General features: G+C 42.4%; 2 protein-coding genes across 2 annotated transcripts; one reads left to right on the top strand and one right to left on the bottom strand.

Moving 5' to 3' along the window:
- Window positions 1-5,638: 5,638 nt before the first annotated feature.
- LOC309415340 (cyclin-dependent kinase 4 inhibitor B-like) lies at window positions 5,639-8,659 on the top strand (the record flags this gene model as incomplete). The annotated part of the gene is made up of 2 exons (XM_082012832.1): window positions 5,639-5,948; window positions 8,351-8,659. Exons 1-2 carry the CDS (start codon window positions 5,805-5,807, stop codon window positions 8,657-8,659), a joined length of 453 nt encoding a protein of 150 aa, XP_081868958.1. The 5' UTR covers window positions 5,639-5,804.
- An 11,590-nt stretch (window positions 8,660-20,249) lies between these two features.
- On the bottom strand, window positions 20,250-50,464 carry MTAP (methylthioadenosine phosphorylase; the record flags this gene model as incomplete). The annotated part of the gene is made up of 8 exons (XM_082013567.1): window positions 20,250-20,288; window positions 27,287-27,409; window positions 27,940-28,179; window positions 31,749-31,851; window positions 39,700-39,867; window positions 42,262-42,320; window positions 46,896-46,982; window positions 50,438-50,464. 8 exons carry the CDS (start codon window positions 50,462-50,464, stop codon window positions 20,250-20,252), a joined length of 846 nt encoding a protein of 281 aa, XP_081869693.1.
- Window positions 50,465-72,089: the final 21,625 nt, after the last annotated feature.

The following is a 72,089-nucleotide window of genomic DNA, read 5'->3' as shown; positions in this document are numbered from 1 at the left end:
CACGGCGGAGAAGAAGGTCGGGGGCGAGGAAGGAGTTAATTACCCGTTTCGGTGACCGGCGGGGGGGGAGACGAGATCCGCTTTTTTTTTTTTTTTTTTTCCTCGCTCCGCTACGCAACGGCCCCGCGTCGCGTTCAAATGACCATGTGACAAGGAAATAGATGCTCGCCTGGGCCAATACTGGCCTGCGCTTTTAAAGCGGCAGGGATCCGCTAGCCACCACCCCAGGGCTCCAACGCGGGCCCGGAGGGACGGGCGGGGGTCGCGGTGCTCAGGGCCGCCGCAGCCCCCGCCCCGCCAAGGGGCTCCTGAGGGGACTGGAGCCCAAATCACCCGAACAACAAGAAAAAAAAAAAATCCACACAACAGAAAATAACACAGACACACACACCCCTGCAAAGGGAGCGGGAGGCGGCGTGTTTGGGGGGGGGGGTGGCGGGGCGGGAGGCAGGGACGTGTCGTCAAGGCTTTATTTGAAAGCAGGGGAGCGCCCTGCGATTGGCTGGTCTCCACGCCCGTTTGGCGGCGGGGGTGCTCCCCGGGGGGAGCCGGTGGGTGGGGAGCGGAGCCGGCGGCCTCCCCCCGTCCCCATCCCCCGCCGCCGGTCTTCCTTCGCCCGCTTTCGAGGCGGGAGCCATCATCATGGGAGGCGTTTAAGGGCAGAGGAGGGAGGGGGAGGGAGATAAGGCGAAATGGGGAGTCGAAATTAGTCAAACGGAAAAGACGAAAGAAGAAAAAAAAAAAAGAAAGAAAGAAAGAAAATCCTCTCCAATGAATGGAGGGTGAGGGGGGCCGATTCGACGGTGGGGCCCCGCCGGGGAGGTATTTCTAGCGCGGCCCGCCGGGGGCTACCCCGCACTCATGTCCCCCCGGATAAGGTGCACCGTCCGCTTTCGGCGCGGCGGCAGCCGGCGGCGGGCCCGGGCGCTGGGCTGGCGCATCCTCCGCGGCGTCGTCGGGGCGCTGGGGCGGCGCTGGCCGCCGCGCCTCGCCCTGCTGCTGGTCCTGCGGCGGAGGCGCCGCGGGAGCCCCCGGCCCAGGTAGGGCCCCAGAGAGCGGGGCTGCCAGGGGGGCGGGGGGGTGTCCCGGCCCCTGCGGGCGGCCCGATGGGGCGGAGGGGGCGGGAGAGACGGGGGGGTACCCGTTGCCTGCAGCGGCCGCGGTCGCACAGCACCCGCGGAGCCTTCTCCTTGCTCGGGCTGCACCGGGAGGACGTGAGGTCTGCACGGCCCCGGGGGTTATTCTCTTCTTTTTTAAAATTATTTTTTTAAATTATTTTTTTAAACGCAGTAGAAAGCGACAGGCTTGTGAAAAGTTATTGTAACTTATTTCTGCCCCCCCCCCCCACCTCCCCACCCCCACCCCCCTCGCTCCTCGAGAAGTTTTTCTTTTCGTTTGCTCTATGGCTAATTTGGAAAAAAAAAAAAAAAATCAACCCACCACCCCTTGCCAACCTTTGCAGGCGGTTCCTTCCGAAGAAGGAACATTAGCTGCTGCTCTGAAGAGAGAAAATGGCCACTGTTTTCCCAGAGTGTGTTACTTTCCACTGTCGTACATGACAGTGAAATCGAGCGGCCTACTTTGCCTTCCCTCACTGTTAGATAAATGTGCACAAGAAGGACCAAGGCGGGCGAGCAGCGTCAGAAAGAAAAATTAAAATACACAGGCAAAAAGGACCTTGAGAGACACCCGAGGTTCAGGCGGGGTTAGAGGCTTTTTCCTGATTGTAGAATGCAAAATGGGATCGTCCTGGATCTGCACGGCTCAGCTTAGGCCTCGATCATTACATATAATTGCACACATAATGAAAGACAGAGCGAATATTAGTTTTGATGAATATTTGAGGATCGTTCTGCAAAATCCTCGCAGGCCATCATTAGAGGAGTCCACAGCCTCCTCTAATCCAGAGCACAGACTGGAGAAGAACAGAGGTAGAAGAGAATGAAACGTTTGCCTGAAAATATCTGCAAAAATAGAGATTATATGTTTTATGTATATTTTAAAAAATACAAAAAAATTTAAACCCTTCAAGCTATAGGACTCGAGGTGTGGAGATAAACCAATTCACACTTTGTTCCTGTTCTCTGGTTAGATCACTTTCAGCACTTTTTGACTATCGAGTGTGGGGGAGATACACACGTACACGCACACTTGCGTGCGTGTGTGTATTTTTATATCTATATATATACACTTAGAAATCAGAAACAGTATCCCGTTTTCCTTTTTACCTTCAAACCCCTCGTTTCTTGCGTTTGTAGTAGGCCTGATTTCTTCCATCTTACACTAAATGGGAGAAAAAGAAACTATAAATTCTGGCTGACCTGACATGCACGAATCTCGAATGTAAAACATAAATGTGAAGGTCCTGATTATCCCGAATTAAATTCAGTGTAGCAAGGACAAAACCCTTCCATGGATCAGGCAGTCTGGCTTTTTTTTTTTTTCTTTATTTCCACACTTGCTGTAAATACTGCTGCTTTCCCCCCTCCCCGCCCCAAGCTTTTCATCGGGTAGATCGAGTTCTTTTAAAATGCCAGCTAGATCTAAAATAGTCACTGAAAAGTGATGAAAATCTGAGTGTGAAGGGGCTGGGGAGGGGTCAGACAGGGGCATGCTTTTAATCTAAAAAAAAAAAAAAAAAAGGTTTTCCCTTTTGCCTGACCGTACGCCTTTCTGCAATAGGATGTAACAACATTATGGACACAAAAGTAATACACAAATGTTTTGGCAGCTCGGAGACAGCGGACCCCGAACCCACAGTATTTCGGGCCACAATTTGCAGGAGGAGGGTGGCTTCAAATTCTGATTAAATGGAAATCTATTTCAGGAGAAAAAAATAATCTTGGAAATAGAGAGAAAACAGCTCTTTCTGCCTGTATTTCCTACTTAGAGAGATCGCTCCTACTCTCAAGCTTTGTTCAATTTGTTAATTGCTTAATTAAACAGATGGAACAAAGAAAACCTTCGCACTCCGGAGCAGCGTTAGGGAGAGGGTCTTTCTGTTGAAACAGCGTCCACGAAGCTGCTTCCGAACCCCGAGTGGGTCCCACACGGGGACCGACACTCAAAAACTGGCTGATGGCGGCGATGCGACAGCTACCCGCCCCGGCGGAGCATCGGCTGTGCCGTGACATGTTTTTCTTGCAACACCCAAACCCGTGTATTTCTTAGGACGATGGGAGAGATATTACTTTTTTCGCCTTTTGAGTGGTGTGTGTGCCTGTGTTATTTATCTTCGCTTTGCTGTTTGTTTGTTAAGAAAGGGAATATTTTACCTGACGAATGCTTAATTACTTTTTGTAAAATGTAAGGCGATTATCCAGAGCAATTATTAGGTTGTACTTTCCGACGACTCCATGGCCCAAAACGAGGGACCGAAATAACAAGCGTCTAAAATTTTCCAGATGGTTTCTAAGAAAAATGTGAAAATATCTGGGGTTATTTTCACAGATATTTAGGGCAGCATATTGCATTCAGAAATGCGCTCTGCGCAATTTTATATCACAAGACTCGGAAAACAGAAACCGAAGTATTTATTCTTTATTATTGCAGGTTGTTGAGTTGTTTTGGCTTTGTGTGGTTTGGGGTTTTTTTTTGGTCATCTTTATGTTCAAAAGAAACGTCTGTGGCACAACTTCTAAAAATCTAAAATTAAGGTGCTAATTTTTCCTGTTCTTACCCAGTATGTGTAATGAGGATAATTATATTTGCAGATATACTGACATTTTTAAGCGGAAGAGTAGAAGGATACTGGTCACCTATTTCTATTCATCGTTTTTCGTTAATTTTTAGCATAACTCCAAACAACTGGGGTGTGTGTCCGCTTAATTGTAGATCAGGTTACTTCCACGCAACCTCTGCATTGCACCCCCCACCCCTGCCCCTCCTGCGCCTTTTTTGCTTATTTACAGGCGAGGAAATACCAATATTATGTTCTCTATAGTTTGTTTCTTTGTAGTATTTAATTAATCCCTAAAATTGTTACTGAAATACTCGTTAGATATATAACATAACTCACGTAAATGTTCTTCTTTTTTTTTTTTTTTTTTCGCTAAGGGGTAGTACTTGCTAAGCCCTCACAGGGAGTGAGATGGCTGCTTTTGGTAATTGAAAATTACCTTTTCCGTCCTGTCTGCTATTACCAAAACATCTCAGAACAATTTGCAGGATTACTGTATTGTAATATTAAAATGGATCTGTTTTCAGTGTCAAAGATCTGTATTGCTGAACAGTGACTGCAAAAAGAAACAAGAAGAGAAATGTAAGACAGGGAGATTGTTTAATGTGGATCGATTTTTTGTTTTTCCCCTTCTGGAAAATATCTTTGCAGTAAGGTTTGTTGGGGAGAGCAGGGGGTCTCTCCTCCCTTCCCCCAAGATACAAGTGTAATACAAGGGTCATTTTCAATCCACATTAGCGTAGGCTCAGCAATTTTTTCCATAACTTCAGATATGACTTCCCTGTTGTTCTCTTTCGATTAATATGACGTCGTTTGTTGGTACCAGAATTGTGCAAAATGGGATTTTGGGAAAACTCATATAACCTCAATAATGTAACTTTAAATTGTGTCGTTTTAATGGTCCAGAAACTTGGTAAGTGCTTTGGAGGGTCAGTAATCATTAAGCACGGGCCCGTATTCGCTGTTTTATGCCATTCTGTGACGTAGTGGCTTTTAACAGATTTAACAGCAGGGATGGAGATGTAGACAGGCCATCTGATTCTCTAGTACTAAACGTCTTCACTTACAAAAGTGTTGACGTGTGAGTGTATAATTTTTTTTTTACACTTACATATTCACAAAAAGACACGTATGCATATGTTTAAAATCCACTGCATCAATGCTATTTCACAGAAAGCAAGATTAACCGGTGATAATATGCAACCCTGCCGCGCCGCACTATTGATTTGAAGTTTTCAGACACCTGGCACAAGAAGAAAACCAAGGAGGTTTTCTTCTTAGGTTTATCTCTACATGGCTATAACCAATGGCACAGAGCGCACGAAGGACTGGAGGGCACTTCGCCTGTTGGCAAAATTTATTTCTCCTCATCCAGGCATGCCTCTGCCTCTCCGTGCATGTAGACATAAAATCGCCAGGTTTTGCCTTTTCGCCTTTTGCTAGTCGCCTGCCTGAGCGGGGCGGGGGGGGAGGCTAACGCCGAGCAAAGGTGCATCTGCAGAGCAGTAACCGTTCCTCTGGCAATTGCACGAGTTTTCTGCAGTTAAAAAAAAAAAGGGGGGGGGGAGGGGGGAATTAGTCCCGGCTGGCGGCGGGGCAGAGGGAACGGACCTCCAGACCCATGGCGTGGAGGGGCTCGGGTGGGGCAGGGCCCCTCTCCGGAGGGCTAAGCCAAATTCACCCCTCGCACAAAAGTCCCTCTCTGCCCCGGGAGAGTTCTGATCATGCCCGCCCGCCCCACGCAAGACCACGGCGGTCCGCATCCCACCTGCCCGGTCCGGGGCGGCTGCGGCCGGAAAAGCCGTTTGCCGGTGGGGCTGAGCCCCCCTCCTCTGCCTTCACACACACGCACACGCCCCCCCAATGTGGGGAGGGGTGGGGGGCGGAGGGCGCATCCCCTTCCTTTTCTTCCACCGACGGCGCCCCCGGAGGGAGGCAGCCCCCGCGGGGGCCGCCGCGCGCTCTCGGGGGGGTGGGGGGGCGGCGTGTGGCGTGTGTGTGTGTGAAATCGCGCTCCCCCGCGTGGGTGCCTCGGGGAGGAGGAGCTGCTGCGCCGCGGCGGGCGAGGTCCGCGCCGGGGCAGACGGAGCGCCAGAGGCGGCCAGGCCGGGCCGGCGCGGGGGCGATGGCGGGTCCCCCCAGGGGCGGCGGCTGCGGGGACCGGCTGTGCAGCGCCGCGGCCCGCGGGGACAGCGAGGAGGTGCGGAGGCTGCTGGAGGCGGGCGCAGATCCCAACGGGACCAACTCCTTCGGGAGGACCCCGTTGCAGGTACGGAGCGCCCGGGGGTGGGGGGAGCTGCCCTCCTCCACTCTGGAGGGGGGCGGATTTCGGGGTTTTGACTGGATTTTTACTGTTGTCTTCGGAACCGGGGTCCGGACGCAGCAGCCTGAATACGAGCGGGCGCTTTCCTGAATTCTTGCCCTCCTGCACTTAAAGAGACGGAGTTTAGAGGGGCACCGCTGGCAGCAAACGAATTTTGCTAGAGGATCCTTAGAAGGAAAAGTGGGACCACACTGTCTGTTTCCAGAGGGGTCTAGGGAGTCGACTGCGCTTCGATCAACTCCTCTTGTTGTTGTGGATTTTTTTTTTTTTCTATAGTCTTAACAGGTCTCTTTTCCCAAGGTAATGGAAGTGGGGTTCCTTACTGGTATTTTCACGTGAAAGAACGGCACAGAAGACGGGGTAGAAAATGCCACTGAGTAGAAACTGTAACTTGAAACTAGGTATTTACTAGTAGTAGTCACTATTATTAGTATTATTTTTAATATTCACTATTCATCAATAGTGGTAGGATTCATTGACAGGTATTTCAAGTACCAGCGTGCGGTGGAGTTGCTTTCCAGGCATTTTCAGAGGTAGAAGTGTGTTATCTCAATCGGTGTATTTAAGCTGAAGGTCTTTAAATGTTCATTGAACGATTAATGTACTACGAGTTAAACTGGAGCCGTGTGTGCCATGAAAAGGTTTTCTCGAGTTGCCATTTGAAGCGATTTATTTAATGATTCACTAGATAAAGTGAACAGCCATTTTGGTATTTGCACTTTATATGGAAAAGGAAATATTTTTCTCAAGTAAGACACCGAGAAAAGCACTGAGAAAGTTATTCGTTTTGTTTCTGCTGTGGGTTCAAATTCCAGATGAAGAGGGTCTCCAGACTGTTGCAAATTTTCTCTTTCCTCCCCTCATTTCAGAGTGAGACTCAGTTCTGTTTCCCTTGCCAGCACTTTGCAAAATGGCTGCCACTCTGACATGAGAGCTGTCTTAATTTTTCTGAAAAACTTTAATCTGTGTAGGATTTTATAAATTATGAAATTAATAAACATTTTCGCACTTATAAATAAAACCAAATCTTTGTCCATAACCGAATTCTCTCGAGAAAAAAAATAATGAGAAAACCCTGTTGTCCGAAGGTATTTTCTGCAGCTTTAAGATTCATTTTATGGAGGTTAAAATTCCCTTGAAAATGAGCAGGAGAATGCGGGAGGCAAACACCCAAGTGTCATTTTCTTCTGTTTGTTTGTCTGCCTGTTGGTGTCGTTTGGTTGCTCTTGTTTTGTTTTCCTTCGATGGTGCACGGTCAGACCCCGCCATAAGTTTCTTTCCTCGGTTCGGCGGGGAAGCTGCGCGCTGCCCGCGGGCGCTCAGCAACTTTCCTTGCTCCTGTGAGAAGCGGCTTTGGCCAGGGCTGGGGGAGAGAGAAGCGGCAGAACGGTGCGGAACTGGGGCGGGAGGAGAGCCCACACCGGGCACCCAGAAGCGCCGCAGGGCTGGCCGAGGGCCGTCACAGCCGTTACGCCGCTGTGCCCGGCCACCCCTGCTGCTGACGGGTCGTTGGCAGAGCAGTGACGCATCCTGAAGGGGCAGGAGCCTTCACGCGAGGCACCTCAGGCCTGTCGCAGAATACAGGCTGTGCGTCTGTATAGAGAGATACAGATTTATACAAGATATAGATATATATGTACACACACATATACACACACAGTATTTATGGTATAATAAATAGTACATATCAATGGTACCTATAAATTGTATATATCAATGGTGCATATAAATGGTATATATCCATGGTATATATAAATGGTATATATCAACAGTATATTTCAATGATACATATCAATGGTGCATATAAATGGTATCTATCAATGATACATATCAATGGTACATATAAATGGTATGTATCAATGGTACATATCAATGGTATATATCAATGGTGCATATCAATACATACAATGATACGTATCAGTGGTATATATAAATGGCATCTATATTATGTGTATATACGTACAGGTATGTATACCTGTGTACATACATATGTGTGTGTGCGTGTATGCACAGGCACCCAGCAAGTGCCATATGTATACGACGATGTACGTATGAATGGCGTAAGAGGTGGAACGGAACACGCAGGTACGTAGCGCCTAGTCTGGTAATCATGCGCGTGGTAGCTGACATTTTAATTCATCACGGAGTCGTAGGACGCCTCGAGCTGGCAGGGACCCGCGAGAGTCCTCCCGTACAGCCACTTGCACTGATGCGGGTCACCGCTACAAGCAGGTCGCAGGTGGAAAATCACGCCCAAAAAGTCGCCCCAGCCCCGCAGCCTGCCAGTCCCCGGCCGCCCTTTCCGCAGCCGTGGTGCTCCGCGGCGCTGACGCTGTCTCTCCCCGCAGGTGATGATGCTGGGCAGCCCGCGGGTGGCCGAGCTGCTGCTGCAGCGGGGGGCCGATCCCAACCGCCCCGACCCGCGGACCGGCTGCTTCCCGGCCCACGACGCGGCCCGCGCCGGCTTCCTGGAGACGCTGGCGGCGCTGCACCGCGCCGGGGCGCGCCTCGACCTGCCCGACGGCCGCGGCCGCCTCCCCCTCGACGTGGCGGCGGGCGGCCCGCACGGAGCGGTGGGCCGCTACCTGCGGCATCCGCCACCCCTCCCCGCCGCCGCACCGGGAGCCGGGACGGCCGCGGAGGGGGCTGCGCGCTGAGACGCTCCACCACCGCCCCCTCCGGACCGCCGGCCGCTGTTCCGCCCTCCCCCCCGCCCTCCCCGCAGCCGCCGCTCCCGAAGTCCTCGGGCAGCCGTCCCCCGCCGATCCCCTCTCCTGCGTCCCGGCGGCAGGTAGCGGGTAGGCCCCTCCGCCGTCGAGGCACCCAGCGAGCGCTGCCAGGAGGGTCCTGCCGCTGCCCTTCTGCCCCAACAGCTCCTCCCGCACCCCGCTGGGCGCCCCGTGTCCTGCTTCTGCGAGGAGACGCATGCTGCTGAATTTTCCCAGAAAAAGCGGAAAGAACCAAAATACGGCCGCGGAAAGCGCTCCTGGTCCCCGTCCCCGCCCCCCGCAAGCAGCAAAGGGTTCTCCAGTGCTCCGGGGCGGGGAAGGGGGAATTTCGCCGTTTCCTCCCCTCCGTTTATTGTTAAATTGATGCGGTTTAGGGAAGCGAGAACGCTCCGTTTCCCTTAGCGGCTCGCTTACTGCCCTGTAAGCCACTGCCTTGATCTCCATCAGATACTTGTCTTATTCATGACGGTACTGATTTTATCCATTATCCCACAATCCTGGAGAGCTTTGCGTTTTAGTGATTGAGATTCTTTTACATAGCGCTCCGAAATAGTGAACACCTTAGCCATTCCGTTTGCAAATTTAATTAATCCTCAAATCTTCTCCCCCTCGTCACCCCGCCCAACTTAGAAAGTCTTAAAATATTTGGCAATGATGGAAACTAAAGTTTCGGAACTACTACAAATATTTTGTATAGGTGTATTCAGGGAAGGCTATCCACCTGAGAAACCGATTGGTAACTGTTTAGTTACTGCGTAGTTTTAACGTTTGGAGAAAATCCGTTAATTCGGAAGACCTGAGCAACGAGCTCGGTATTTTCAAGCTTTCCAGGTCTCTAAACCAGATATTTGGATACAAAAACAAATGACCGTGCTTGGTTATAAATCTGAATCTCTCCACACGCCTTGCCTCTGTTTTACCCACGCGATTTCCATGGTCTACCCAATGTTCGCACCGCTTATATGTCATGCAATAAATATCTGTTGTTATTCAACAGCAAAATATCAAAGAGGTTGGCTTAAAAAAAACACCCACAACAACAAACAAAACAATTCTTGTGTTCAACTATTAAATGGTCCTATACGGAGCACGACTCAGTGTTGCGCGGTATTATTTATTTCGACTTTGTTCGTCGTTTACATTTCTTGTCTCCCTGCATAAAGACGTGTACATACACACAGCGCATTCACGCAGGTCGAATGCACAGGGTTTATACGTGTATTGTTCACGCACATACACACTCGAGTTAAAAAACATCCATGAAACCCGTTAATTTCCTTCTTTAAAACAACGCTTCCAGAGCAACAGGAAAGCTTGATTGCACGTCGTATCTTTGCACGACTTCGCGATATTTTTAAAAGCGGAAGATTTTTTTTTTTTTTTTCTTGCTAAAAAGACGACGGCACGCACACGCACCGCAGAATAAGGCACCACGAGCGCACACCGTGCCCGAAGCCTGTTTGTTGCCGGTGCCCGCGCTCGGGGCGCGGATCTGGACGGCAGAAGCAGAGCTCTAATGCCCCGTCGTTTCGCCTCTAGTTTACCAAGGAACGGCTTTCTGCCGCTCCTTTCTTTAAAACAGAAGGGCGGGGTTATTTCCCAGCTCTTTGGGGCCAAATCGATGGCCAGCCCCGGACCGGAGGGGAGGGGTCAGCAAATCGGTCTGTGGCGAAGGGGACGAATGTTTTTTTCTTTTTCTCCTCCCGGCTTGCCTGCAGGCGGGAGCCCAGCTCCTCCTTGAGATGCTTGGGCCTGAGGGCAGGTGACGGTCCCACCTGCCCGCGCTGCCGGCGGGGCGCGGAGCATCCCTGCCTGCCCCTGCCCGCCGCGCTGCCCGCCGGCGGCCCGCCCCAGGACCCTACTTCCCCGTGGGAGTCCCTTCAGAAACACGGCAAGGGGAGCGGCATTCACACTGGGATGCCCAGCAGCCTCTCCCCACCCGGGAAACCAGTGCCGAAAGAGCATGGCTTTCCCACTGGCTTTGGCCTCGGAGTTGTCAAAGCCCAAAACTTCCTTGGGAAGCCCTCTGAAGGGAAGAGGAGGAAAAGTTTTTGGGACGGAGTTAGGCGTGGTGATTTCGGAGGCGTTACACCACTTACAGTCGTGTAAGTGGGGGGACAAGGCATCCACCGGCCCGAGCAGCCCTCCTTGCACTGCAGCCACCACGAACAGGGGCACAAGGGAAGAACTTGCACTGCTCAGGGAAGTAGAGGAAAAAGGTTTTCCCTCCAAGTGCCCAGCCCAACCTCTGTGAAAAAATATTTGCAACTCTTTGTCTCTATAAAAAGTCTTTAAAAATATAGATTCATCATGCTGAGGTAGCAGATTTATGCTACTTTCCTTTCTGTGGTAAACATTCACCCTTTGGACAAGGAGCCAGCAGCACCATGTCTTACAAAGCATGCTTCAGTTGTGTACGAACCCCAGCACCTGAATAATTTGACCAGATACTTTCCTTTGTGGTGTACTCTGTCAAGATTTTTTTTTTTTTTCCCCCATAAAAATACCTTCAGGTGTAATGGCACTTAGAAAACCAAAGAAACCAAAGTGTTTTCTGTTACACATTCTGGGAATTTGCTCTTTGACAACATGGCTCCCAAGAGGCATCATCCCCTTTAAATTCACCTACATTTGCCAATGTTTATTGTGTCTAAGGATCCAGAGGCTTTGAATATTGTGTTCACAGTCTTTGAAAGCTTCATGAAAGTGAAAAACAAAAAGCATCTTAGGAAAGAAAGTCACCACCTGACCTTGCCTGGGCCAAAGGTGTGGAAATATATTAATCTCACTGCCTACTTACGTAGAAAATAAACCTCAGGCACTGTGAGTTCTCAGAAGGAAAATGGAAATGCCCAGAGCCCTTGTAGAAGAAAGTGAGGAATCCGAAGATGGGACAGGTAAGGCACAGGACCCGGTGCTGGAGAAAGGACCTCTGAAGACATTCATATTTTACAAGAGCCCTGGTGGGACAATCACTCGCAGCAGTAGAGATGCGGGATGATCTACCTAGTGGTTCTTAATTTTTTTTTTAATCAGGTCTCAATCAATCCTAATCTGACACTCACTGAAGCTATTTACCATTTCCTTCTTTTTTTCCTCTCTTCTTTTTTTTTCTTTTCCAAACTTAGAGGAAAAAGAGGCAAGGATACTTTAATATACTGTACGAACAGAAGTTAAGACAGAACACATTTTTTCTCTGTGGAAAAGAGACCAGAGGACAAATTTCTCCACATTTCTCTCTCTTTGCTACCATGTACTCATAAGTACCTGCATGCTTTTCATAGAAACATTTGCTAAGAAAGTGTTTCTGTGCTGGAGAAAGCCCAAGAAGGGGAACTGAAATGAGAGGTGGTCCTTAGGAGTTGAAAACCAAGAACCTTGCAACCAGAGGCTTCATGTTGCTTCACAGAAAGGTACACAGACGTTTGCCATGAGACCCAGCATCACCCTTGGTATCAAGTGTAAGCTTGGGACTGAGTGCAGCCTATGAGAATCCCCGTTTGCACCTACTGCTCCAGCCAGGGGCTGCGCAGCCAGGGAGAGGGTTTCTGCAAAGGACTGAGGGGGCAAGGCATTTAGAGTTCAGCTCACACCATAAGCAAGAGGGCATGGTGTTAGAAATACCCTACTTCCTACCACTGAACTAGGTAGCTCATGCTGCCATTGATGTAGTCACTCTTCTTAGGAAGCAGCCTCCTACATGTCATTTCTGAACACAGACATTGCTACTTGAGGAGGTGAGTGTGGTAATCTAGAACATAAGAGTTTGCTCTCCTGGCTGGGGAAAGTCCCAAGATAAGCATCGTTTTCTCTACATGGTGCTGGTGGTTGACAACACGGATCGGGTAAAAAGGTAACAAAACAGGCATGTTGAGAGCTGGGAAGATGGGGCAGAGGCACAGGCTGTCCATAAGAGGAGGAAAAGAGGCAGCAGGTCCAGCTCAGGGAAGAGGTGCCTGGAGAAAGGGAAGGCAAACATGGCAGAATCTGCCTAAGCCTGAAAGAATGCACAATGGACATCTACCTCTACCCCACCCCATGCCAACCTGGGTCAATGGTTTTGTGTGGCTTCTAAAACAAAGATCATCCCTGCAGACAGCCAATGCACGTGGCTCATGAGCAATGGCACTTAAAATTAGACAGTGGACCCTGTTTGGTGGAAATCATGAGAGAGACATCATTCTTTGCCTCCAGAGATCAAGCATTTGAACACTGCTAGCCTTATTTGTTTTTTTTAACATCTGTTTTCACTTTAGATCCCAAGCAGCCTAAAGGCCAGGGAAGGTATTGAGAGTCAAGACAAGGTATTAATAACACCACAGAACTGTCCTCCTGACATGCACATTAAGGGGAAAGCAAGTCCTACTATCACCTTCCTCCTACCTGCTTATCTTCAGGCAGGTGTGGAAGAATAATTTTAAATGTCTGACCATGGCATGAAAACAAATAAAACATATTTTGCAACCTTCTTACACAGTGGATAAAAGCCCATACAAAAGCTGCTTCCTATTAAGCACTAATTAATAAAACACAGATTCTAAAGTCAAATGAAAAGATTTCCATGAGACCAAATGTCTTCCTCCTTGTGCTATAGGAACCATACATAGGAAAGCAAACAACTGGGCAGACTTCGTGTGTCCTTTAAGATACGTTTCACTTACTACAGGCATTATTCTTGATTCCATATGTTGCTAAATCTGGGGATTGAACATTGTGTGCAAACTTCATTCTTTTTTTCTCTTTTCAAGGTGTACATAGAAGCCACTGGCTTTTTAAACTTGCTTTATTCCCTTAAGCAGTGCTATTCAACACTATGGACATCAAGGTGTTCTACAGATTTTCATCACCCATTTCTTTTCTACAGCTGTATAGAAGCACACAAGCTATTACTACTTGTGGATGTACTTCATTTGCATATATGCTCTTCTGTGTTGTTTTCAGTAAATGTTCATGCAGTTCTGTTCACTGGTAGCAAGGCAAACTGTTTCACCAAATGTCAAGCTAAATAATTTCATGCTAAATAATGGGCAGAAGAAACCTGGTTCCATGAGGAATGCCTGCCCTAAGGCAGGACATTTGAAAATACCAAGAGGTGTATGCATCCAAAAAGAACATCCTGCAAACAGGGTAGTCCAGCAAGCTGGTTCACAAAAATCATATGCAGAAGTTATTTTCGCATTTCATGTCAGTCAACAACAATTTCTAGAAAATCCCAGTCTACATAGCCACAGAAAAAATAGATGTTAATTAAAAAATGGAGAAACTTTTGGATTCCACTTGGATTTATTCCACATTAATTTAAAAATCCTCTTTTCTGGTATTGCTACTGAAACCATAACACACTTATCTTGCCCTGCTCTGCGTAGCAGACTGAGTCAGAAGATTCATAGTGTCATTCATACCTGCCTAAGTTTTCTGGAAGCAGGTTATGTATTCAGTGGCAATCACAAAAGCAATAAAGTTACTCCTTACTGCTTGGTTTCATGTGAATAATATTGAAAGGCAATGGAATATACAGATACAGAGTTAAGTTTGGTCTTACGTACACAGAATCTTTTTACTCTCTTTCAGTAAAAACCAAACTAGTGTTATTTTCTCCCATACAGGTTAACAGAGATCAAGAGATCGAGACGACCAGTTGTATGTTAGGAATTGGGCTATGGAACAATGACTTCATCGTACATTTAGAATTAGCAGGAAACAGGCAGCAGCCCCATCAGTGCACAAGATGCACTGCAGGGAGTTGAAAAATCCCACCAATACCTGTGAATAACTCTAGATGGGAATCTTTGCAATCTCTTAAATTAATGCAGCTGGGCCTCCTCTACAATGCCCTGATGTTGAGACAGAAAATCTGTTTCCAAGTATGCCTAGTCATGCACGGTGCTGCACCACAAATTGCCTGAGACAATTCATAGCAAAGGTGGTGGAGAACTTGACAATTATCTAAATAAACAGTTGCAAACTTTTGCAACAGAGTGATTAAATGTTAATTTCAATTCTCTCGCACTGTCCTGCTTCAGTTCAGTCTGCAATGACAGTCGGGAGAGGAAGCAGCCGTTAAAACAGTTAAAACAGAGTTTCTGTCTTAGAGGGCTGATCCCACACAGTGCTGAGCACCTCCTGAGTTAACTTCTCCCCTTACTGATACTCAGCTGGTTTCAGTAAACAAAATACTCTCTTACTGGTTACAGTTCTGGGAACCCCAACTGCTCTTGGGTCTGCTTTGAATACTAATATAAAAAACAAATTCTGATGTCATGTGCCACCTGTGCTGATGCTGAGAGATACTTTGGACGTTGTTAGTATGAAACAGCATGAAGCATTATCTAAGCGAAAATGAGACATGAGCAGGCAATCTTATGTCAGCAAGAGAGGTCAGCGCTAGGCTGCACAGAATGATTCAGAGGAAACAGAAAAGGCAGAAAAAGGGTGAATCTAATGGCCTGCCTCATGGTCTAGTTTGTACCATATTTCAACCTGCAATATTGCACTGGCATCAGTACATTATGCTGTTAGCACACACACTGAAGGATGCTCTGAGCAAAATTATTAAATAGAGTTCTCCTCCAAGAGAAAAGGGCTTTAAAAGCCTTGGATAGCTGGGGCAAGCAAAATACAACATTCAAATGATCACTGAGAAGCAGGGTAGGACACAACAGCAACTCCACAGTCAGAGAGAGCAAAATGCTCATATTTTACGTGTGGGATGCTGGCGTGGAATATAGACAAGGGCTGTTTCGGCCCGAGTGCTACCAAGTCCAGATCCAGAAGTCTCTCCAGTCAAAGAAGGACAAATCTATTGCCTGTGACACACGCACTGAGATGAAGCAGAACTCCTAAAGAATACCACTGGATGTACAGCTGGACAGAAGCTCCTGCGAGTGGGTGTATGTCTTCCTCTTGCATTTGTTATTTGCATGTTGAACTTACTCCACAATTACGCTTCTGCTTGTAGCCTGCGTGGATCTGGACATTTCATGTGGTTCCAAGCTCTGGCATTTCTTTTGGAGTTCAGTGGAAAATTTTAAAAAGGAATCCGTTGGCTACTGATTCTGTATTTCCCAGTTCCCAGTCTGTGTTTCCTGCTTTGTGCACCTGTGCTATTTACAATCACTCATTTCCATTCAGTCTCCCCTCTGTGTACATGGGGAAGAAAATTAAGCTTTCAGCATTTATTTCTAATATATACACCCACTGTTTCCCAGCTGCATTTCTCTATGCCCCCAAGGCAAATCTTGCACGGGAGCATGACAGACTGACCTGTTCTTCAGCAGCTCCTGCTAGCTCTAGGAGTGATCTCTTTCCCCTAAAAGCCTTCAAAGCATTCAGGCCATACAAATCAATGAGTTAGTTTAGGACAATTCCACTGGAGAAGCAGGCTTGAAAAACGTAAGGTTAAATTTCATTAGCTAATACTTTATTAGGCTTTCCATGGTTCTAAACTGTCTTGCATGAAACAGGCAATTTACTCACAGAGAAGCTACTTCATTTGCTTCAGTGCTCACTACTTAGGTAGTACTACTACTATTTAAGTAGTCACTGTTTAACTGAGGCTTTAAAATGCAATGGTTCAGGAAACATGCGCATAGAAACCAGTCAGGTCCTGAAAGGTCCTGCTGAAAGCTTTGTTAATTCCTGTAAGAGACAGCATTTGGTATAAGAGATATGAGTGTAAAAACTGCAGTGGCAGGTGTATGACAGTTTATGTCTAACACACAGAAGACACGAAGTTTCTGTATGCGGACCAATGACATCAGTCAACTTTGAGAGGCATTCATTCTGGAGTCTGAGATGTTTGAGAACCAGGCAACAGCAACAATCTAGCACCCTGTATCCTGGTAGGCTGTTTACCAGGCCAAGATGTGATTTTCCAAGAACCTCAAGCTTGTATTTGTTAACACTGATTCTGATATTACGATACAGAAGTGGTGTTAATACTATGCACCAGAAGAAGGCACTCCAAATCCATCACAGCAAACAGACTGAATAATGGTTGTAAAAAATATTGTCATAGAGAGACACTCAAACAGAACAGAGGTAATTTCCATCAATGAAGTCCTCTGTGTGTCATTGTCTCACTCTTGTCACACCAGAGACATTTTGAGTCCAAGAACAGCCACTGTTCTCTGCTAGAACGTTTACTTGGATTTAGTAATGCAGTACATTAAATTTGTATCTTCTTGTTCTCTATCATATCTGCAGCACTTCCTACAGTAATTTTGATACCTTTCTTATGTCTGTTTAGCAAGACAATTAAAACCAATTATTTGGCCTATCTTCATATAATTAAACATTACCTGTGCTTTTTTTGCCAGTTACCATCTTTGTTGTGTAGTCTGCTGGATAATAATCTCCCGGTATATTTTAAAGAGTATAAAAAGTAGGCCAAACTTTGCAAAAACACACTACACACTACCACAGTGTTATTGACTTTATATTAATTCTCCATGAGACGCCTTCAGATACCAAGCCTATGTTGACAGAGCAAATAGGTATCACAGAATCATGGAATAGTTTGGGGTGGAAGGGACCTTCGAAGCTCATCTAGCCCAATCTCTTTCTTTCACTAGATCTTTCATCTAGATCAGTTTTTCTGATCTTTCACTAGATCAGTTTTATCAAAGCCCTGTCCAACGTGGCTTTGAACACTTCCAATGACGAGGCATCCACAACTTGTCTAGGCAACCTGTGCCAGTGTCTTACCACCCACATCATAAAAAAATTCTTATGTCCAACTTAAATCTTCCCTCTCTCAGTTTAAAACTGTGGCACCTTGTCATGTCACTACAGACCCTGGAAAAGTCTCCCTCCATCTTTTGCCTAAGCCCTCTTTAAGTATTGAAAGGCTTCAATAAGGTCTCCTCAGAGCCTTCTCCTCTCCAGGCTGAACAACGCCAACTCTCTCAGCCTGTCCTCACAGAAGAGTCTATCCCTCAGATCATTTTTGTGGCCCTCCTCTGGACCTGCTCCAACGGGTCCATGCCTTTCCTGTGCTGAGGGCTCCAGAGCTGGATGCAGGACTCCAGGTGTGGTCTCACCAGAGCGGAATAGGAGGACAGAATCATCTCCCTTGACCTGCTGGCCACGCTGCTTTGGATACAGCCCAGGACATTGTTGGACTTCTGGGCTGTAAGCGCATGTTGCCAGCTCATGTCCAGCTTTTCACCCACCAGTATCACCAAGTCCTTCTCAGCAGGGCTGCTCTCAATCCCTTCATCCACCAGCCTGTACTGACACTGGGGCCTGCCTCAACCCAGGTGCAGGACCCTACCCTTGGCCTTGCTGAACCTCATGAGGTTCTCATGGGCCTATTCCTTGAGCTTGTCCAGGTCCCTCTGGCTCGAATCCTGTCCCTCAGGCGTGTCAACTGCACCACTCAGCTTGGTGTTGTCTGTAAACTCAATCCCACTATCTTATGTCATTGATGAAGACATTACACAGTATTAGTCCCAGTACAGACCCTTGACACCACTTATTACTGGTTTTCACTTGGACATTGAGCTATTTACTGTAACTCTTTGGATATGGCCATCCAGCCAGCTCCCTATCCTTACCTAGCATAATCATCTAGCCTTGCATATGAAGATGAAGAATTTATAACAGAAATGTACAAGAAAAAGCAGTAACTATGGACCTGCTCTGTGCCATACTGTCCCGTGACACTGTAAGTACTCAGTATATAAAACAAGAAAATGAACACAAGAATTTTGTTTATATGCTTTATATGCTACTATGGAATGTAAAAAACCTCACAAATGCCCAAGGGGGATTGAAAATGGAAACCCAGAAACAACTTTCTCTTAGAACACCCAAATATAAACTTTATGGCTCCAATACAATCCACTAAAACTGTCTAGGGGGAAAAGGTAGCAATGAAGACCATTTTTAAGGCCAGCCATCTGATTTGGCTAGATACTAAAGGTAGTAAAAGGCATGTTAGATCTGTAGCCTTCTTTCTGTCAAGCTGCCAGCTCTGGCTCCTGCAATCTAACTTCTTTTTAAAAAGGCACCAGGAAATATGGAAAGTTGGTTAACCTATTTTCCCCCCATAGCTGAAAAGCACTTGTACTGGTTTTGCTAAGGAGAATATGTCCAAATCTAAAGGCTTTCACAGCAGGGGACTGGGTGTCTAATAGAACAAGACTAGCAAGCTAAAAAGCTTATGTACCTACTTTTAAAAATTTTCGTTTGGATTATTTTCTTTTTTTTTTACATTACTCTGAGAATCTGTACCTTTCATGCTTCTGATCTTTCCCTTCCTTGGCTTGGCTTGCATTCTGCCCCACTTCTGCCCCAGACACCCTGTTCTTTCATAGAATCATAGTATAGTTTGGGTTGGAAGGAACCTTTAAAGGTCATCTTATCCAACCCTCCTGCAATGAGCAGGGACATCTTCAACTAGATCAGGTTGAAGTTTCAGGGACTTAGAACCTTAAGTTTTAAACATCACAATGTTTTCTAAAAGTCGTCTTTCTAAAAGTGGTGTTTACAAGGTATCACCATCAACCTGTTCCTTGAATAGTAAAAGTCACTGTCAGACGAACAAAATTCACTCACTAATGACTAGAAGTGAATAAATAAAAACTATTTCCACACAGTTTAGAGAAGCATAGGTTTCATTTTTTTATTTACTAGATAAGAAGCAGCAGATTATTTTACTGAAGTCAAATTGTATTAAGAAAATGAAATGCATACATTCAAAGCACTCGAGCACATTCATCACTTAAAACAGAAACTATGATCAGAGGTGTTCAGATCAATGAAGCAGCAAAAGGCCATCACAGTGCTCAGGACACTGGCAGCAAAGTATTTTTCTGTACAGTTCTGTAAGTCACATAAATACATCTTCAGGCACAAATTTGGCTTAGGCATTACCTAAATTTTTTTAATGAGATCATTCATTCATTACACAACTGCTGCTAAGAAAGAACCACCACAATTATTAAATCACGTTTTCTAGCACACAAACAAAAAACACTGAAATAAAAAATTGGGATAATGTATAAAAATAGTATAATTTTATTTTGAAATTGTGTGTTCGGTTTTTCTGGTATGTTTCTGAAGTGAGTTGTAACCGTTTGCCTTGTTGAATGAAAAGATGGGAGGCAAAAATAGCAAAGCAAATAGCATGTCTGTGAATCTGCTTTCTTAGATCTTATTTTATGAGACTGCAACAGAGGATTACCTAGCCTTTCCTTTCTTCCATCAACTAAAAGGTATCACTGAATAGAGGATGACAACTCGCTACTAACTTTTTTCTTCAGCCACTGTCTGATCCAGCTTGACAGTAGAATTATTCCAAGTTTAAAACACACTCAAAATCTGATTTTAGCCATCTTATATATTATCAAGCATGATAAAGATTATAAAAGCTGTCTTATGCATTATCATTGGTCAATGTTTACTCCATTCTTTTATGCTTGTAACATTTTTTGAAGATACTATAACCTCTGGAAGTTCGAAAGTGATCCACTCTTCCTTGTGAGCACCCAAACTTCAAGGTCCATCCAGGTTGTTACTGCTTTGGCAGGATGACCGAACACTGCACTGTTGTCTGAAATACACAAAGTAGATGAATGCTTCCTCTGCCAATGTAGAGCAGAATTACTTTTCAACGTAAAGGCAGACTACATAGCTTCCATTTGGATTACAAACAGGTGTAACTTTTCCATGTGCACAGTAACTCCAACTTCCTCAAACACCACAAAAGTTAAAAGAATTAGATGGAAGGCATACCCTTCAACAGTTCAACAACCTGTCATTACAACATTTTAATCCTATGTAGTGAGATTATTGGTATTGAGAACAACAATCTCTATCAGGGTTCAATGGCAAGGTCTTGGTAGCAGGGGGGCTGCAGTGTTGGCTTCTGTGAGGAGCTGCTAGAAGCCTCCCCTGTGTCTGACAGAGCCAATGCCAGCTGGCTCCAAGACAGACCTGTTGTTGGCCAAGGCTGAGCCCATCAGCGATGGTGGTAGTGCCTTTGGCAGAACAGAGTTAAGAAAGGGTAAAAAAACAGCACAGCAATTGCAGCCAGAGAGAGGAGTGAGAATACATGAGAGCAATAACCCTGCAGACACCAAGGTCAGTGAAGAGGGAGGGGGAGGAGGTGCTCGAGGCACCAGGGCAGAGATTCCTCTGCAGACTGTGGTGAAGATCATGGTGAGGCAGGTTGTGCCCTTGCAGCCTACGGAGCTCCACAGGGGAGCACGTGGGTGCCCGAAGGAGGCTGTGACCCCGCAGGAAGCCCACACTGGAGCAGGTTCCTGGCAGGACCTGTGGCCCCGTGGAGAGAGGAGCCCCAGCTGGAGCAGGTTTGCTGGCAGGACTTGTGACCTTGTGGAGGACCCAGGCTGGAGCAGCCTGTTCCTGAAGGACGGCACCCATGGAGGGACCCAGGCTGGAGCAGTTCATCAAGAACTGCAGCCCGTGGGAAGGACTCATATTGGAGAAGTTCGTAGAGGACTGTCTCCTGTGGGAGGGACCCCTCCCTGGAGCAGGGGAAGAGTGTGAGGAGTCCCTTCCCTCAAGGAAGGAGCGGCAGAGACAACATGTGATGAACTGACCGCAACCCCCATGGCCTGTCCCCTTGCACTGCTGGGGGGAGGAGGTAGAGAAAATTGGGAGTGAATTTGAGGGAGGGATGGGGGGAGGTGTTTTAAGATTTGGTTTAGTTCTCATTATCCTACTCTGATTTGATTGTCAATAAAGTAAATTAATTTCCCCAAGTTGAGTCAGTTTTGCCCGTGACGGTAGCTGGTGAGTGATCTCCCCCTGTCCTTATCTCAACCCACGAGCCTTTCATCATATTTTTCTCTCCTCTGCACAACTGAGGAGGGGGAGTGATAGAGAGGCCTTGGTAGGAATCTGGAATCTAGCCAAGGTCATCCCACCATACATCCCACCTAAATTAAGGATTTCAGGCTCATACGCTATAAATGAAAAACTGTGCAGCTTGCTTTTCATTTTTAAGGCTAGTATACTGGCTTACATGCATCACATTCATAGAAAGCTCTTTACAATATAATCAGAATGCTCTGAAAATGAAGTTCCTTAAAAAAAGTGATTTCTATATGTTTCTTCATCAACTTTGAAGAACAGCTATCAAGAACAGAAACCTTTCTCTAAAGGTGCATTGATTGAGAGTGAAAGAAAGACTCCCATGTTATGCAGGGACAGGCAACTTTGACAGCACCCACATTCAAGGCTGAGAAACACTTAATCTCAGCTTTCTTGAGAAGTCCTTCGCCTGCAAGGATGACAGGATGTAGACCAAATGCAAGTGCAATTGAAGTGAAGCCTTGGTGAATTTTCCACCGTCACCTTATTCACCTGAACCCATTCACTCTAGTCACATAAGTATGTTCACGGATTTCATCAAGGTATTTTTTCAGGAAGAAAATTACTCAAGAATATATAGAAGGTCAGAGCTGTACATACATAAATTATGAATGTCAGTTTCAGTTTGCGATAGACTAGAAAAAAAGACTGAAAAATGTTAACCTTTATGCCCTTCAACTTGTTAGCTACCAAACATTTTAAAGTCCAAGTATGTCAGTGATGAAGTGTGCTGGAACACACCTTCAGATATCTTACCCAATCTAAACTATCGCACAGTATTCACTTACCACAGCTCTCTTATCGAAGTACGTTATTCCTTGTATCGGAGGTCTGAGAAATATAATTTCACATAGAATAGTACAGAAGTTCAAAAAAAGCAGGTGGTAGCAGCAGGTCTCCTCACAGAGTCCAGAGTATCTGAGGAGCACTCACAGAAGCTCCGACACCTTACCACAAGCTGATTTTCTTACATCCATGCTGTAAGAAAAATCAGTTCTAACATGACATGCCTTTTACCATCCCAGTACAGATTCTCCCAAATCCTCATGGGGTTGAACCTTACTGTAATAAAGGTATAGAGCTCAATTCCCAGTTGTTATAGATTAAAATTCTCTTCAACAAGACAGTTATTCCTCTCTCACCAATACTCTTCCTAACAAAGATATTGGTTCCCTTTTGAAATTGTCTGCTATCACTGATTCATTTACTTCATTCAGCAATGAGCCCACGTTTTACTCGACCAGCTTTTGATACCAATGCAGTGGCTGAAGTTCCTGTTTCCTTTGATGTCCCTTCCAAGTGCCAGCTACAGACAAGCTTTGGTTTTCCTGAAACCAGCCCCACATACCTGCTATTGCTTCTGGATTCCTTCTTTGTAGTTTGTCCCTGCTTCCAACACTTGAATTCTGCATTTTCACTCTGGAGCTCTGTTTCCTGTTTAGCCAAGTCAGTCTCCTGATTGGTCTTTCTGTGGGTCAATCCTGTCCTTGGAGAATGCTACCCTTAAAGACCTGCCAGCTTTCTGGAGCTATTGTTCCTTCAGAGCTGACTCCCATGAGATGATACCTAGTAGTTTACTGGTTAAACTCAAGTATGCTCACCTGAACTCCAGCATCTGTACTCTGCTACTTGCCTTCCTTGCTCCCCACAGGGCGCTGAACATCACTATTCCATGAGCATTACAGCAACAATGATTATCAGTGATTATCACCTCACTAAACTCTTTTCAGTGAACAGAAGATCCAGTTGTACATCACCCATGGTTGACCCACCCTACCCTGAAATTTCCCTGACACCAGCCAGAAATCACTTGGGCCATTGTGATCAATAGCATCATCTGTATTTTTGCTGATCCATGGCATAAATACAATGTGGCCATACCCTGTTCTGAAAGAGTAAGGGCTTTGTACCCTGGCCACACCTCAGAATGACAGGCTGTAGGAAGATGCTGTGTCTGCAGAAAAGTTTGCTCCAAACTTTTTTTCAAGCTCATGTAACTTGAGCCTGGAAAACGTTCTCTTTTTACAGCAACAGAGCCAAGAAATGCTGGTCTAATGACATCTTAGGCAGTTAAAAAATAGTAACTTTCAAACTATGCTTAAACTCACTGGCTTATCACAGATGAAAAGACACATGAAAAGGAATGGATGGCCTATCCTTTAGCAAAAAAACAGCCTTTGGACATTTTTGCTTCAATACTCCAGGGTTTCCTAAAGACTACTGTGAGGTTCAGAGGTGATACCACTGCATAGGTGTGGGTGGGCAAGGAGGTGGGATGCATACGTCCATGGGAGGAGACAGATAAATGCAGCTGGGCAAAGGGACTGGCCACATATTTTGTCCTGCCTGATGAAGTTCCTCCAGTCACAGCAGCAGATTACAGAGCTCAGAAAGGAAAAGTTGTGTCCATGTAGAGTTTTATGGTGTCACATGCGTCCCCAAACACTAGAAACACACACTGGCAAATTCCCATTTGAGATGCCCAGCCGTGGCCTGGATGTAGGCTGGCACGGCTCTACACTGTCATTGATCGCAGAGCACCAGCTGCAGTCTTGCTCAGCTCCCTCCTGGTCTGCATTCCTCACCGCATTAACACAGCACATGCAAAAAGCACTGCCTCCAAGGTCTAGGAAAAGGTTCCTCTGAAAAAGTTCAGTTCAAAAAACCCCATCATCTGACCTTCAAAATTCCCAGAGTAAAATATATACAAGAACACTTCACATCTACAAAGCGAACAGTTTTTTAAAACTCTTTATGGTTCAACTACACACTTTTACAGAGGCATATACACACCTACCCCCGTTGCTGTATTGCATAATTGCCTCTCTCCTTATTCACTAACACAGAAGCCTAAGACCAATCCTTCATCTACTTTACCACCATTTAATGCCTCAAACAGAAAGATTTTTAGCCTTTCCTGTTCTTTCTAAGTAAAATTAGAGGAAGCCTCCAAAGCCTCAGACTTTCCTGTCACTTTTCCAGAGTACTTGGTCATGTTAAATAAGAAACAACTGTGACTCCTACTCTCCTGACATAAATTCTCAAGCCTCACTGCTGATACCTGACTGCTTCCAGGTCTTCGAATGCCTTCAGAACAACTCCCTTTCTCAGTACATTATCACTCAAACCAAACCACTATGAGCAAAGACCATAAATACATAAGAATTGCCAAGTCAAAGTGCAACTATGTCAATATTCATCACTGTTACCAGGCAGCAGCAGATGCTTAAGAGAAAGAAGCTACACTAAAATGGACTGACCCTTTCTCTGGTGCATCATATTTTCTTCTTTCAGCAAACAGTAGTTCAGGACTGAGCTGGAGGAAGCACTTAAATCAGTGTTTTGAACAGCTGACAGTGAACTGAAAGAAGGGTTAGCATTCATTGAAGGGGAACCTTGCAAACCTAGTGACAACTCTTTCCAGTCACCTACTTTTTCACTCCCAATGAAGAATCAAGACAATCATGCAAGGGAAAGCAACAGGACACTGCTTACTGAAGTACACCTGCCAGACTGGGAGGCAGATCCCTCAGTACCTAAGGGAGGTATGACCAAAGCAGCTGAGGAATATCTAGCACATGTTTAAGATTATTTGTTTAAACTCTGGGTTTTTTTGTATAGTCAGGCATCTGCATTAAACAAAAAGTGTGTGTCCCAGTCCCCTGAAAATGTCTTCTGTGAATTAGAGGGGAGAAGGAATACTGATTCTGTTGTATTCCCTTATCCATCTGTCCTGGTTTTTGGCTGAGGCAGAGTTAGTTTTCTTTCTGGTAGCTGATACAGTGCTGTGTTTTGGATTTAGTATAAGAATGTTGGTAATTGGTTTTAGTTGTTGCTATGTAGTGCTTATACTCAGTCAAGACCTTTTCAGCTTCCCATGCTCTGCCAGTGGGTAGATGCACAAGAAGCTGGGAGGTGGCACAGCCAGGACGGCTGACCCGGGCTGGACAAAGGGGTATTCCCCACCATCTAGCATCACGCTCTGTATGTAAAACTGGAGTTGGCTGGGCGTTGGGAATTGCTGCTTGGGGATGGGCTATTGATCACCGGGTGGCAAGCGTTGCATTGTGCATCACTTGTTTTTGTATATTCCTTTATCAGTAACATTAATAGCATTATTATTACTTCCTTTCTTTGCTGCCCTATTAAACTGCTTTTATCTCAACCCATGAGTTTTTATCTCTGATTCCCTCCCTCATCCCACCTGGGGGGTGAGCGAGTGGCTGTGTAGTGCTTAGTTGCCTGCTGGGGCTAAACCATGACACCAGTCATGACACAACTTCCTAAAGACTGCAAAGGGTAAAGGGAAAAGTCTCATAAATGTGTAGAGGGGACATTTAAATAGCTGTTTCAGATAACTGGGTGAGAAAGAGTCATAACCATAATCCAAGGGCTCCTAATAAAAAGTAGGGCTTCTAGTGAAGAATCAGAAAAAGAGTTGTTTCAGGGATTTGGGTTGGACCTCCATGAACCTCATGTCGTCAAGTATGCTTAAATGTGTCTGGGGTGAATTTTGTGTAACGGTTCTTTCCTTTAGGACACTGACTAAACTAGAGATGAGAGTCAGTGACAAGAGAACCATACTGGAAAGAAAACTGAAAATTTGATCCCAATCAGAAGACATGGAAGATTTTTACAGCACATACAGATAGCTGAACTTCAGGGACACACTTTCAGGTATATGAAGACATGACTTACGTCTGTGTTCATCTTTCTTATCCATTCAAATTTCAATTGACACAGTGATTTTCAGAAAAGAGCAACAAAGAACCTAAGAGAGGGGAGAGTTACCAGAGACTGGACTCTCTCAAGTTTCCTCAACAGGCTTCCTCCTTTTCAGACTGCTGCTGCTTCTGCTTCCACTAACAGAGATCCTTGTGGCCCACTTCTGTCTGCTCTCTGCCTTTCACATTCCAATTCTCTTTCCCTGTCTCCCAAACCATCTCAGTGGTAATCCCCAGTTGCTCTTGCGCTTCATGCTTTTGTACTCTTGGAAGTGGCTATTTGTCACAAAAAGCTTGTCAAGAAGTTGGGTAGACATCCAAACTATTTTAACATTGTTCTTTCCCTCTACACTATAGCCAGAAATGAATCTCAAACATGCCTGTGAATTAGAGATGATGTAAAACATGTAAACAACTCGTCTAAGAAAAATTCTGCCTAAAAAATCCCTCACCAATGTATTTTGAAATGTTTTTTTTTTTTTTCATGCACTGTGGATCTGAAACTGGTGGGAGAACACAGTTCTAACAATTTCAGACTGGTTATTACCCTTATCTTGTAACAGACTTCTCTCCCGCTACATATTAAAGAGCACAATGTCTTTGGTTTGGTTCAGTCTTCTCTGCTTGTCTCTCCATTGTTCTAAGATCTAAGTTAAAGCTGAGTAGAGCTACAGGTTTTTCATTTGGATACTCACATAGATTTCTATCTTATCTGTGCTATGAAGGATAACAGTTCATCAAATATATCTAGATGTCAAATTTTTTACCTTTTGTAACACTTCTTGTAAAATTGAAGCTAGATCTTTGCAATAAAGCTGGTAACAGTCTTAATGAATTTGTTTGCCCATCTTGAATGGATTTCGTTTGTTGAAGCATCTACTCTAAAAAGTTACGATTTAAGCAGAGACATCTTGAAACACATACCTGTATTATGTGCCTATATGCATACACTGTCCCCAGTACTCATCAACATCATGTGTCTACTTACTTTCAGGGTGTGCATGGTGTCAGTCCATTCCATGGAACCTATCTGAGGTATAGCAGTAAGGAGTATGCTAGTAGCCTTATTTGCATTCCCTTTCAGCGTCTTTAAAACTTTGTCCACTGAAACCTAGAAATACAATAAAACTGAGTAGTGTCTCTCAATTTTGATGGCACACATTTTAAATACTCAAATAAATTAATGTAGTTAATACACCCCTAAGTGGAAAGGTGAAGCCTTAAAATGCTACTATCACTTTAGCCAGTAAAAACTTCTTTCCTCCGTGGGTGTACGTCTGATTGTATTTTACAGAAATAAGAGGAATAAAGCAGATAAATAATTTTGCACAGAGCTGCAAAAGAAAAAACACCAGACCAATTGCAGGTCATACACAGAGCTCATGAGATTCATACACACAGACCCCCTGGTTCAGACAAGAGGACAAAAGGTTTGCTAGTAGTGACGCAGGTTTATGAAAATGAATGGAGTAGCAACAATTTATTTTGTTCTTACTTTCACAATCGTTCATTCAGAATAACTCAGTGATACTGATGTCAGTAACAACAGATTTAGTTCAGTACGTGACCTCTTATCAAAACCTACAGGTTCTCATCCAGATCCTTCAGGACAAGACCCAGAGGAAAAAAAGTTTCACTCACTGCTTCTTCATGTTCCTTCCAGCAGTCGTAATCTGTTGCCATGGCAATACTAGCATAACTCATTCCAGCTTCTTTTGCAAGAATCACTTCAGGCACTGTGGTCATGTTGATAACATCAGCTCCCCAGCTGCGAAACATCAAGCTTTCTGCTCGAGAACTGAAACGTGGGCCCTCTATTGTGATCATTGTCCCCTTGGAATGACACTGGAGCCCAATCTTCTTGGCAGTCTCAATAAGAACCTGCAAAACATGCCGATATGAGGAAAAGGAAAAAAATCCCCTGGTGCAATGCTTTTGCATCCCATCAAAAAACCTACATACAAATGAAATTAGCTTTATACAAAGCAGTCATCTTCATATGGCTACAGCTGTCCAAAACCACAGATCAGTTTCAGTTTCCTCATGCAGCAAGAGAAATTATTAGTCCTACTGACAGGAATGATCTTGAACTCATCTGATTTTGTTAGTATCCGTTGGGTTACTGTTTTCAATGCAGACAAAGAAGACTGAAAAACAGAAAAATTTTGCATGATATTTAGGCTGTGCTTACACTGGGAACAGAATGGTGAAAACAATTCGCTGCAGACTAGATTACCACATGGTGGAGTTATACCGGTGAGAACAGTAATAGAAAATTTACTTTTTAATTAAAAAAGTATTTCTTTTTAATGGGAAAAAGTAAAACTTTATGAGCATATACTTCAAAGAGTACCCTGGGAATCTGTAGAGAAATTATTACCACATTCTCCCATGCCAGTGACTGAGCTGTACACTTTACATATACTATGTAGTTCACGTCAGTCTTTACAGTTCCAGCTAGGACCTTGTATATGGCAGAATTATCAGGACTTTCTCTCTTGGTAAATGGCCTAACACCAGTGGATATAGTAGGAAAAGCAGTGTACCAGCATATGTAAATAGGACTAGGACACCCGTAACTGTCATGAGTAGGAAGGGGAAAGTAACTACGATGACATCTTTTTAAAATGACCATCAACAGAAAAGAAAAGCCTGAAAAGTATAAAAGCAGCATGAAAAATTGTGACAGGAGATGGGAGACCTTCATAACACAGCAGCAGCAAAAACCCAGTCTGACACCACTAGAAGCTGTCTTCTCAGCATAATGACCTTCACACAGGCCAGGTGGAACAGCCTCCCTCCAAAATGCAATGAGAAGCCTGCACTCCAGCTGGCTGGTCGACCTGCCATACATGGGTGCAACAAGCAGCGATACCTCGAGTGTGCTGTATGACCTTGTGGGGTGTCTCCTCGCTGGCATGCGGATCAGTGGATTGTATGGAGCAGCACAACTACACGTAAAGCTAGGGTACCCACATCTCCCACTGCAGATGTGTGTAAACAGGTAAACCTGCACTCCCAGAAAAGGGTGGATGTACATGTAACCCACATGTGCTGGGGAGGGCATTTGTGCATGCAGCTGTGTGAAAATGCATGAAAGCAGAGCTTCTGGGAATTAGCCACAGAAGGACACTTAGAAATTTGTAGGTGTTTATTAACATGCCACAAGTTAATCTAATAGTAATCAGACCTAATATTGTGGTTTATTGCCAATACTCATTCTGAATGTATGATTCACTGATTGACAATTAATTACACACTGTTAATAAATCAATAGACAACTTCAACTGTGATTTGACTTAAGCTTTAAGTTGAGTGGTATTTCCCTGAAACTCTTTACAAAGTTCCAACTTTAGTCCCTATCAGTGAGCCCAAATTTCTGAAAGGAGTAATAACCAAAGCAGCCTACATTATTCAAATGTTTGCCGTTGGAGACAAGCTAAGGTCCTTTCAGATTCTCATTTAATTTACAGTGCATAAACCAAATAAAACAGTATTTTCATGTGTTTGCACAAATGCAATTTAATATAAAGTTTTCAGACTTTTTAGGCAAAATTCCTTAATTAGTCTATTACATTAATAGTTTTGGCTTTATTATTATTGCATTCATCTGTGAAATTCCCTTGAATTAGGATAAACTGGGATGAAATGATCCAGCAGGTTTCAGGGATAGTTCCAGGAAAAAAGTTTAAACCACTTTTATCTGGTATTTTCAAATGAAGTGAAAGTATCCCTTTTCAGCCTTGCTAAGAGCTCAAAACCACATGTTCTTTAAAACATCTGTTAGGCTGATTAGAGCACACAGGCTAATGAGATAATAATCACATGTGAGACTGGGAAGTACCTAAATGTTTTTTCTCTGTTTGAAAAGCAGCATTTCTCTGTCGGCTTTTCAAAAAATGTATTACCCAGAGAACACTCTCTAGCTACTTAATGATCCAATGAAAACCAGCCTTGCTGTACGCTTCCTCCAACCTCAGGAAATGGCTTATGCATATCTACTTACCTCTTTTAAAAAATAAGAAAGAGACACAGTGTAAAGTACTGCCAATCACTTCAGTAATAACATTAGTCTTAAACCATTTCAGAAATGGTACTGTTAGCTCTCAATAAACTTGTTCTATTTGTTGTGACATGATATCATGCTCAAAGTCAGTAAGCAACTTACAACTCTCATCAAAGCAAGTTTAATCTTTGGTAAGAGCATGTGGCTAGGCTCTTGTTGCATGAAAAATGCAAATATTTTGCATAATCTGCTGCTCAATGGAAGAAGGGCAAAAGCATGCATGTGTATAATATGCAGTGGTTTGTTTCTTCATGAGGTTTAAAATGTTTTTACTTCATTGCAAAACACCCTGATTCTCAGTGCAGTGAAACATTGTAACAATGCTGTGGGCCTGCTAATGGCTATCTGGAAATCACACTGTGTCTGGCCAATTAACAAGAACAGCCTAGAGTGACGCTGAAGTGAGCTGGTGACAAGAGCAGAATAGCTCAGCAGTACAAACATTTGTGCATGCTCTGGGTACAGATTGGGCCACCTGCTTCACAACTCAGCTTTGTCCTGCTCCCTGTAGTAACTGACTGGACAGAGAGCAAGTCTCTTAGATGGGTATGATTGATTCTGCAAGCATTCCTGTGCCCCTGCAGAATATATCTCCTTGCAGCTTCTGATCAGAGCATTACACAACAGCACAAAACATGCAGTTCAATCATCGCCTTATCATTTCCTCAGGTCTAATAATATGCTAAGGTGGCATACTTAATCACAGATACACTCCTCCCAGAAGCTTATAAAGGTGTTGAAAAACAGAGCTGTGTTTCATGCTGGGTAGTCTAAGTATTTTTTAATCCTGAAAATCTTGACGTGACAAAGCTAAGAGCAACAGTTAAGAATAAAAGGCTACTGTAATTTGGCTTGTTTCTATGTTTAACATCCTTTAAACTAAGTCTTGACCTTCCACCAGCACCCTCTGCTACAACGCACAAAAGCAATATTGTAATTTCTGTGAATGCTAAAGTACTATTTATTTAATTCTTTGTATTAAGTATGTAGAATGCCTCTCCCATAGATGCAGTTTAATTCAGAATAAAAAGAAGCTAATTCCTCATTCTATCTTCCTGTTTTGTCCACTTTGTTGCTCTCTTGGCTTGTTACCTGATAAATAAAGATCTTTTGCCCTGTTATTAACACACTGGGGGAATCTAGGTTGCCAGCTGACATCCTCTGCATACCTCTCTTAAGAAGACAGCTCCTATAGACACAAGATCTTTTACTTCCCATGCATCCCAAATGTTACATTTTTCCTTAAAACCATGGCATATGTGAGGAACAGGAATAATGAGGTGCAGATTGCCTCTGTATTCTAAGAAAGCATAATTAGACAACTATATAATGAATAAGTGCCATAAAAATAACATTTATAAATACTATTACAGAATTCACTAACCTCTCTGGTTTTGGTGCAGAATGGCTCTGCCATTGGAATATGACATACTCCTGAAAGAGTGGAATGCTGCCCATCGTATAAAGTACAATGTCTTTTAGTTGTCCTAGAAAAGCAGAAAACGTGCTTAGAGAGAAGAACAGGGAGAAAACATAAGAGAAAGCAAGAAATTTACACAAATCCAAAACCACAGAATTCTTGTGAAGGAACAAAAATATCAGTATGATATTAATGACCACCTGTAATCCTGTTTTGCCTCTGTACAAACCTTTCGGAATCAAGCTCAACAGCATAAACTGTTACTACAGTAGTGCACTATCAATTAGTTAGAGAAAATCTATTGTTAACACGATGCTGAAATGCTGATTTGTTCCTAAATGACATTAAAAGCCACATTACGCTGCGATTCTACCCAAAAGAATTCAGCTAAATTTAATAGGCAGCCAAGTAACCTCTGAAAAGAAGAGTACAGTAAGCTTTCAGGAAGGGAAGGAATCAAGTCTGAATTACCACAAAGCTAGTGAAAATAGAGCTTGTTCATATCATTGCATTCCTACATGGAAAGAATGGGACTTCATAGTCAGCTTCAGCTTCCTGAACAAGACAGGTGTGAATTCAACCAGAAAAACCCTGGAACAAGATGTCTTCATATTCTCAGAAAGACTAAACACACATGCATTGGCAGCTTGCAGGTAGAAGAATCCTTTTTCTCCCGTCTTTAAATTGACAAACTGTTTGCTTGCATGGAAATGGTGAAACATGCTGCAGAAATTACCATCCAGCATGTCATTTTGACAACTACTGGAACTGTTACCTGCTATCACTTTACCTTCAAATGCACTGCCTCCAGCTAATTCAGCCAACTGGATGGCGAAAACCCTCTGGAACAAAATTCTTTGAGACACTCCCCTCTTCCCCGCAGTGTGTCACATATCATACTTTGTAGAAGAAAAGGAAGGCAACAGCCAAATTCAATCCACAGTTAAAATAAAAAAATTCTGCTGGTAATAGTGCTCACAACAGTTCCCCATCCAAGTCACCAGCAAGTATTTAAAAGAAGGTTTTAAATACAAGTGACATGTTAGAGTAGTTTGAAGAAAAAAAACCCAAAAAATGACCAATAGGGTAGCCTTAAGGATAAGGTTATAAAATAGGAAAAAGAGATCAGCAAATTAAAAACATATGTGAAATGGGATACAGTTAAAATCAGTAAAAACACTAATATTAATTTTTCCCTTACGTGATACTGAAGAGCTGCAAACAGAATGTGTCTGATTTTACACACTTTTTTTCAGTGTCTGCTAATGAATTATTTAGAATTGGAGGAAATGGAAAAAGTCATAATTCATTTCCTGCATTATAGTATTTCAGATGCTGCTAGTCAGGCCCTTTCACTCAGAAAAGCCCTGAGGAAAGATCACATATGTACACATATTAATCTTTGACTTTCAGATACCCCATGTTCTATGGCCAGAGTGGCCACATCACCAATGGGTCTAATAAAGAAATCCGACTATGTTTAGCACCCTACATACAAATTGCATGGGAATAAGTAACAACAGTAAGACCTATGACTGCTCTGAGCAACGGACCACGTGTTTGCACTCAGAGTGCCACAACTTCTCTTCTGCATGGAAGGCTGCAACCCTGCGAAGGCCACAGCTATTCAATATGAGGCCAGCTGATGTCACAGAATCACAGAATGGTAGGGGTTGGAAGGGACTTCTGAAGATCATCTGGTCCAAGCCCCCTGCCAAGGCAGGATCACCTAGGGCAGGTTGCACAGGAACGCGTCCAGTTGGGTTTTGAAGGTCTCCAGAGAAGGAGACTCCACAACCTCTCTGGGCAGCCTGTTCCAGTGCTCTGTCACCCTCGCAGTAAAGAAGTTTTTCCTCATGCTGAGGTGGAATTTCCTGTGCTGCAGTTTGTGCCCACTGCCCCTCATCCTATCACTGGGCACTACTGAAAAGAGGCTGGTTCTGTCCTCCTGACAGCCACTCTTCAGATATTTGTAGACATTTACAAGGTTGCTTCTCAGCCTTCTCTTCTCCAGACTAAACAGCCCCAGGTCTCCGAGCTTTTCCTCATACGAGAGAGGTTCCAGTCCCTTAATCATCTTCGTAGCCCTCCGTTGGACTCTCTCCAAAAGTTCCCAGTCTCCCTGATGTGTCTGTAAGTTGCTAGGCTTAGGGTGAAAATAAAGGCAGATTTGAACCAATCTCTTACTCTTCCTATCTATGAAGTAATGGCTGTCACAGATGAATGCCTTTTAGCCTCTCTTCCTTTCCTGTAGCCCTGCTACTCAAGTCCAGAGTTGGCCATCCTGAACTGTCCCACTCACCCACCTGCAAGGTACAGGGCATATAATTTTCACCACTTCAATACCATATTTTCACTGCTTCAATACCATTTCTTTGTATTCCTTGTAGAGAGAATGAAGGTTACAGAATCACAGATGCTCTCCTTGCCTTACTCTCACAAAGACCAAGAGCCAGAAAGCAAAGGGCAGAATCTGCCTAAGGCTCCTCTCATTACAGGAGTTTCAAGACCTTCCCCATGTACCCTGAGTGACTCCAGAAATAAGGAACTGAACAGCCACTCTTCAAAGACAATACGTTCCTTAGATCTCACAGTTTTAAATGTGGAAAAGTCTGCATGTCCTTCATCAGGAGAGCCTGCTTAACAGCAGAGCATGAGTGTCATACAACAGCCTGATTGCTTGCATTAAAATAGGAGGAAGTCACCCAGTGCCTGCCTACAAACTATCCGCACTACTCATAGCAGAAGCACACAATCCAGAAGGATCAAGCATAACATAAAGGGAAAGTACAGAGATGCTCCCGGGGGGGAGATCAGAAGCAGCACCTCAAAGCATTGGACTGATAACTACAAGCAAGCAGTTAAGAGCTGGGGCTGCATAGCTCCTGCTGGCCATCTGATCTGTGTAGGGCTCTACGGAGAACCCCCACCAGACCCTCATGCTGCTTCTGTGCCAACAGTGGATGGTGGTATAGGAAAAAAGGGAATTCTTTCCCTGGGAAAGGGCCTTGTATGATTTTGTGCAAATCACTTGTGTACTAAGCTCAAGGAGACAGCAGTACTCATAGTGCAAGCAAACCCTTGCACTGTTGCATCACCTTGCCATGGCTGCCTTGCCCTTACTGCTTTTTCAAATTCAAAGCTGTACGTACTGTAATTTTGAAGGTATCCCCAGAGTTTGTATTCCCCACCCTGCAGCAACAGCCACACTTTTAATCAGAAAGTAAAGTGGCTTTTGCCCTTCATTTTGATTTTATCACAGTAACATAAGATTTTCTGGCAATGCTGACTATGACTGATGCTAGGAAGCAAAACGCAACTCAAATAAGTGAACAAACCAATAATTTCCAACTGTGACAAACAGTACTCTACCACTGGCATCATCACCTTCCCCTTTCTTCCAGCAGTGTTGAATTATCAACAAGCTATTAGTAATGGACAAATTGAAAATTCACACTGGCATCTGCTGTATAAAAAGCAGTCTCAGCATGCTCTGCCTCTTCAGAGACAGTGAAAAAATATTTCTCCCATGAAAAATGTTAGAGTGTAACAATACTGTAATAACTGTAGTGGTATATGTGACACAAAGAATTCAAACAATAAAGTTGGCAGCTGTTACAGGAGTTCTTTTACAAAGCTATTTTCTGCATCTTCCTGACTGGGCTGAGTCATCTAAGTAAGTAGTTACCTTCTTACTCTTCTTTTCCTAGCAAACATCAGCAGCAAACCAAAGTATTAAAAAGCCCCTAATCAGTCTGGTCTAGCCAGTTGACTAAGAGTACTATAATAAAGTAACAGGAGCCAAAAGCATAAAAAAAAATTATTCCAGATTTTTTTTAGGCACTTGTTTCAAAGAAGAGAACAACTGTTCTAGCCCATAAAAGTAACCCTTTGTTACTTTTGGATTTGGAGGTAGGGAGAACACCATGTAAATACTTTACTTATTGAACAAAATGTATCTTTTATTGTTTAAATATACGCACTAACAGGTAAGTGTGAAGAGAGCAGAGATTCACATGTGAAATCAAATACCAGGAGTGCTAATGATCTGCAGAATTAAGCTCTCCAAAGCATGTCTCAAAAATACACCTATTCAGTGTTCCTCACTGTAAGTCAAACCTATGCCCTAAACTAGGCAGTCGTACACAACTCCATATATTGAGATCCTGTCATTAATGCCACAGTGTGCATGCCCAAGGGGAGCAAACTACAACTGCTGCCTACAGCTTTTTGGTCAATTCTAGCTCTTCTCCCATTCCCATTCATTATTCCTTCTTCTTGCTTCATACCTGGAAAGAGAATAATGTGCTCCCTGTTGAGAAATAGAGCCCAGATACCAAAAGGTACCTGGACATCTAGAAGGCCCTGGTTTTAATGGCAGCTTGAGTAAATCCTTCCCCCCTAGACCCAAGCCTCTTTCCTATCTAGTGCCTGGCATGGGTTAATCACTATATAGAAGCCAGAGTACCTTTCAAGAAAAACAACTGACTGCTTTTGCAGGTTTAACCAGTACCTTCTTTCCAAGACTGCTCACATAGTTTGTTTGCAGGACCCTGACCTTTCATGAGAAGGTATTTCAGAAAAACTGCATCTTTTCAGACTTTGGTGGACAATTAATTTATTTTGTCCCATGAAAGTATCTTCCCGTCAGCAGCATTGTTTTCATAATGATTTATGATATATAATGCAATCACTCTTTACAGATGATACTCCTCTGTGAAAGGCAAAAATGCAGACCCTACCAGCAGTCTAACATGCAAGATCATCAGGGGAAAAGACTTATCACAGAAATTAAATTGTCAAATGAAACAGACTATTATGACTTGTCAGTTTTCTGAATTAAAGGGCAACCTAGTAGTGATTTTTAAATTCATATTACATATTGTTTTCCACACTGAAACATTATCACATGCTTTCCTAAGAAGCTTCTTTGTGGCCTGAAGCCATGAAACAAGTCCCCACAAGTTCCCACTCTTCTACATTGAAATGAAAACTTTCTTGCCAGAATGAAACACTGCTCATGTGTGGGCTACGCCATTACTGCTGGTGACAATCTGAACAAACTCTAAATGAAGACACAGATCACAGAATCACAGAATGGTTGAGATTAGATCCTGGCTGCCCAGGACCATGTTCAGGAGGCTTTTGAATATCTCCATGGATGGAGACTCCACCACCTCTCTTGGACAATCTGTGCCAGTGCTCAGTCACCCTCAAAGTAAAAAAGGTGTTTCATTTTGTGCCCACTGCCTCTTGTCCTGTCACTGGGCACCAATGAAAAGAGCCTGGCTCTGTATTCTTTGCACCTCCCTTCAGGTATTTATATACATTGATGAGATCCCCCTTGAGTCTTCTCTTCTCCAGGCTCAACAGTCCCAGCTCTCTCAGCCTCTCCTCATAAGAGAGATGCTCCACTCCCTTCTGCATCTTTATGGGACTTTGCTGGACTCTGTCCAGTATGTCCATGTCCCTCTTGCACTGGGGAGCCCAGCACTGGATGCAGTATTCCAGGTGTGGCCTCACCAGTGCTGCTAGAGGGGAAGAAGGATCACCTCCCTAGACCTGCTGGCAACACCCCTACTAATGCAGCCCAAGATACTATGTGCTGCCTTTGCTGCAATGTAAATGATCCCTGTCCTTTCACTTATCTTCACATCAGATAAATATACTGATTTGTTCTATAATCTTTTTTTTCCCCTTCTTGAAAGGGAATGGTCTTAAAACCTAAACTTAACCAAGCTGATTATTTCCTTTCCAGCTCAGAAGTTATGAGGCAGACTGGCAAGTGCTGGGAAACTTAAAGCTGTGGGAGATTAGGTAACTTCAAAATGAATTGTGAATTTTGATAACAACATTTGGGATGCAGAATGGTCTCAGATTTTGTATCTGTGTTCATTTCCTGGCTCTCTTAATGTCTTTCTGCCCGACCTCCTCAGGAGTTAGTTTCTCCATACTTCCACCCCTCATCCATGGCAGATAACAACTGCAATCATTCCAACTGTTTCTTCTTTAGAACTGCAGGCTCTCTGGGCCAGAGGCGGCTACTTCTCATGCATGCCAATCACAGCTCAGCACAGTTAAGCTCCCCTCACCTGCCTATGAGTCTGCTAGATGATAATGCTGTCAAAATAACTGGTGCTTTACCCACAATCATGCAAACCGTCTACCCAAGTATGTTTAATATCTCTCCTACATAAATCAATATCAATACTAAAATTACTAATTTCCAAGTACTACTGGCAGAATGATTATGATTTAATCTGCATAAACAAAATAATCAGCCTAAATACTATTAGACTTGAAAAAAAGAGAAAAAGAGGCCATTGTCAGCAATACAGCTGCTCTCCACCCATAAATCAAATCTAGTATAACAGGAAGCAGTGTATATGGGGCTTGTTCCTGCAGGGTACTTAGTCATTTAGATACACTGTACTTAAAACGTACTCTCTTACAAGAAAAAGAGTTTCAGTTACTGATTTCTTTTGTGTGTTTAAGTCAAAACTTGAATAGCACTGAAGAGAGCAAACCTGGGTATACAATGTTCAGTTGGCAATGAAATATTGCCAGCAGTCCCACAAAAGCACAAAGAAGCTGCATAACCATTCCAAACACTTGAAATTGTGTGGCACACTCAAAGATGACTCCAGATGTAGTACGCCTACAAGTACTAATAAGAAGTTTACCTCTTAAAACGTGCAACTATGTTTTTGAAATATTTGGTGTAGTTGTTGATCTTTAAATGTAGCTTCCCCCACACCCACTACGTTTACTTAAATTTTTCTAAACATCATATAATCAAGGAGGGGAGGACTGACTGAAGTACATAGACTTTGGAAAAAATTTACTTCCTTACTATTCTTAGCAAATAAAGAATTTTAGCATCTAGTCTTGTTTTAAAACAACCTCCTCTCTTTTCCCGCTGTGTTGCATTTGGTCTCTTTCCTGTAGAGCCTCAGTACTACTGCATATAGTTTCCTACTTGGATCCTACTATGCTGTCCTGATTTTGGCTGGGATACAGTCAATTTTCTGCGTAGTAGCTGGTATAGTGCTGTGTTTTGGATTTAGCATAAGAATAATGTTGATAACACACTGATGTTTTAGTTGTTGGTAAGTAGTGCTTACACTAGTCAAGGACTTTTCGGCTCCTCATACCCTGCCAGCAAGAAGCTGGGAGGGGGCACAGCCAGGACAGCTGACCCAAACTGGCCAAAGGGCTATTCCATACCATACGACATCATGCCTGATCAGTATATAAACTGAGGGAGTTGGCTGGGGGCACCACGGCTTGGGAACTGGCTGGGCATCACTCAGGGGGTGGTGAGCAATTGTATTATGCATCACTTATTTTGTATATTCTTTTATAATTACTACTGTTTTTTCTTCTACTGCTGTCCTATTAAACTGCCTTTATCTCAACCCATGAGTTTTACCTTTTTTTTTCCTCAATTCTCCCCCCCATCCTACTGGGGGTAGGGAGCGAGTGAGCATCTGTGTGGTGCTTAGCTGTTGGCTGGGTTTAAACGATGACATATGCTTCCTTGCACCTCTTCATCTCATTTCAGATTCTTCTTAAAACTTAGAATTGGCCTGTGCTCTTATCCATGCTCCTCCCCCACATCTAAGAATAGGAGATCTCTTCAGAAGACTCTTCCCGAGGAGCTATACTTTAGTTCCTTCAAGGCCATTCTTCAAAGCCTAGTATTTCTTCTACGTTAGAGCAGAACTCCTTTTAATCTCATTCCTGTTTCCTATCATGTATTCTTTTATGAATCTCACTTTTTGCCTAAGAACTGAGGCTACCACTTTATTCCACAAAAACTTAACATTTACATGTTATTATATGGTTTAGCCCCACTTGTCCCCTTTTTCCTCCCCCAAAACAAAGAACACAATTAAAAACAAATGTTACTCACCTGTCAATGAACTGGTCAATTATGACAAGATCACCAGGTTGTATTTCCTCTCGCAATGAACCACAGGCAGTAGTCACTAATACGTGCGAACAATTTTCTTCTTTTAATGCCCAGATATTGGCACGGTAATTGACGTTTGATGGCATAATGGTATGATGTCTTCCATGTCTGCAAAGATGCGTGTTGCAAGAGAGTACCATAAATGAGACTGAAATTGCCTTCTTGCTCCCAGGTAAAGAGAATTCCAGGAAATGTAATTTTCCTAACAACATTGGGAGTGGAACTGATCATTTCAGCTACTTCCATTGTAGCTTCTTTTCCTAACTGTATCAAGGTTTTCTCAGTATTTCATTTAAGAAGTATTGGTATAGTTTTCTTTTTAAATGAAAAATTTTTAAATTTGAGACTGTAATGAAAAGAATCTTGAAAATACAATCCAAATATACTTTAGCAGCTTCAAGAGTACAACAAGCATTTTTCTCCGAATTTTCTAAGTCAGTTCCATAGATTCTGAAAACCCAGGTGTAGCAAATATTATCTTCCAAACACTACAACAAATTTGTAAGATTTTATATATATCTCTACAAATTTTCTGCTCAGAAGCACTGTTTGTATTCTCCCACCCAGATAAGTGCGGCACATCACAGGAAATTAGAAACAAAAAACCCACGCTGTTTTTAATCTGTCACCTTCCCAAAGAAAACAGCAGAATCATCACATTTTTGTTTTTGCTCTTAAAATGATCTGGCAGCTTTCATAAATTAGAAGAATGACTTCACACTGTTGCAATATATTTTTTCACCAAGACAGGAGATACTTAGTCTTATAAGCACAAGCTTTTGTGTTATCTCTGTCATCGCTATAGAAGTACATCACTCTCATAATGATTACACACATTTGAAAATTATTTTCAACCATCTAAGATGAAAGGAGGAACTTAACTTCCCAAGTGATTCTTTCAGAGAGACCAAAAAGTCTTAAGAGCTTGATCATTGGGAATTGGAAGTTGCACACAACATGACCAAGCACTGTTAGGCAGGATTCCCATGTTGTCGTTAGCATTTCTGATATACTACTAGGCATGTAAATTTATTGTTTAATATTGCAGTTTTGTCATAATCCTCTTCTAGAATATACATGCCATTTTTTTTTTTTTTAAAAATCTGGCATTCATGAGCAACTCTTATTTTTCCCAAAACACAAAGTGAAGTTGCAGGTACCTTAGCCCCAAAAGTAAACTCACGAGGGTCATATGTGAATGGTCATAAATCCCAGTGAGGATGTAAATCACAGCTGACTTGTTCAGCCGTCTGTAGCCCAAGGCCTACTTTGACACAGAACTGCTATGAGATCTTGGCTTGGCATTTCATTTGAGAAAATGAGAAAAATGTTGCCCAGGTGTAATAAAATACATGAGCAAAGTCCATGCAAGATAAGAAAAGCAAAATCACAGACAGAAGTGTAGTTGCAGAGATGGTAACCGTCAGCAGCTTAATGGAAAAATACTGGCATGAAAAGAATTGGGGCCATGACTGCACTGCTGGTAACAGTGCACTTGTAATTGGCCTGGCCAGCCTCGCCCTGGGCCTCCACCCAAACACCAGGTGCCAGTGAGCCTAGGTGTTCCCGCCTCCAAGCTCAGGCCCCAGCCTTCACTCCTGGCCTGAGCTATGTCACAGCTGTGCCTGTCCCCAGCCTGCCTCCTGGGTGGCCTTCAAAGCTATGCTGTAGTTTGTTTCCAGACCTGTTTTCTGGATGGACTTTGGACACATGCTGCAGCCTTGTCTACAACCCTGTCTCTGGCCCCATCTCCTATTGCTCCTGCCTAGACTCCCTGGATGGATGCTGGCCTTGATTCATCACCTCCACTTGTCTGGGACTGCTGATGGACTCTGTTGTCAGCACCTGGCTCTGCCCATGCTGTCCAGATGCTGAGAACTGTGTTCATATTTTTAAGTTTAATCTCGTAGCATATTGGTCCTAGATATCCACAGTTACAGTAGTGTGAAATTTGCATGCACTCATCTACAGATCCTGCTTCCAGACCCAGCTCTTCTGAGTATGCTAAGAGATGTCTGAATAAAAATGACCCAGGGAGGGAGAACTACAAGAGATGCAGCCTCCTAAGCGATAAAGGTAACAGCCAGAAGACTCACTAATGAAAGGGAGTGATTGGAAGAGTCTAAAGTGGTACCAGAGATACAGTTCATCTGGAACTGTATTCCAGTTTCACAAAGGAAATTTGGAAACACAGCGAGCAGACGGATTACTGAGGTTATCAGGCACTACCTACCTAGCACCAGAGCAGGCAGCCTTGCAGGCTGCCGCTCTTATTCAGGCAGCACCTGCCACTGGATTTCTCCTTCCTAACCTAGATGGTATTTCTAATACTCTCAGTCCTTGCTTCAAGAAAAAACCCAGACTTCTGCTGGACTTTGCTAGCAAGCACACAGAGCAAGATGAAGTCTGAGTAAAAATTCAGTTCACCTAATGTAAAAAGAAAAAATGTTGGAGAAAACTTTAAGATGTAGAATACAAAACCCTTTAAAAATGCTCACTTACCTTGCCAACAGCACACAGTCCACATTTTTTATCTTTCCCAATATCAAAGCATCCGATGGCTGCAAAACAAGCAAAAAAGAACAAGTTAGTGCCTGACAACCACGTTAGAAACCTTAACTGCTACTTAAAAATAAGCAGGATAGTTACGAAAGGAAAAACTGGTTACCACTGTAGTCTCACATTTTCTTCAGCTCAGCTCTGTAATTTGATATGGATCACTAGTAAAACAGTCTGGAACAGGAAGATCAAACTTGACCTCAGAAGGACTATCGCAATTTTTCTGTGTTCATACTAAAACATCACAATTCCTTACTTTAGGGCTTGAAATAGTAATACTTTCAAATGCTCTGAAACAGCATTTCAAAGAGTGCTACACAAACATGAAAAAAGCAGCATGTACATGTTGCCTTTAAATAGGTTAGCATGTCTCACTCTCTCCTGTAAACTTCAGCTGCTTTTTGCCAAACAGGTGCCATTCCCTACTAAAAGTCCCTCCCAACAGAAATCACATTAATTCTGTCCATTTCCATAACACTCCCCATTCTCTTCACTCTCCTCTTTCTACTAGGGCCCCTTAGCTCCCACTAGGGGTGTGAGGAGTTCTAGATTCCTCCAACCCACCCTTTGCTCTCCCCCAGCTTCCTAATAAACTCCCTCTTTCCTGCTGCTGGGAGTCCCGCTTTTGGGAAGCGAACTGTGATATGGCAGAGAACTTACGGTACACCAGTGGCAGAAGCAGTGCTGTATTTGGTCAGCCTTGGGACCAGGTGACAGCATGCGCTCTCCTTGTGCAGCTATACAACGAGAATGTGCACTTCTCCTAACCAACCAACCAGCCAGGAAGCTAGAGCATTTTGTTTTTAGCTGCCCAGCTGGGACACGTGCCCTGCCTCGGAGATGGTCATATTGCCCACGTGGGGCAGACCTCAAGTCATCAACCACCACTACAAATTAACTGCTCTGTGGGCTGGTTTCTGCTCCTGGGCTATATGCATCAGGGATCTGAAATACAAAATGCTTCTAGCCTCCCATTTTTTAAAAAAACGTAGAGGCCTTTGTTCAATTACATGCTAAACTGCATTTGTGCTGAACCGCAGTGCAGCTGGGTGTGCCACTTCTCCTGCCCAATTCAGAACTGCATGCATGTCACTCCTTTTATTGTGGTGTAGAAGAAACTGTAAACAAGCTGAAAGCTGCCCTGTGCCAATCTCTCCTTCCATGCCCTGGGATTTAAAGCTGAAATAGCTACTAAAAAAGTTGTGATTTATTTACTCATCACAAGTTTGCAAGTGTCTGGAAGGACTGACACATATGTATTTTGAAATGTTCTGTTGCCTGCTATTTGATATAATTTTATTTGTATTTTAATGCTAGCTACAAGATTTCAATTAGCATTTAGTTTTACAACTGCTAATTCTATTACACACTCAAAATTTGCAGATGTCCAGAACAAAGTAATATGCAAGTCCACATAGAAATTAGTATCTCTAAAATGCAGGTAATAAACCCACCACTTTCTACTCCTATTGCACAGCTCTTTTTGGTCATTTTGAATGTGAAATCTCTTCAAAGCACCATCATTTACTCAATCATCTAGATTTAAATTCTGCCAAACACAGATTTACCACTTTTTTTATATAAAGGGAATGTTCCAGAAAATTTATTTTTAGAACTGTTGTGTATTCTGACTTCTTTTTAAAAATCTCCATTTAATATTAATCTATTGACATTTAAACATTTAATTTATTTACCTTACTTTACGTATACTCTTCTGAACCAGACATGGCTTTCAGAGTGAAATTTCACACAGGACGAAAGCCTTGCTGTCTAGTTGCCAAGGCATTTTGATGTTGCAACATTCTGTACCAATGAAGGTTCACAGTAATTAGCATTTGGGGTTTTGTTTTGTGGGTTTGTTTTGTTTAGAGGGCACACATTTGCTGTGTGAAGTAATAAGCATGCAACTTAGCTCACAGCAGGACACAAAAATACTCTTAAAAAATAATGAGAACTTCATCCAAAATTCCTTGCATCCTATCAAAACGAGAAGTAAAGATCAGTAAATTGAAGACTGGACCCTTTGCTTTACAGGTGACAGACTCAAGTTTATTCATTCAGGACATCTTCCAGGTGACTGCCTGAATACCTTTCTTGCACACAACTGCTAGAAACATGGCAGAGAAAAAGAAAGATTTGGAACAAAGAACACGCTGCTGAACAATGAACTGACAGTTTAAGAATTTGCAGATGCTGCACCATGGGTCATTAAGAGAGGAAATAGGGATAAATCAGTGTGTGTAAAGTTACAAGGAAGTGAAAGATACAGAAATTTCAAACTATGTGTTAACCACGTAACAGAGCAAGTCTAAGTATCTGTTCCGCTCTCTCTTCTCCCACAAGTTCTTTCCAGTGCTATACCTCTCTAGTCTTAGATCTCAGTTGTAGTCTGGAGTTTTGAAATGCTGATAAAATAATAAAAACTTCCAGTGGAACAATCTGAATGTAAAGCTATAATACAGTATTTTGTAAGGCAGGATTTAATAAAAGGCCCAATAAAAAGATCTCAAACATTAATAATTCATGCATGTATTTAACTACTTCCCCCTTCCACAAAATCCAAGTCAGAAATATATTACTCAGTGTTGCAAAACATAAAAGGAAGCAAAGAACCCTGGGCAGTTAACCCTAAATTATGACAGTAACAAATAACTGAAATAAATCCCCTTTTTCTGCAACATAAATATGCAAAAAGTGTTGTTCAACTGGTGCTTATAGAATTAATTTTTTCCTTGGTCTCACCTCAGAAGCAAACTGGAACAGAAAACAGAATGAACAAGCAAAATAAAAATCTAAGGAAAACTTGAGATGGAAAGTTATCTCAAAGGTTCCCCAGGCCTTCACTTAACATGTCATCTAGTTTAGGAACCAAACAATGTACATCTGGGGAGGCAGAAAAGGAGCTTAAGTGTCACGTCACACAGTCTGATTTTCCTGATGCAAACACACAAAGCTCATTTGCAAGGTGGAAACCACCCTCGGTTTGTTTGCCAGCTACACCTATGACGAAAAAAAGAGGGAGGCATCTAAAATAATTTTATAGAACAGGAAGGTATTTTGCCATTTTGGGGAAAGGTGATCCAGAACCAGGTTCTGTCATCCAGAAAGTAAAACAATCTAACTGAAAGTATATTCTGAACAAAGTTTTATTAGTAACTTCAAAATTCAATGATGAAGATAAATACTGTTACAAGTAATTTTCTTACCTTGTAAGAGAACAGTATTGTCCATATCTGGAGATGGAATGCCAAAAGGTTTTAGGGTATTTTCTATAGAATACCAAATTTTTGATGCAATGAAAATGATGGAAGTAGACAAGGGAGAAAAGAAGGCTGGAATATTAACAGCTCTAAGTGTATTTATTTAAAAAAAAAAATGTACTGCATTTTCACTAGTATTACTAATCTAACTTGAAAGATCATGGGACTCCCAATGCCAATATAGGGAGCTGCAAAAAGTCTCCTACTAGTTCCCTTTAAGCTTTTCCATAGTTGACCTGAAAACAATATCCCCACATTCCCTAATGATGTAAGTTTGTTATTAAATGACTCTTACAATCGGAGAAGGCCAAAGCAGAAGATATTTCAAGGACTCTATATGAAAAAAAAAAAGTATGCTATTGTTCTGCTCCTAAAAGTAAAGAAACTGCATTAATGAAATGTCTGTTTTGCTGTTGTCAAATGTCAAAGGTGCCAAGGAATGTCACCACCAGCAAGGTTTTCAGCTAAAAGTCTTTTGGCTACGTACTTGCCAAGAAAATGAAGAATTAAAAAACAAAATTTAAGGAAAGTAGAATTGAACTCTGCATTTTTACAGGATAGAATGAAATGGACATACATTTTTTTAACTATGCCTTGCATTTCCCTTTTGGCATTCAGACATTCATTTTCATTCTTCCTAGTTTTGCTTGAACTAAATAGGCTCTCTCATCCTTTGTCTTGCTTTTTCCTACTATAAATACTTTGGCGCAGAAATTGTCCTTCACAACACATTCAGCACTGTGGATTTAGCAACACCCCTAGCCTCCACTCCCTTTTGCTGAGGAAAAGTGATGAAGCAATGTGAAGGAGAGTTGGTCAAGAATACCTGTGCCACAAATACAATTTCAGAGCCTCATTTTCAATTTATGTGCTTATAAGCATGACTGTAAGGAAACCATTAGCATGGAAAGCATAATTCTGTGGTTACAGTGAAAATGGGGGCCCATATGCCTGAAAAGACAGTTTTCTGCAATTCAGAAAGGTTCCTGGAGCAATCTAACATATACTACAGGTCACACAACAGCACAGATTTGAAGGAGAGGGTTTATCCCTCTTGACTCCAAATTCAGGACAGAGTTTGTACATTCACCCAATCTACAAATGATAAGAAGTATAGTCTCCTTTGCACATAATCTTTGTAACACCTTGTTTCTATAAAGTAAGAATCACACAATACATAGCAACTAAAAGGAAAGAGTGTTGTGACAGTATCTCCTATTATGCATTCATTTAACAGTCTGAAAATTCTTAAAGCATACAAACATCTTTAAAAACGTTAAAGAGTTTCAGTAATAACAAAAAAAAGGTTATACAGACCTTGCCGTAAGGAGTATCAACATATTTTTCTGTTCTTCCTTCTAAGATATCCGGATCATCCAGGCCAGTTCCACCAATAATTCCGATCTTACATAGAAAAGTACTTATTAGTCTTCTTGAGATTACACTCCATTTAACAGCATGCCTGAAAAACTAACTAGGCAGCTACAGAATGTATTTTCTGCTTGAGATGGTGCTGGACTACAGATAAACAAAACATAACATGCCCCACAGTTTCCCAGAAAGGAAATTTCAGATGACTGATTTTAAACAATTACATTTAACTTGCCAATTTCTTAAGACTATGACCCTCCTCTTTAATGATACCAAATGTAAAAAACTATGGAAAATGCACAAAGACTTGCCAATTCACCATTTACTACCAACACAAAAATGAAGGGTGGTATTTGTGAATGCCTGTAATGAGTGAGAAATACCTGTATAAGCGTATTATAAAAAAGGCTTCTTGTTTACATTGGGAAAAACAGTCCTATACATAACTGCCATACTGAATACAAAGCATTACTATATATTATATGTATAAAAGAATAAAAACCTTTTTTCAAAAAAAATTAGAAGGTTTTTGTGTTGACTTGCCAAGACCTAAGAACGTTCCTGTTTCTGTAAGTAGTCTCTGTACAGCTTCTGAAAAGGGGGACAGCTTCACAGGTGAAATAAAAGGAATCCATTGACCATTTCACCTGCTGTGAGCACTGCTGGGTTTCTTCACATATTTATAATTAGGTCATCTGGTACCTAAGAAGGTAGCATTCGTTCAAACCTTGCCTGCAGCTGGGTCACTAATTAGTTCCTGTGTAGATGCGCTGGTGTCAGGTTTTATTCAACTCACCACCATTCTAAAGCTACTGCTTTTTTTTTTTCTTCCCTCCAATGCAACCAGTTGTTGCAAAGTTTGACTCTCTTTTAAGCTGAAGAATTCATATCATGGCTGAGTTGCTTAAAATGGGAAAAAAATCTGGAACCATTCTGGCATGACTTATTACTGCATGGTTCCACCATTTTTTAAAGACAGAAAATTTCTCAACTAAAACCTCCAGACTTCAACATACAACACCCATCTTCCACCACCCTCCCGTCCCTTACTGTAGTTTTTTCTTAACTTTCACGTTCATAGAGACCTCATTTGTTCAACCACTATATTAGCTGGCACATCAAGCATTTCACTTCAACAAGCAGAGGCTCTGTGATCTTCGTTATACATCAAATACTCCTCTGAGAAAGCTTTCCACACCAGATGGTGTAAATGCTGGTATGTGGAAGGAGTTTTAACAGATCTGCTATTTCCTTTTGCTACCCCCCTGTGGAGCTCGAGGAGTAGTGCAAGGAAAATACCAGCAAAAATCCACAAACTCCAATCCTGAATACACTCAAGCATTAAGGAAGACCCAGATCATTGTTTGCGGTAGTATTGACGGGTCTGCTCCCATGTTACTAATGTTGCTTATATATCACAAACGTTCAGATCGTTAGATTGCTCATGAAAATCCTGAAAACTATGTAAATTTTAGGGTGAATGACTTTTTGCCTTAAGAATCACATAGGTGTGCAACAGGAACAATCATAAAACTCAAAATCAACAAAAGACCACCTTTAACACTGGTCATGCATGCATTCAGTAAACACAGAAGATTACTACACTAACAGAAGCCAGGATCAAAATGGTACATTTTTTTTTTTAATCTACGAAGAAAATGGTTCCTTCAGTAACTTAACTAGTTTTAGTTTGGTATAATGCTTGTTTTATTAGCACCCTATGACTTAAGATTGAGAATATTAAAACGAGAATGCTTATCTGCCTGAATTTTTATGTCTGGCTTAAGTGAAAGTTGTTGGGACTGAGGAAAACAGTGCAATGCTAGAGATACCAGCTAGACAAAAGTTGTTTTAGAACTGCAATGCTTTAAGGTCCTTACAAACACACACATCCAGCGCTGTAACAGACTGTTCCTGTACCAGAAAGCAGCACACCTGATCTGCGGCAGCACAGATCAGAGCTCGGTCTCTTCACTGCAGTATAGGTCTGGTGAGGTTGCTTTCAGCTTTGCTCTTGTGCTCCCTACTGCTGCCGCTGCAGTGGCATCAACACGTGCTTGCACTGCACAGTTCAGTTCCAGAGCAGGCTTTTACACCAATGGCCATGCTGTCAGAAATGGCAACAGCACAATGAGCTGGCAAAATATACACAGCTCCCAGGGTGGAGAACCCACAGCACAGAAGAAAAGTTAGACTACCTTGAATTTGCCTCTCCCTTATTTATTTATTTTCACCAGTATTACAAAATCAAAAACATTTCTGTGGGAGAGTCCAAAGAATGATCACACTTAAGTGTATGCCTTTCTTCACCTGCTGTATGGTAAAATTCCCCAAACAGGTTCAAGCACAAGACACAGAAGTATCAGTGCAGTAACAGTCTACGCTTCGTCCATCTGAGGGTCTTAAACACTCGTATGTGTTAAGCATCGTCACGATCAGCTACGAATCTTTATGACAACTAACAACCAATTAATACATCTGTGTTGCTTTTTTCTGTTTTTGCGGTAATAAGAGGAGGATGGGAATGGCATTAAAAAGACTTTCACTTAAAAGGAGGTAAAACCACGAGCTACATAGAATTTACAGTTAAGAGAATAAACCTCCTGTCTCTGTAAAATAAAGACAGCTTATAAGAGATTTCTACACACCAGAACAACTGGGAGAGTTACTTCACCTCAGAAAACGAATTCATATTTTGGTCAAAACACAAACCCAGAGTTCCCGTGTAACTGGCCTGCTCACCCCCAACACAGGCCGTCATTGGAGCCATCTTTTAAAACAACGGGACGGACAGGTCCTAAGGAGAAACCTTCGTCCCGGCCCACTTCTGCTGCTGCCCCGGTATTTGCGCGCTCCCCGGCACCCAGGCAGCCGCCCTGCTCCCTTCACCGACAGACCCGACACACCGCAGCCGGGTCGGAAACCTTGGCAAGCACAGGCCTCCGGCTGCCGTTAAAAAAACCAAAACAAAGCCTCCAAAAAAAGAAAAATAAAAAGAAAAAAACCCACAATCTGTCTCTTCCTGGCGAGCCAGCGGGGCGGCCCAGGCCGCCCGCCGGGGCACTGCCAGCAGGCACAGGCAGGGCCGCCCCCTGGGCGGCGCCGCGGCGCGGGGAGCAGCGGGCGGCGGTGCCCGCCCCGCCACGCAGAGGCCCCAAACGAGCGAGGCGGCGGCCGGGGCGGGCACTCGGCCCGGCACCGCCCGCCGCGGCGGCACCGCGGAGGGCCGCCGTTCTCCCGGGCCCGCTCCCGGCGGGCGGGCGGGGCCGAGACGAGGCGGGAAGGGAGCGCGGAAGGACACGGCGGGCGGGAGGGACGGGGGCAGCGCCAGGAGAGCAGCAGCGTGTCCCGCGCCCGGTGGCGGTGCCGCTCCGCACGCCCGCAGCCGGCCCGGGAGGGGAGGGAGGCGACAGGCGGGGAGGGGTTGAGGGCAGCGGTGAGCATCGCCACCTCCTTCCCCAGCCATGGCGGCGCGGAGCCACGCTTACCTTCACGGCCGCGGCAGCAGCGGCCATGTTGGCGGGAAGAGCGCTGGCGGGGGGGGCGCGCGGCGCCGCTGGCAGCCAGCCAGCCCGCCGCGGCCGCGCGCCGCGTGTGGCCCGGCTCCGCCCCCCCCTCCGCGAAGCAGGGGCCGGCGGGAGCGCTGCCGCCGCGCGCCCGTCGCTAGGTGGCAGCGGCCGCCCGCGCTGAGGGGAGGCAGCGCCGGGCACCGTCGCCGGCGGCCTGGCCCTACACCACCGGTCCGGGGGGGCGCGGGGGAGGCCCGGCAGCCCCGCGGCGCGGCAGGTCGGTGCCTGCGGCCCGAGTGGGAGAGGCCGGGGGTGGCCGAGGCGTCCACTGTCCGTCCTGCGGTACCGGTCTGCGGGTGTGAGCCTAGTGCTAGTCACACAGCCGCAATTCTTTCGGAAGCGATCAAGAACGCACGATGCAGTACAGCTCCTTGGAGTCAAATATGGTTTATCGTGACGCTGTGTCGCTGCCTACAACATAACTGACCCCCGGCCTTTTCCCCCAGGATATCCTTTTCACAAGTGGCTACTGCCATCCCATTATTTCTGAGCATTTCTGTTAATATGCTGTTTGTACACTTCATGAGTGGCCTCATCATCTCCAACGTGCTTTTGAAACATGGCTACAATGTGGTCTGTAAGCCCTGAAATGCTCCTACATCCTCAAAATGTATCCTCAGTGAAGGCTGCAATTCTTTTTCAAAAGCTTTCATCTTGAAAGTACTTATTAAGTCAATGAGAATGCTGCTATGTTTAAAAACCTCTTGAAATTACAGCCAGGGTACCGGTCCTGCCTTCTTTTTAATATTTCTGGTCTGTATGTTTACATGCTATTCTCCAGGAGACTTCACCGACTGCATGTAAACGGAGCGATGCTGCAACTGGTTATGTAAACACTTCTGTACGTTATGCTGCAGTTCCAGAAAACAGTATTCCCCAAATGTCGTGGTATAAGAGAAATAATTTGTCTACTTAAGTGTGTAAGCATGTGCTAAAAATGCTAAGCATTAGCTTGGCCTCTCTGAAAACTAACTTTCAGATGGTCTATATTTCAGCCAGACCACCTACCCTATTCCTGGAGACAATGTGGTTTTATTTGACTTTCCCTCCAAATTCCTCAATTTGTCAACAGAAGGTGGAACTAAACAGCACCGCAAAATCCCTGGAGCACACTATAAAACAATGACATCAAAAACAGTGACAGCAAAAAGTGCTAATTAGCCCTGGAATGCCAGAAATGACAAAAGGAGACCAAAATTCCAGCTCTAACCTATGTGAGAATTTCTAATTTATAGTATTTGTAACTAAGTGGAAGAGGTTTGTTTTCGATTAAAAACCAATTCATTTGGAGGTTTGATATGGTTTAAATTAAGGATGGTCTTTTCGATATTCGAAACTGATTCTGAGAACAAATTGGACCATGTTTTGGGGAAAAAAAAAAGATTTTTATTTTCTTTCTGAAGTACACATATATAGAATGTACATATATTTAACTCTCCAAGCTAAATATAGCTTTAATTGATATGAAAAGGGAAATGCTGTATCATGACATATTAATAGTTACCATTTTCCTATTTATGGTACTTTGCTTGTGGCCACAAATCCATACATTTAAGCAGAACAGTTGTTTTACCATAATACGATCTTGCATTTTGAGAAACATCAATAGTTTTGATATATTTATGTGTTTTGTTACTATAGATACATATGAATATCAAATGCAGAGCTTTCAAAAATAGCCAGTGTCTTGCTAATTTGAAGTACTTATTTTTAAAAGTATTTGTTGTAGATTTTCTTTAACGCAGCTTTGTCAATTGGAGAGACCTCAGCACCCAGACATGCCATTCCCTTGTGCCACTCGGTGCTACCTGTCTGTTAAAAAACTTTACATATCTGCTAGTAAATGCAGCCTCAGATTCATCACTGAACATATGTCCTACATTCTACCGTAGCTGAGAAATCTGCTGAGATCTGTGAGGCAGTTCATTGTATACTAGAAAAAGGACATTCCTGATAACTTAAGGCAGTAGCAGCTAGTGCTGAACTTGTGTTTCAGCTGGAATTTTCTCTGTTTGCATCTTTAAACACTTTATCCTCTTGTGTTCAGTGTGTATGAGAGATCTGCATACGTAGCTGGGATGTTTGTCACAGAGGCTGAAGACTGCTTACTGCAGTTTAAAATGTGAGACTGTACCGATGAGAAATGGATTTGGGGAAAATCATAGTTTAATAAAGGGATAAAGAAGGACACAGGTGAAGTTGCATGTTAACTTCTTCAGTGCAGTGCAGTATAGCTATAATAGCATATTAAGACTGAAATTTACTCTGTTTTTCTCATTCTAGGTTGGCTTTTCTATTGAAGGTACATGTTCTACTTTCAGTGCACAGAATCTTTTAGTGATTAATTTTTGGCAATTCCTTCTGTTTAATTCGACTACAATTTTCCTCGGTTGAATTGCTTATAAAAAGCTGTGTCGGTTGTGTTGCAGTATTCATCTTTTAGCACAACCATGTGCAATTCTTTTGCTATTCTGGTTGTATTTTTTGCTTCTTTTTGAATATGACAGCTCACTTCATTTAAATAGTGTGAAAATATTCACTATTTGAACTCTCAGGGACCATAAATTAAAAAGAGTCCTTTCTTATTCCCATTTAAAACTTGTGCTAGCTGTTCTTGCACAGGCTGTTCCCAAGGGAGTTTGATACTGTAGCTGTCACAGAGGTACCAGGTTTTCAACTTTGTGCTTATGGACTCTCTGTACTATATGTATTTTGTAGGAGTATCACTCTATATAAAGCTCTATTTCTATCCAGAGTAAATCTGAACACAGAACAGCAAGCAGAAAAGCCTGCTCATGGTAAATTGTTAATGACATAGATACTTCAAGAAATGTTGAGCTGGAAGCTCAAAGGAAGCTTCATTAGATGGGGTTTCTGAAGATGTCTAGTCTGAGCCACTGTTGTGGCACATTCCAGACAGTGCGTAGACGGCTTATACACAGGATCAGAAAAAGGAGCTGAAAAACTGTATTCCTGCAGACAAACTAAGTACCTTTTCAAATTTAATACCATGCTAATTTCAATGTAGCAGTTAACTGGTAAGGAAAACCTGTATCAGTATGAGATTTTGCAGTTCTTCAAGTAAGCTCGCTGTATATCAACAGCTAGTGAATTCATACTGCTTTACACCAGCTTATAACCTAGGTTGAGCCATACATGCATTTAAGCTTTCAAAATGATTTAACTGTTTAATAACAGGTAAGAAATAGTGCTTTGTGAAATAAACATTTTTAAATGCTTTCATTTCTGTAGACAATGTACTTTTGGTAATTCAGTTTTGAATAGCTTAGAATTAAAATCCTGTTACAGGACTGAGAGATGGAATCCAGTTCAGTGACTGTTCCTCAGTAAACTGTAATCTAGAAATTCTTAACACAGCGTTTATCATCAAGAACAGTCAGTTCTCCACAGCAGCCGTTTGAAATTGGAAGCAGGTAAACAAACACCACCCCACCAAAACCACCACCACAAATAATGTTCAGGAAACCATTGTGAAGAGGGATGTTCTGGATGAACATACACCATTAAAAAGACACCTGTTACATGTTGCAATTTCAGTTCATAATTTCATTGGTGACATTATAGAAAACCTTGAAATAAAATGATAGCTTTGTATTTTCCCAGAGGGTGCACTTTGTCCTTTATATTCTAAATGTTGGAATGTAAATCCATTCATCTGAATAAAAATGAGTAATTTAGTGGAGTTTCATTTCACTTTTTTTTCAAAGATTAAATAAACGCACAATGACTTGGAGTCTGTCAGTATTTCAGGTGGCTGTGTCTCATGAACAGCATTTCCTTGTCTTAAATTAAAATAATGTGTAAGAACTAAGTCTCATTTACACCTCACACCACTCAAATAATACAAAAGAACCTTTAGACAAAAATGAGAAATTTATACACCAGATTAAGGGTCTTCAAACTTAAATGTAAAGTAGCATTTTTTTATGCCTCGAGAGAATCGTGGCGAAAGTCCATGTGTAGTCAATACCTAAAAACCCTGTTCTTAGAAGTACTGATGCGAAGGTCTGTCAATTTAAGGTCCCCCCAACTATCTTAACAGTTTCGGAGGTATGCCTGACAGAGTTGTGAAATTTTGGCCAAATGAACTGCAACATTTGTTTTTGTGTAAGAGGCACTTTAATTACACAAATATATTTAGTTAAATATAGAAAACAGTCTACATATAAGAAGATAATTCTTCACAGTGCAGACCAAGGTTGGGAGAAGAGGGTCTAATGTTGTGGGCAGATAATTAGGACACAGTGACCCTTGAGTTTTAATCCATCTTTTGACATCAAATAATTTTGTGCATTTAAGTAATTTAAACTCTGTTCCTCCTGTAAAGTCATAATCATGATGATAATCAGCCTTAACTATGTTAACAGGGTGTTCAGATTAGTTAAGAGTATATTTGTGAAAATGCTTTGAAGATGAAACACTGCATCAAGGTAAAAGGTCTTTATTTTTTTTATTACAACAACATTTGTAATAAAAATAATAAAGACATAACAGTGCTGTGTACACATAGCTGAGCCTTGAATTGCTTTTGCTAATGTTACTTCAAAGAAACAACTTTTGCATTGAAGAGCAGGAAAATAAAGGCTTGGTCAAGTCAAGTTTACCTTCTGCATTCATGCATGCAGATCTCAGTGTCAAGCATTCCCATTATGCTTTCTGGCTTGTAGACTTCATTGTTTCTGTTCTACAAATTCACAAAATTTATTTCAATAGTGATGGGATATTGCACAGATGTTAAAAGAGCATCCTCTGTGTCCTTCTCTATCAGCCAAGACTTGACCCAAAGAGGAAGCCTGAATTTACCATACACTCTTACCATGAAACTAGCTTTCTCTTGTACATTCCATGGGAATTTGATGCTTTCTTCTGTATACTGGAAACAATTTGTTGGACCCTGTCTCCAAAGTAATAATTTAAGATTTCAACCAACTTCAAAGAATAATGAATGTCTGTGTTTGGTGATAGGACAAATACTTTTTAAGCATAAATAAACTTCAAGGCTACTGTATGGAAGCATCCAAGCATCGCATTCAGGAATATTTGAAAACCTAAGTTTCCAGCTGTTTATTATCACAGAATCACAGAATCACTAGGTTGGAAAGGACCTTTAAGATCATCAAATCCAACCATTAATCCAGCACCACCATGTCCCCTAAACCATGTCCTGAAGCACCACATCCACACGTTTTTTTAACACTTCCAGAGATGGCGACTCCACCACCTCCCTGGGCAGCCTGTTCCAATGCCTGACCACCCTCTCAGTAAAGAAATTTTTCCTAATATTCAATCTAAACCTGCCCTGGTGTAACTTGAGGCCATTTCCTCTTGTCCTATCACTAGTTACTTGGGAGAAGAGACCAACACCCTCGTCGCCACAACCCCCTTTCAGGTAGTTGTAGAGAGCGATAAGGTCTCCCCTCAGCCTCCTCTTCTCCAGACTAAACAACCCCAGTTCCCTCAGCCGCTCCTCATAAGACTTGTGCTCCAGACCCCTCACCAGCTTCGTTGCCCTTCTCTGGACACGCTCCAGCACCTCAACGTCCTTCTTGTAGTGAGGGGCCCAAAACTGAACACAGGATTCAAGGTGTGGCCTCACCAGTGCTGAGCACATGGGCACGATCACTTCCCTACTCCTGCTGGCCACACTATTCCTGATACAGGCCAGGACGCTGTTGGCCTTCTTGGCCACCTGGGCACACTGCCGGCTCATGTTCAGCCGGCTGTCAACCAGCACCCCCAGGTCCCTTTCCGCCGGGCTGCTCTCCAGCCACTCCTCCCCAAGCCTGTGGCGTTGCATGGGGTTGTTGTGGCCGAAGTGCGGGACCCTGCACTTGGCCTTATTAAACCTCATACAGTTGACCTCTGCCCATCGATCCAGCCTGTCCAGATCCCTCTGCAGAGCCCTCCTACCCTCCAGCAGATCAACACTCCCACTCAACTTGGTGTCATCTGCAAACTTACTGAGGGAGCACTCAATTCCCTCATCCAGATCATCAATAAAGATATTGAATAAGACCGGCCCCAGAACCGAGCCCTGGGGAACACCGCTTGTGACTGGCCGCCGGATTTAACGCCGTTCACCACAACTCTCTGGGCTCGGCCATCCAGCCAGTTCCTCACCCAGCGAAGAGTAAACCCGTCTAAGCCACGAGCCGCCAGTTTCTCCAGGAGAATGCTGTGGGAGACGCTGTCAAAGGCTTTACTAAAGTCCAGGTAGACAACGTCCACAATCTTTCCCTCATCCACTAGGCGGGTCACCTGGTCATAGAAGGAGATCAGGTTGGTCAAGCTATGATCCGCTTATGATCCACTACCTAGAGTTTATTGTTTCTACAGCTGTCTTGTGGAGCAGAAAGGTCTGTGAGCTCTCAAAAGCATGCCAGCAAAAGGCTAACCAAGGAAGTTTAAGCAACCTCTGTGAGTAGCTGAAGTGAAGACGGCTATTTTTACATTGACTCTGCTATGGGACTGTAACACTGGTCTGTCAATTTGCAACTGAACAGTTGGCTTTTCCCTAATTTGCAACAAGTGTATGTATCTTCAAGGGACCAACTGAGCAACACAGAAGCACCAGAAAATTCCTTCCCTAGCATGACTTTTTCTTGAGGAGGAACTGTCCAGAAGCTGACCTCATCAGCTTCAAAGCTGTGATGTGCTCCTTGAGCACTAAATAACCTTAATGAGCTGAAGATTGCACAGTCCACAGACAGAGGAACTCTGCCAATTGCAGGTGAAAGGAGAACTTTTGAGCTTACAGGTAATTTACTGAGGTAGTTTGGAAAGCTTCTATGCAAAGAAACCACACTGTATGAGATCAGATATATAATATCTACTACAAGAAGGTAGTCAGGTCCAGAACCATTTGACATTACTGACAGAAGTTATTTCAGAAAATAAAGTCTGTGCTGCAATTAAGCAGTCATACTTTTCTTCCTGATTGTAGTGTACATCCTCAAAGTTGCCATGGTCTTCAATGACACAACAGAGAAAAGGGAACCCCACATCATGTAGGAAATTATTACAGAAGGTGAGCATTATTTCAATTAATAACTGCACTGGTCTGCTAGAATTAGAGGTGTGTTCTTCTCCCTAATACTGCCCCCATACCACTTAATTAGTTTTTGTGCATGAAGTACATGAGTGCTTCCATATCATCTGTGCATAGAAGTGCTTACAAAATTAATCTAGGTAGCTATAGTATGAGCTGCCTCCCTGTGTGGCTCTGCTGGAACTTACTCATCTACCACATGTTTCTACTTCCTTTTTTTTTTTGACATACACATCAGCTTAGCTCTACATCCATCACACAAATATTGAAACAGGAAGAATGAAAAAGATTGGCATAAATTTTCCATTGGTTTATGTTGAGGTGTACTTATTCGAACCCCAGCTGGATTTTGTTTACTCATGACTCCACTTTGACCGTGTCTTGACTTCAGTTGCCTTCCTTGGCTCTGCTCAGGCATCGCTTCTGTATAACTTTGATGACTAAAAGCTCCTGGTGATTGTAAGCTGCACCCCAGGAGGCTGGCCCGGGAGGCATGGTGACTCAGAGGTGTCTGACACAGACTGCCTCCCTGCTTCCTCCTGGCCACGGGCATGCAGGGACTCACTGCTGGCCTAATGCATCCTTCAGTTATTACATGCCCATCCCACACAGCCTTGCTGTGAAGGGTGAGTAGCGGGAGTGGGGCCAGATCTTCACCTTGTTCGTGCCTCTGCCTGCTCCCATTAAATGGGCTCACAGTCACGTTTCTCTATGGTTAGACCTTTGGTCTGGCAGGTCCCCTGTGGTGACTAGGTACTTGGGCATTTAATGCTTTGTTCTGAAGTTTGCTGGTGCATCTAGCCAGCATCTGGCTATGTTGTGCCAAATAAACCCACACCACTCTTTTTATGTGAGTCCATTGCAGGTACAGCTTATATCCTTCAGCAATGTGATTTAACTCTAGCAGTGGAATAGCTCCTTTACCTTGTATGAACGGCTTCTTTGCCAACATAGCCTGTGTGGCAACATTGGTTAAGCCTTGATGTATATACCATCTTCAAACTCATCACTCAGCTTTAGATAGCAATTAAAAATTAGGTCCATGCAAGTTACCTGAAAAAGAGGAGTTCTATATGTCTTCTTTGTATCGCTGTGTTCCAAAATAATAAAACAAGCTTGAGCTAAGAAGGTGACAAGTTAATGAGTTTAATTCAGTCACTATTGTAAAGTATTTGGAGTGAAGCTAAAGAGGTATTTAAAAGTTTGTACCTAGTATTTTAGTTGGTTTCATTATAGGGTGACTAACACAATGTAGTAAGAGGAGTAAAATAAAACCCCTAAATCAAAGGATATATTACTTTCCAGCTTAGTAAAGGGACAATGGTTTGAACAGAGTTCATAGCTGCTGATATCCATTATGTATATGGCTTTTATCTTATTGTAGTTGAGAAACATGCAATATTTTAAAAGTATTTCTCCTAACAACACCCAAATTAGATGGGAAAACTACTTACAGATGATAGGCTAAGGGCTTGATAAAGAAAGAGGTCAGGGTGTTGAAATACTGAAGGCCTCAGCTGGTCCTTAGGTCTCTATGTAGGCAATCAGTTAATGGGGGGAGACACACACCTCATAATGAGATCAAAGTACCCCAAATGCGAAGAGAGAAATTAACCAGAGCTTGCGGAGTAACTTCCGTGTTGTCCCAGCTACAGGTTGAGTCTTTCGGCAAACAGAAGCAGGAGGGCATTGCAATCACAGCAAGTAGTTCTACCATGGTCGCATCTGCAAAGAGAAGGGAAAGAATTTCCCAAAAAGCCTTTTCTAGGAGAATTCTCTGGGTCTCAAGTGAATACAGAGGCACATCCTGAGACATCAGTGCCCAGGCATCTGAGTCTCACCCAGACTCAGGCACAAGGAAAGCAACTCCCGGATTCTGACAGGGAATATCCATCAGATGCTCATGTGACAGAAGGAATTTTCAGAAGCTGAAATGTTGTCTATGAAGAAAAGTTTGTCTAATGTCCACTATTTGAATTTGAGTGAGATTTAAGAGATAGCTGCAAGGTAAAAATCAGAGTTCTTGGGGTCAACATCCTTTGCTGCTGCTTTTTAGCTGCTGTAGTAAGTAGAACATGAGTAATGAGTGTATTAATGTGCAGGGTGTCTCTCTTCTGAACCCATGCCTTGCTGTAGCCACCAGTGTACCTTTGCAAGGAAAAATCTTTATAGTAGACCAGCAAAATTGCTATTAATTGATGGGCAGTGCTTTGCAACCACACAGCCTGTATTGAGATGGTCTTTGCTTCAAAGAGCTTACTGTTTACACAGATCCAAACAGTCAGAGAGGGCATGAGATGGAAACAGAAGCAACTGAAGCAATGCAAATACAGAAACAGCATTCAGGTGTCCTGACTTCCAACCCCGTATTTCTTCCACTAACCATGACTAAGATACAGCCACCGAACTTCCTCAAGCAATGACAAGTTGTAGTGGTCCAAATCCTAGTTTTGAGCTCATTTACATTAAGAATTCATCCTGATGCTGCTGTGCACTCGTCCCCCCACCCTCCTAACAAGCTCAGCCATCTGCACCCCTCCCTGCTTAAGAAAAGAACTTTGCCAAAGCTTCTCCAACTTTGCTTGGGACAATGCATAAGAACAGATTTAAATTTTAATGACTTCGGAGAATTCTCAAACAACTGTTCAAAGCAGAAGGAAAGCAGCAGAAAGCCAGTCTCTAGAGTTAATCAGCCTGAATTAAATGAAATGGGAATATTTTTAGGAGCCTAAAAAACCACATGGATGGAATGAATTAACAGGTTTGTGGGCCTTGGGAAATCACCACTGTACTTCTAAAAATGTCTTTTTTCCTGTTTTCTGATTTAATAAGAGTAGATTTATTTAACAAGATCATCTTCTTTTTATAAGCAGTTAGTATAAATCTTTGGATAAAGAAAGGGGAAGGATTATGTTGCGGTAACTGATTTGTCTTGTTACTATAATGCATTATCAAAATCATTTGAGTTTAACAAGGTTTAGCAAACTGTCAAAAGCTGTTAGCAGTGTAAAACCTCCCAGCCATAAAGAAGCTTCATGTGTTGATAGTCCTGCCGTGAAGAAAAAGCAGAGGGCTATAGGAAACAATGCACTGCATAGCCATACTGCAGGCCCCTGGAGGGGTGTTCACAGTGGGCCTATGATTGGGATTTGTGCAAAAGTAAGAGCTGTGTAGTCTGAGAGACCACATGGTTGAAGAGCACTTCTTGGCAGTCCTGAAACAGGATATACCATATTTTATGGATTTAGGTAGGAGCTAAAAGACAAAAATATTGCTGGAGGATGCATTATGGAGCTGGGGTACTTCAGCTGCTAAATGAAGAGACATCTAAAGATGTAATTCTCAATGTCCTATTTAGAAAGTCCTTAAAGTCACCGCCTTTGGTGGGCCTCCAAGGAAACCATTTTCAACAAGTACGTAGGGAAACTGCTTGCACTACAGCAGGTTGCATGATCCCATGACTCACTGGAATTGCGGAAAGGAAGGTTGACTGGGAGAATAAAAAAAGATTGGCAGAATAACAAAATAAATTGATATGTGATCAGGCAGGACACAGTACTATCCTGTGTGGGTGTACATACTGGTGATCCGAATATGCTGCTTACTATTGTTGTGAAAAAGGTGCTAGTTTAAAAAAATGGCAGGACAGAAGTGGGGGATTTCAGAAGCTCTTGGCAAAGAGCTACTGACTCAGTGGGAACAGAACAGCTTCAAACTCACCTGAAAGCCAGCATTAAGGGCTCCTTTATCTTCAGTATTATTAATAGCTGTGAAATAGACTGTTGAATGATGTTATCCTCATGATAATAGCTTTTTATATAAGACACAGCAAATAAAGGCTATGGAAGGAAAAGAACAAAGCAACTAAGCAAACTAGAACAGGCAGCTAATAAGTCTAGCTATTTTGGCCTCATTATCTAATCTATTTTTCAGCTGATATTCTTTTTAGGGGAAATTTCTATTTAGATATCTCTTGAAGTCAGTAAGGAACTGAAAGGAAAGCAAACAAAATATTCTTGCCGTGAGTTGATGCTCTCTGTATGTGCTCTGATGTCCTGGAGAACAATAGAAGATGAGAAGGCCTATGGAAACATGGTGCATGCCGGGTCCCTGTGAAATGATCTTTGCACCATGCAGAGAAGGAGAAAAGAAAGAAGATTGGGATCCTTACAGACAAATATAGCCATTTAATAGCTTTTGGCCTTTACATTCCTCTACAAAGAAGGGCAAGGAGGCATATGAGGCCAGAAAAATTTTACATAATGCTTAAGCTTCACGTAGTTATTTTAGAGGATTTTCCTAGGGAGAATTGGACTTATTAGACCATTCTGCCTCTTTGTGTATCTGCACCCTCTTTTCTTAGCTGCTCCCATTAACTTTTGAAATTACTGTCCAATGTCAATCCGACCCAAGAGGGAGAGAAGTCTCAAAGATGCTGGTACCTTTAAGATATGTGAAAACATGTGGCTGGGCAGAAGAGGGAGAGCCAGTTAATAATCCCCTCTTTCCCACCTCTTCTTCCAAAGGAAGAGGCTAAAAACCTATCCTTCTGTTGTCAAACAGAAAAAACATGTTTTGAAATCTACTGGAAACCAAGCTTCAGCATTTCTGCTACTCAGATGGCTACTTTTATTTTTCAGCTAGTTACATTCTGGCCAAAGAAACAGCTGGGTACAAAGACATATTTTTATAATTCGCCTGCAGTTGTACAACTGAGTTAAAACACATTAAGCTGAAGTCAGCAGCAGCGCATGCATGCTCGTCATTAAGAATAGGGATAACTGCTTTGAGAGGATGGATCTGTTGGGTCAGGTTCAGTTTTATAGAGATGCTTCCAGTCCGGATTCTCTTTACCCTTTCTCAACAGTGGTAATCTTTTTCATCTCTACAGGATGTAATGACTGGACAGCATGAAAGGAAATAGAAAGCCTAGAAATCTCATTTCTTCTTGATTTATATCACAAGCTAAAAGGCACTTGGAGAAAAAATGTATCCTTGGGCACAAGGAGTGCAGATTTACCACATTACTTTTTTTTAATAGCACATTTTATTCCTTTTTGTACTTTTTTCCTCTCTTTCATTGTAAAGCTTAGATCATATATTCCTATATTCTTCTGATTCTCCTTTGTTTCTAGGCTTCTGTTTTACCCATCTCATTCTGTCTTCCCAATTTGCCTGATGAATTCTTTCACATTTATTTTCAGGTTTCTGGGAAAAAAGAGAAAAAAGAAGAAAGTAAAAGCCCAAGAAACTCAGAAAAAACCCAAGTCTTCTTGTAACTATTTGATGTCGCTGTGTTTTACTCTACTTTCAGTGCAGTGGCAAATACATATGTGCAGCAAGCTATCTCCAAGAATTACGTACTGGAATTAGTTTGGATTGTTCACTGGAACAATTTCCTGTAACTTTGTCATTCTCTGTTAACACTGTGTTGATATTTGGTCATATTGATAATAAATAAACAACTTGCTGCCTCACAAGCTTTCAGCAAACTTACCTGGCATCATTTGATTGGCCCTTCAAGCCTGAGAAATGCTTCTTGTTATTATACACCACCTTTTCTGTCTAGACTGAAGAAACGGATTTGGCATCTGTCTATCCAATCAGCCATCAGCTATATTGCAATATCACGATACCATGCTAAAACAGAATGTGTAACTGCTGTTGGCTGTTTAATTAGTATTTGCTGATAAATGTTTGTAAAATGTAAGAAATTATTATTATTATTATTATTATTAACATCGTCATTATCATCATCATCATAATCATCATCATCATCTTCATTATTATTATTATTATATGTGCATAACAACATGTTACTTTGTGCACCAGCAGAAGTACTCTCCTTAAGGAAAACTTTTTTAAGGAAAACCATTCCTTATAAGGAAATTGACTGATATGTTGCATTTTATTATTTCAGTGGGTTTTTTTCTTTCACGCAAGACCACTCCTCAGACTTAAAAAACCCCATAAAATCCAAGGGATAAGGTCTTTGCTTAACAGATAAAAAAGAGGCTTTCTCTAGCCAAGGTATTTGTTACAGGGGTAATTAAAAAATGTGTCAAATGCCTCTCTTATTATATGACCGATAAACGCAATCATTTTTATTTTGCTGTACTAGAGAAAGTCTTCTAGAGAAGGGCTCATGTTAAACATGGGAGATGACAAAATTCCAGGCAAATTTGAAGGAAATTTCTGGGTAAAATGGCTGCTTATAACATGGAACATTATTAACCTAAGTAGCTAACAGGCTCACAACTTACCTGCGGGCTAAATCTAACATTTTTAAGGTCAGTGGATGCCTAACATTCATATCTAGCTGGTGGATAATTGTAGGGAAGTTATACGTATTTTGGGTTTTGCAAAATAAAACATACAACCACCCAGTATTAGCAGACCTTAAATGAATTTCACAGTTAACTTAAATACTGATTAGTAATGCCAACATGACTGTATTCCTTATGCTAGAATGATAGACACAAAACTCTAATCCTCCAAATAAATAGAAATAATTTCTCACCTATTCAAACCAATATGGCACATAACTGTCATTCATTTATGAAGCATCATTAGACTATTAACATCTGCAACTCAATTCACATATGCAAAGAATCAAATTATGCATTAAGGGAAATAGGTGGTGTAAAGAACTTAAAGCAGGCTTCTGTCCACTTAAATACAGTATAAATGCCATGGTAAAGACTTGTGGTAAAGATGCTTCAAGCTATTTCTTTAGTACATAATTTGGTCTCATGTATGTATAATGGAGATAGACCATTCTTAATAATAAATTAGATTTCTGTGGGCAAAGAGCAACAATATTATGTGAAGGGTTTTGAACACAGTCCATCAACTGCTTGTAAAAGGGTGAGCTGGTGTAAAGAAGAACCATGCTCTTTTGATTTTGAACTGAAGATATCTAACATTCAAGAAAAATTTATTACAGTAATTTCTGTAAGTTGGAAGTATTTCGGTCCAAAGAATCTGCCATGTTCAAAGTAGAAAACAAAGACAGATTTGTCTTAAATTTTATTCCCCAACAAAAGAAAAAATCCCAAAATATTTCACCTTCTCAGTCTTTTGGAACTGAGCTCAACTCGTCACATTTGTTAAGCATCCATTAGTAATTAATTTTGTAATGCTGTATTACTGAAAGCAAGAAGCGCTATATGTGAGTTCCTTTGATTTGATATCACAAGCAGCAGATGAGAATATTAGTACTTCACATAGAAGGTGAATCATTTGTTCACTGACCTTTTGTGCAGCTTAAATTGCACACATATGTGTTACATTACTTTTTGTCAAGCCTAGTCACTGTAAAAATAATTCTTTTTATGAAATATCTGAAATCATTAAGACCTACAAGATTCAGATTAGATGTGTTAGATTTTTCTGAAATATTTGGCACTTGTCAAGGATTTTGAAATAAGACTGGAAACAAGCATGGGAATAAAAATATTTTTTGCTTGCTCGTCCAGATGATTGGTTTCTATGACTGAGTCAGAATGAGTTTGTTCTTTAAGCATGGAAGTAGTTGTGTTAGCTTCAGCACTCGAAGTTGTGTGCTGAATCAAACAGCCCACATTCAAGCAATATATATTCATGCAAAATTGGAGGAAAAAAGACCTCTATAACCACCCCCCCCAAACAGTATAAAATGCTTGAATTTAAAATAAACCATGGTGACTTTGATCAATACTGTTCACAGCTATTTGAGAACCAAGCATTCAATACCCAGTTGTCAAATAGATAAAGGATTTGGTGTCCACACTGAAGTGTGATAGTCAGCAAACAAAATTAATGGGGGAGGCACCATGGATGCCCACCCACAGCCAAACTTTAACTATGTCCGGACTGAGGAAATGGGGAGGTTCCTACTTCTGTTCATTTAGCTGTTTTGCCAAGAAGTCAGTTTCTTTTTATGTTGGGCTGATCCTCGTGGCAGCAGAAGTGCGCCAAGGATGAAGGCATTTGAAAAATCCTCTCTCACTCTCAGTAATGGTGTTCCTTACTGAAATACAGTACTCAAGAAAATGGCAGAAAGACCCTTTCACCTCTTTATGTTGGTGGCTTGAGTCCCGCTGGGTTAGTGGAGAAGTACGGTGACGCACATGTAAAATGGTTTGGCAACTGGCAGTTCATTGTCAAGCAGATAAGGACCCCCCTACAAAGTCACATCTCCTTTCTCAACTGCTACTTCTCGCAATGAGGCAAATAATTTCTCATCCTAGTACAAGTTCTGCTGAAACAGGCTCATGATATATTGCCATAGCAGTAGTCTGCTGATTCCGTTAGGCTTGGTGCGTGTATTAATAGGACTTTAAAGGTCTTAGGCCCATTGATAAGCTGCCATTCATGGGTGGAAAAAAAAATGTTCTAAAATAGAACCTGTTAAATGAGTCTGTTATAACTGTTCCTGTGCCTTGAAATGTTTAAATTAACTTCCTAAACAGCTTGAAAACACTGCTCTGGATAGGGAGTGGTAGAACTTGGTAGTACTTGCATATTACATGATGTTATATTGCTCCAAGCATTTTCTTTGATTACCAAAGCACATGCTGAAAAGTAACAACTGCTCATGTCTAGCAGCATGCACTTGTTTTCTCTCCTTTTAGGCTGATCACAAAAGAATTACTATTGATTGCATAATTTCACAGAACCTTTGTTTGGATTTCACTGGGAAACTCCTGATGAAATTGTTTTGGCTGATGCAGAGCAGGAAGTTTGACAAGTACTGCACATGTAGTTAGTACCTTTTTACACTGCGGGGAATCAGTAACTGGCAGCATGCTTTACAATTGAAAAACATGTCGTTAAGGACATAATTCAGTGCTGGTGGTATTGTACGGCCTCATTTGCTGCCCTAGCCTGACTTTTCCTTGAAGTAGTCTGACCCATACCTTTTTGATTTTTTACAGAATATACTTACGTTCTTTTAAGAGCCCTAAAGAGCTGGTATTGTATTGTATAACAGGAACTTGCAGAAAAAAGCAGCAGTGTATTACACAGGACCACCTCTTGAAATCCTGCTTACATGCAGGAAGAACATAATTTTTTTACAGGCATAAAGAACATGTCACACTACTTCTGAGTATGAATTATTACCCGTGCATAAACTACCCACTGTGACACAGAACTATTACTTAACACTTCACATCAGTTAATGTATGATCTTATGTATGTGAAAAACATTACTTAAAACATTCACCTAATAATCACCAATTGGTACACTGATAACTTTTGTGTTCAAATCTGGAAGGACTTTTCCAGGCAGCAAATATTTCATTGCATCACTGGAGCTTGAGATCTGTGAAGGAAAAATAAGAATATTATCATAATTGAACTGCAAGACTTATACAAGCAAAATGTGCAATTAATATGTTACCCATGTATTAATCTGTAAAGCTCAAGGAGATGTGGAGGAATTGGAAGACTTCATACACGACACAGCTGTGTGGTTCTTACTACTGAGATTTCGTAGTAGGACTGACACGATGGAAATACTGAAATTATTGGTAGAGACCTATTTACAAATTGGTAAAAGGGACAGTGGTGGTATATTGTTGATTTTATCCAATTTATTGACAGCTTGGAGGTCAGGTTATCGAGTGTGGAAAATGACTGGATAAAACATTGGTAGAAAACCTTTTAAAGAAACTCAGTCAATTCAGATTTAAGACCCAGCTTATATCTTCTTTAAGACACCAAAAGAAAAAGGTTGTTATCCAGGAGAAGGGCAGTTATGAAGAGGCATCCTAGAGAATTTGAACTGCCACCACCACTAATATGGCTTTGGGTTTTCTATAGTTCCCAGCAGTTCCACTTCCTCTACCACCAAAGTAATGCAAAAAAGTGACTAATGCTGTGTGACAGCTTATTCTGGTAATGTTGGCATAAATATAATCACTAAATTAGCAGTAAGTGCCTGCAAATTATTAATGACTTGCTAATGTCTTCTGTGCAAATTGGACACATACCCATCTATTAATTTATGTAATTAATGTTATGGAATGGAATTGCCAGTGTTCCCAAGAAGAAATTATTATTGCAGGGAGATATTTCTACAAAAGTGTAAATAAAACATAGTTATGTTATGAATTTCTAAAACTGAAAAAGAAAAAAAAAAGAAGCTCAAATTCTTTACTTTTGAAAAAACTGGCTACTTCCATCAAATGCACCTTATTAAACCAACAGATGTTTGAAGCATGTGTGCAGTTCAAAATCTGATCAAGAAAATATTTCAGGATAAGCTTAACTTGCTACTCTTCTGTATGTTAAGGTGACTTACCTTTTTCTACCAATTTTATTTTTCATTTGATGATTATTTTTAACCAAAGTTTTTTAAAGAGCCCACTTCCCAGGGGGGGAAAAAGGAGCATTTTTTTGTGATAAAAGGTAGGAGAGAGAATCTTACTCAAAAAACAGCTAGGCAACAGAGGGAGGCAGTCATGCAGGCAGTATTGTCCCCTGGGAACATGGCTTAGAGATGATGGGAACTATGGGGCAGCTAAGTTATAGCTTCTGCATGGACCAAACATGCAATTTCCAGTTTCTGGAGCAATAGGGGTGGGGGAAAACAGTTAGTTTTGGGGAAAACTTACAGTTCTTTATTTTACATTTTCATTAGAAATACTAGTGAGAAAAAATCCCCAAACATCTTTCTACGCTTACATCTAGGAAATTATATGTTAGATACAATATATGCCATATATTCTAGTAGGTACCAAATATGCAACTAGTCTCCTAGAAATTGTATTTAGCATCACAAAAGGATCATTACTAACTACAACTTGGAAAGACATTAATTTCCAGAGCCTGGGAAGAACAAGAAAAATAATATGGGAATGATGGAAAATCATGTACAGGAAGCTAGTTGCTCAAGTGTTGACTCCCAGTAACACCACCTGGGAGGCATTTTCCATTCAGACAAGTTTATTTTTTTGTTGTTAGGGAACACAGATAGCTGCATGCAGAACACCACCTAAAAGTAGGTGAAATCAGCCTTGGAGTCCCATGGGCCTTGCTGGATGGAGGTAGGGTGGGAGGAAGGTAAACATGAATGAATTAAATCAACTGTGTCCTGAGGGGGTGTCAGGGGTGGGGGTGCTGCATCCCGTGCTCTCCTTCCCACAACCTTCAATAATAACCATCTCCTGTCATAACAAAACCAAGCGGATGAGTCATGACTCTGTGTAGACATTTTGCCCTGCTTAGCCACAACTCAGCAAATCCCAACCGATGGCAATTTATAGCACATATGCTGTTAGCCTGCATAAGAACAAAGGAAATAAATGAGTGGCTTGGATACGTGCCCAACTCCGGATAGTGCATACATTAGGGCAGAGGCAACCTACTTAGTCATCTCTTCATGCTTCCTGCCTTGGCTGGTGATTTGCACATGCAAATGTTATGGCTGATTTGAAAACCTCCCAAAGCTTTGTTTTGAGTGTTTTCTAAGTCAGATCACTGGGATAACACTCTGTAACAAAATTAATTCAAAATATATTTTCCTGAAAAGTCATGAGAAAAGCCTTCTTCTTCCTTCACACCTCAAAAATAATTCTCAGCATTTGATGGGATATGTAATGGGACAAAAACACATTGTGATGAAGAAACTAGTACAGATTACAAAATTCTGTGGCTACCCCTTAGGGGGATCAGATCTGTGTCTGATTTGTTATCAATACTGAGGAAAGAAGAAATTCAGCCCACTTTAAATGGTCCATGCTATGTCACATAGCACATAGGTCAATACATACTTTGTAAATTGCAAATGATACAGATGAAGAACCAAAACAAACAAACAATCCTTGTGTGAATTTGCAAGAGGAAACCCAATGGCTGTAGGGGGTCTCAGTCCAAAGCAGGGGAGAGGGGACCACTGAGCCACAATAAGGCCTTAGTATGACTTCGCTTATATTTCATAACAAACATAACAAATAGGTTTAGTATAGTCTGTGGTGAAAGACTAATACACTAATATACCATTGGCTCAGCCTAACTATAAAGCCTTAGTATATTTGTAAGATCACAATGAAATTGCTGACATGCATTGTCATGAAGAGATTTAGCGTCCTGCTCATTTAACATGACTTCCAGAACTTAGGACAAAAAGTGCAATAATGGCATGGTTAGGATGCCTACAGCAATGATGAAAACAGTGGTCATCTCTGAACCCGCGTCAGGGAATGGACTCCCCTGGAGAAGAGCTGCAGGATGAAGGAGGATGCTGTGACTGGTTACTTTGGCTCAGCAAGTGACTCAGTAATGACGAATCTGTCCAGAAAATGGAGGAAATGAAGCCCAGAGGGCCATAGGTTAACATGTTGTAAGCAGATAAACAGACAGCCCAAGGATGACAAGGGTCTGGTCAGCAGAAGAGGGCCAGCATTGATGACACTTGGTCATGAGCATCAGCTGCTATGGTGGCTGTCCTCTTTTCCAGATCACTCTGACTGCATGTGACGCCTTGAGACCCAGTGCTATCAATGTGGATGCTCAGGGACAAAAGCAGGGTCCTGCAGACCTGGAGAATCCAAGGATTTGAGAGCAGCCATCATAACCATAGCATTGTACTGCTAACTCTTCTATGACTGCATGCTGCTAAGCTTGTTGTAGCTACCCACTGCCATCATCACAGTTATCTCATAGTTACCTTATAGTCGAATATTGCTAAACCATAACTGTAACCACTATTGCCGTGCTTGCATTATTATATTTCTATATTACAGTTGTATAAACTATCATGCTGCACATGCTACTAAACATCATTATACAGACCTGGCATGGTCACAGTCTCTGTTCTTGCTGGGTAATACCTCTGCGTGCTCCTGCCTCCCTGCCACCAGAGCTCCTCTTGCTACCCCTACAATCACAGTATCACAGAATCACTAGGTTGGAAAGGACCTTCAAGATCATCAAGTCCAACCATTAAATACATTAAATACATTAAATACATTAAATACATTAAATACGTTAAATACATTAAATACGTTAAATACAACATAGTTAATTTCCAGGACAAGCAGTGTAAAGATTTCTGCCTGTGCCTCCTCCACCTACCTTTAAAGGCACCTGTAAATTATGTCCCCTTTACTGTGTCAGCATGTGCAGTGACATTTCAACATGCCAGACTGGGCAGACGGTTTGTAAACAAGGTCTGCCTTTCCAAAATGCCCCACGTGGTCTAAAAAGGAGATGTAATCCCATAAAATTAAAAAAAAATTAAAAATTATGAAGTGAAAAGACTAATAGAAGAAGGTGTGCTGTGAATACCAGGGATGGACCTGCATGATTAACATGCCTTGTTTCATGGCATGTTAAATTTACCAATTAATTCTAAATACCTGGAGAAACTCTTTTGATGGAGGAGTTGCAAATACTGACATGAGCACAATGCTGAAATGCCTCTTTTCTGGAGAGGTGTGTTATTTGCTCTCATCTATGAAAAGAGCCTCTTGATGCTTAAAGATAACTTAAAAATTAGAAATAATACGGAAAAATTTCTCTGTGCTGGGTAGAATTTTTAACAGTCCCAGTGACTTGACTAAATGACTCTTAGTCCAACTATTTTCTGGCATAGCTATTTGGGGCTAATACACTGGCCTTCTAGTGTAGCTCACTGAGTAACAGACTGGGACTTTTTTATACCAATGTAGAGTTCTGACTCCAGCAACCAAATTGTCTTTGCTGAGTTTTTTACTTGCCTGAGAGTCATTAAATCCCAAGGACATCCAGATGAAACCATTTCCATGCCAGTAATGACACTGATCAGAAGGGAAGGGATGAGTAAAGCTAATCACAGACTGTTTCACAGAGTAATGCCAACATCTGAATTGTTCCGCAACAAAATCTGTGACACTCGGCATGAAATTTTGACTCCATCATCAACAGGATAATGGAGTAGTGAGGTGTTGAAAATACAAGTAACACGTCATTCTCTGTCTTTCATAGAGAAGACACAATCTGACATTTGGGGATGCTCTCCTTTCCTCTTAAATGATATAGGAAAGGAGCAAAATTTCTTGACAGTTTTGGGTGCTTGAGAAAAATCTATCTCATCGCAATCACGGAAAACCCTTGACTTAGCAAGTGTTCCTTTGCATTTCTCCATGGCAAATAAGATGTCATTTTAACAGTTAAGTAGTCTCTCCAGTTCCTCAGAGAACACTGAAGGACTTAGTTAAACTTCATGTAGAATTTCCTGCATGCTTATGGCTTTTACCCTTCTTGTAAACAACACAAAAATTAAGACAAAAATAATCGTGCATCAGATGCTGCAGTTGAAATTCCTGCCTGAAGAATTCTCACCCAGAGATAAAGGAAGCTAAAAATGAATACAAAGGAATCTAGAAAATATAAAACAGAACAGCACTCTGCCTACAGCAGAAAAAAAGGGGAGGGGAAAAAAAAAGAGAGAAAGATTCTGAGCCATCTGGAGCTGGATATTATGTCTACTCATGCCAGACAGATTAAAAAAGAGAATCAAACCACAAACATTTT

Source organism: Phaethon aethereus, assembly GCF_964289735.1.
Source record: "Phaethon aethereus genome assembly, chromosome: Z".
Lineage (NCBI taxonomy): Eukaryota > Metazoa > Chordata > Aves > Phaethontiformes > Phaethontidae > Phaethon > Phaethon aethereus.
The sequence above is the reverse complement of the archived record's forward strand: the minus strand, read 5'-3'. Positions and strand labels throughout refer to the sequence as shown.